The sequence below is a fragment of the Schistocerca nitens genome, chromosome 12 (assembly GCF_023898315.1).
Source record: "Schistocerca nitens isolate TAMUIC-IGC-003100 chromosome 12, iqSchNite1.1, whole genome shotgun sequence".
Lineage (NCBI taxonomy): Eukaryota > Metazoa > Arthropoda > Insecta > Orthoptera > Acrididae > Schistocerca > Schistocerca nitens.
This window is the reverse complement of record NC_064625.1, coordinates 29,199,773-29,271,861: the sequence shown is the minus strand read 5'-3', so window position 1 is coordinate 29,271,861 and position 72,089 is coordinate 29,199,773. Positions and strand designations below refer to the sequence as shown.

The window sequence follows — 72,089 nt, the reverse complement described above, 5'->3', positions numbered from 1 at the left end:
GGGGATCTCTGTAGATTGTGTCTTTGATATAACCCCGGAAGTAGTAGTCCCATGGATTGAAGTCTGGACTGTATGGGGGCCACAGTATCCCGTGCCCCGTGAGTTTCTGTGCATCCAGTGCAATCAAACGCTCACCAAATGTAGTGCCTAGCCACGTGGAGACGTCAGCAGCTCTGTGGGGACGAGTCCATTCTGCATGAACAAGTACCGGCGAGTCATTTGGCACGGGCCGCTTCTGGGCCAAAGTGCCGCTCCAGCAACTCTCGATACTTTACTGTGGCGGACAGTGGTTGATTATCGAACCAATGATCCGCTTCGACGACACACCACAGCACACAGTGACCCTCTACGGATGCAGTTGCGAAACGACACCGTGCTGCGGATTTTTTGTGCTTTCGTCTGTTCACGTAACGACTGAATCGAAAATGGGCCTCGTCACTGATCCAGATCTTGAGTTCAGCAATGGCACAATTTTAGAGTTCCTCGACTGTGCTGTTTGGGGAATCTCGCCGTCGCACAGTGTTCACCACCTTGAGTCGCTGGCAACTGTGGTTGTTGCAGGAACGCAACCCCACCGCTTTCGTGGGACTTTGTAATGATGTTTTGGACATGGTTAATTGCTGGGACGTCCGTCTAGTAGATGTGGGTGGCTCATTCTCAAAGAATGCCCAGACACGCTCCCCGTTGCCATCGGTAACGACTGTGGATTTTCGTCCCGGCGCCTCGCTTCTTGCATTCCACTAATTGCCGGTAGATTCGAATGTGGCCAACGCCCCGTAAACAATGAAAATCGGTGTGAGATGAGGACCAGAACATCGACCACCTGATGGCTTCAAAATCGGTGCGACATTCTAGTGCTGTAACTTACCGCGCGATAACCACATCACTAGACGTCCTTTTCTTTCGTAACTCTGATATACCCGTCGAACGGTAACATTACCGAGATTATTTTCTCGAAGTTTTCTTGCGATAAACAATTTTTCCAAGGGCAGTGATTCCATATTGCTTCATTTCCGTTAATGAAGCATTCACCTCAAATGTCAATATATGCGATATTACAATATGGGCGAATTATACAGGGTGTTACAAAAAGGTACGGCCAAACTTTCAGGAAACCTTCCTCACACACAAAGAAAGAAAATGTTATGTGTGCATGTGTCCGGAAAAGCTTACTTTCCATGTTAGAGCTCACTTTATTACTTCTCTTAAAATCACAATAATCATGGAATGGAAACACACAGCAACAGAACGTACCAGCGTGACTTCAAACACTTTGTTACAGGAAATGTTCAAAATGTCCTCCGTTAGCGAGGATACATGCATCCACCCTCCATCGCATGGAATCCCTGATGCGCTGATGCAGCCCTGGAGAATGGCCTATTGTATCACAGCCGTCCACAATACGAGTACGAAGAGTCTCTACAGGACATTTGGTACCGGGGTTGCGTAGACAAGAGCTTTCAAATGCCCCCATAAATGAGAGTCAAGAGGGTTGGGGTCAGGAGAGCGTGGAGGCCACGGAATTGGTCCGCCTCTACCAATCCATCAGTCACCGAATCTGTTGTTGAGAAGCGTACGAACACTTCGACTGAAATGTGCAGGAGCTCCATCGTGCATGAACCACATGTTGTGTCGTACTTGTAAAGGCACATGTTCTAGTAGCACAGGTAGAGTATCCCGTATGAAATCATGATAACGTGCTCCATTGAGCGTAGGTGGAATAACATGGGGCCCAATCAAGACATCACCTACAATGACTGCCCAAACGTTCACAAAAAATCAGTGTTGATGACGTGACTGCACAATTGCGTGCGGATTCTCGTCAGCCTACACATGTTGATTGTGAAAATTTACAATTTGATCACGTTGGAATGAAGCCTCATCCGTAAAGAGAACATTTGCACTGAAATGAGGATTGACACATTGTTGGATGAACTATTCGCAGAAGTGTACCCGTGGAGACCAATCAGCTGCTGATAGTGCCTACACACGCTGTACATGGTACGGAAACAACTGGTTCTCCCGTAGCGCTCTCCATACAATGAGGTGGTCAACGTTACCTAGTACAGCAGCAACTTCTCTGACGCTGACATTAGGGTTATCGTCAACTGCACGAAGAATTGCCTCGTCCATTGCAGGTGTCCTCGTCGTTCTAGGTCTTCCCCAGTCGCGAGTCATAGGCTGGAATGTTCCGTGCTCCCTAAGACGCCGATCAATCGCTTCGAACGTCTTCCTGTCGGGACACCTTCGTTCTGGAAATCTGTCTCGATACAAACGTACCGCGCCACGGCTATTGCCCCGTGCTAATCCACACATTAATGGGCATCTGCCAACTCCGCATTTGTAGACGTTGCACTGACTGCAAAAACACGTTCGTGATGAACACTAACCTGTTGATGCTACGTACTGATGTGCTTGATGCTAGTACTGTAGAGCAATGAGTCGCATGTCAACACAAGAACCGAAGTCAACATTACCTTCCTTCAGTTGGGCCAACTGGCGGTGAATCGAGGGAGTACAGTACATACTGACGAAACTAAAATGAGCTCTAACATGAAAATGAATCGTTTCCGGACACATGTCCACATAACATCTTTTCTTTATTTGTGTGTGAGGAATGTTTCCTGAAAGTTTGGCCGTACCTTTAACACCCTGTACATGTGAAATCAGGAACTAATATACTGCAAAGTTTTTAGGACGACCCTCTAAATGGATGGTATATAAAGGGAATAGGGGTACATCTGGACGTGAGACTGTCTCGCGCTGTTACAGGTTCTTGCGAGGCTCACGAGAAAGACAGTCCTTACCGCCGTCTGTGCCACAGCACGAGACACTCCATGTCTTAGTGGTGCCAGCAACCTTTTCCGACGTGAAGCGAGTAACTTGCGGCGTTCGCTGTGTTATTCAGTGGTTTGGTATTTAACTAATTTGTAAATGAAAATCTTATTTTATTACAGTGAGTAATTACTAAATTTTTCTCCCGGCTAAAGATTTGGTCAAGTTGCTAAAGAACTAAGTTAACGTTGTCAGTAAATCACAGTTCATACCACAGATTCCATACAACAATTAATTATGATGGAAGCAGTTATCTTCAGCAAAATGATCATTAACACTACCGAATATCAGCCGCGCATGACACTGACGTATGTTATCTGAAACAATATTCTTCGCAACTCGTGCGTAATTAATTTCGGCTCCATACATCAGCAAGAAAAGTTTATCTGGATCGTGCTATGAGCACTGTTTTTTAAATAACCGATCTGATTCGAATTATTTTCATTAAAATGAGTTCGGGACAACCGGTGCACATTTATTTTTACACATTTTTATTACCTTCGGCATTTATGTCTGCAGAGTTGCGTAATTTGAATATGCCGCTGAGATAATTGTTAAGATAGTGGCAGACAATTGATAGGGACTTTCTATTATTAGAGCAAATTTCCTTTTAACAGGATAAGTATTTGAAAAGCTTATTAAACTTAGCTTTCATATTGTGCACTATTTAGACTTTCGTAAGAAACACAGATAAAAACGCGATACAAATGGCTATCATCAGTGGCTCCACTCCTTGCAGCGGAAAGAAATAACTGACAGATAATGCTTATTGAGAGAGGAATTAAAGTTACAAATAATTATTCACTCATATTTATTATAATAATGAACGCTATTCTCAAGAAATAAGTAACAAATAATTAAAATTTCTTAACCGACCTCAGTTTGACAAGTCTTGCGTCCACAACCTACAAAAGCCAACCAACAACAGGTAAAAACAAAGGAAGACAAATTCAGATCGTAAAAGGAATTTAAAATTATCATTGTTTTTGTATGAGAGACATCGATATGTCCAATTACACCATAAAATATTACAAATTAATATTTATCATCGTTTTCACTGTTTTTTCGTATGTCGTATAGATAATATTTATAAAGAGGCATAATTTCCTCTCGTCGCAGTGCAGCTAAAATTTATCTCGTAGATGTTACAAACTATTTCAAAACAAGAGTTTAAAAATTCTTGACTGCACGGTTAAATGCACGTAGTCTCTCGATAGTACACGACAATGTTAAGATCTTCAGTGGGTACCTTTCCAATTGCACACTGATGTCACGTGGGCTCCGCATGGAGCCGAGCGTTCGCGAAGTGTGGCGCACAAACCGATTCGGGGCCAACGAGAAATACGGGCACTGCAACGAACTTACGACGTCACGCTGCTTGCCTGTCTGCCACACTTAGCGAACGCTCGATTGCATGCGGGGCCCATGGGATTAAATACCTATAGTTGAAAGAGTCTTAATTTTGTCGTGTGCTGTCGAGAACATACGTGCATTTAAAAACGCGGTCAACAGTTAGTAAACTCGTCTAAAACAGTTACGAGCGCCAGCAGTCATGTGCGGTGGGAAACGAGTAAGACCTGCGGTGTCAATTGCTGTGACGTACGCGCTACCGCCTATCGTTACGAAGCTGGTATCTGTAACAGGTATCATTGGTGATCTTGCAGATCTCGAAGAATGAAGTTATAATGAAATCTAGACCTTTCGCTGCTTACAGGCGTTCATAAATATCAACGGGAATTTCGTTATATTTTCAGTTCTCAGAGAGCTGCAAGATCACCAGTGATACATGTACAGATACTATCTTCATATAGGTAAGGCTTACTGGCCAATGATCTTTAGTGCAGATGCACGCACATTGCTCGAACTCTTACAGGAATCGGTAGATTGACTGCCGCGAGTAATGAGTGTAATGGGCAGGGGCACTACAAATGTAGGGCGTGGACAGAAAGTTGAACAGCGTGGGTCCCACGGGGAGCACGCCAGAGATAAGTCCCTGCAGTCGCACTAACGTCTGTGTCCTCGGTGGCTCACAAGGAGACGGCACGACCGTGGGGTCTAGCATTTTTCCGAAATTTTTCGTGGTGGAGGAGGACCCCTAACACCTCACGTGGTTAAAATATTAGGACGCACTACCCGGAAAATCCCGGGAAAAGTCGATCGGAAGTTTCTTAGGCGCCTTATGAGTGTAAAATGTTAGTCCATCGCCGAGCCGCCGTGTGGCCTAGATGTTTAGGGCTCGGACTCTTATGCCAGAGGTCTCGGGTTCGATTCCTCCTCGCACACTTTTTCCTTCTGTTTCATTTTCTTTTGTTATTCCACCAATTATTCAGAACGTTTCCGAAACCTACATTTAGTTAGTTAGTTAGTTATGGTCTTCAGTCCTGAGACTGGTTTGATGCAGCTCTCCATGCTACTCTATCCTGTGCAAGCTTCATCATCTCCCAGTACCTACTGCAACCTACATCCTTCTGAATCTGCTTAGTGTATTCATCTCTTGGTCTCCCTCTACGATTTTTAACCTACACGCTGCCCTCCAATGCTAAATTTGTGATCCGTTGATGCCTCAGAACATGTCCTACCAACCGATCCCTTCTTCTGGTCAAGTTGTGCCACAAACTCCTCTTCTCCCCAATCCTATTCAGTACCTCCTCATTAGTTATGTGATCTACCCATCTAATCTTCAGCATTCTTCTGTAGCACCACATTTCGAAAGCTTCTATTGTCTTCTTGTCCAAACTATTTACCGTCCATGTTTCACTTCCATACATGGATACACTCCATACAAATACTTTCAGAAATGGCTTCCTGACACTTAAATCTATATTCGATGTTAACAAATTTCTCTTCTTCACAAGCGCTTTCCTTGCCATTGCCAGTCTACATTTTATATCCTCTCTACTTCGACCATCATCGGTTATTTTGCTCCCCAAATAGCAAAACTCCTTTACTACGTCAAGTGTGTCATTTCCTAATCTAATACCCTCAACATCACCCTACTTAATTCGACTACATTCAATTATCCTCGTTTTGCTTTTGTTGATGTTCATCTTATATCCTCCCTTCAAGACACATCCATTCCGTTCAACTGCTCTTCCAAGTCCTTTGCTGTCTGACAGAATTACAATGTCATCGGCGAACCTCAAAGTTTTTATTTCTTCTCCATGGATTTTAATACCTACTCCGAATTTTTCTTTTGTTTCCTTTACTGCTTGCTCAATATACAGATTGAATAACATCGGGGAGAGGCTACAACCCTGTCTCACTCCCTTCCCAACCACTGCTTCCCTTTCATGTCCATCGACTCTTATAACTGCCATCTGGTTTCTGTACAAATTGTAAATAGCCTTTCGCTCCCTGTATTTTACCCCTGCCACCTTTAAAATTTCAAAGAGAATATTCCAGTCAACATTGCCAAAAGCTTTATCTATGTCCACAAATGCTAGAAACGTAGGTTTGCCTTTCCTTAATCTTCCTTGTAAGGTAAGTCGTAAGGTTAGTATTGCCTCACGTGTTCCAGTATTTCTACGGAATCCAAACTGATCTTCCCAGAGGCCTGCTTCTACCAGTTTTTCCATTCGTCTATAAAGAATTCGTGTTAGTATTTTGCAGCTGTGGCTTATTAAAGTGATAGTTCGGTAATTTTCACATCTGTGAACACCTGCTTTCTTTGGGATTGGAATTATTATATTATTCTTGAAGTCTGTGGGTATTTCGTCTGTCTCATACATCTTGCTCACCAGATGGTAGAGTTTTGTCAGGACTGGTTCTCCCAAGGCCGTCAGTACTTCTAATGAAATGTTGTCTACTCCCGGCGCCTTGTTTCTACTCAGGTCTTTCAGTGCTCTATCAAACTCTTCACGCAGTATCGTATCTCCCATTTCGTCTTCGTCTACATCCTCTTCCATTTCCATAATATTGTCCTCAAGTACATCGCCCTTGTATAGACCCTCTATATACTCCTTCCACCTTTCTGCTTTCCCTTCTTTGCTTAGAACTGGGTTGCCATCTGAGCTCTTGATGTTCATACAAGTGATTCTCTTATTTCCAAAAGTCTCGTTAATTTTCCTGTAGGCAGTATCTATCTTACCCCTAGTGAGAAAAGCCTCTACATCCTTACATTTGTCCTCTAGCCATCCCTGCTTAGCCATTTTGCACTTCCTGTCGATCTCATTTTTGAGAGGTTTGTATTCCTTTTTGCCTGCTTCATTTACTGCATTTTATATTTTCTCCTTTCATCAATTAAATTCAATATTTCTTCTGTTACCCAAGGATTTCTACTAGCCCTCGTCTTTTTACCTATTTGATCCACTGCTGCCTTCACTACTTCATCCCTCAAAGCTACCCATTCCTCTTCTACTGTATTTCTTTCCCCCATTCCTGTCAATTGTTACCTTATGCTCTCCCTGAAACTCTGTATAACCTCTGGTTCTTTCAGTTTATCCAGGTCCCATCTCCTTAAATTCCCACCTTTTTGCAGTTTTTTCAGTTTTAATCTACAGGTCATAACCAATAGATTGTGGTCAGAGTCCACATCTGCCCCTGGAAATGTCTTACAATTTAAAATCTGGTTCCTAAATCTGTCTTACCATTATATAATCTGATACCTTTTAGTATCTCCAGGGTTCTGCCATGTATACAACCTTCTATCATGATTCTTAAACCAAGTGTTAGCTATGATTAAGTTGTGCTCTGTGCAAAATTCTACCAGATGGCTTCCTCTTTCATTTCTTAGCCCCAATCCATATTCACCTACTACGTTTCCTTCTCTCCCTTTTCCTACACTCGAATTCCAGTCACCCATGACTGTTAAATTTTCGTCTCCCTTCACTATCTGAATAATTTCTTTTATTTCATCATACATTTCTTCAATTTCTTCATCTGCAGAGCTAGTTGGCATATAAACTTGTACTACTGTAGTAGGTGTGGGCTTCGTATCTATCTTGGCCACAATAATGCGTTCACTATGCTGTTTGTAGTAGCTTACCCGCATTCCTATTTTCCTATTCATTATTAAACCTACTCCTGCATTACCCCTATTTGATTTTGTATTTATAACCCTGTAACCACCTGACCAAAAGTCTTGTTCCTCCTGCCACCGAACTTCACTAATTCCCACTATATCTAACTTTAACCTATCCATTTCCCTTTTTAAATTTTCTAACCTACCTGCCCGATTAAGGGATCTGACATTCCACGCTCCGATCCGTAGAACGCCAGTTTTCTTTCTCCTGATAACGACATCCTCTTGAGTAGTCCCCGCCCGGAGATCCGAATGGGGGACTATTTTACCTCCGGAATATTTTACCCAAGAGGACGCCATCATCATTTAATCATACAGTAAAGCTGCATCCCCTCGGGAAAAATTACGGCCGTAGTTTCCCCTTGCTTTCAGCCGTTCGCAGTACCAGCACAGCAAGGCCGTTTTGGTTATTGTTGCAAGGCCAGATCAGTCAATAATCCAGACTGTTGCCCTTGCAACTACTGAAAAGGCTGCTGCCCCTCTTCAGGAACCACATGTTTGTCTGGCCTCTCAACAGATACCCCTATGTTGTGGTTGCACCTACGGTACGGCTATCTGTATCGCAGAGGCACGCAAGCCTCCCCACCAACGGCAAGGTCCATGGTTCATGGGGGGAAAAGTCATTATCTTCAACAAATTAGTTACATTATTGAATAAAAATTTTCTTTTTTTCCAACAATTCATGGCAGTGGGTTTTTCATTGTAAAGTATATGAGGAGAAACATGAAGTTTTTAATCAGAATAAGAAAGTCGATTGGGAAACAATTTTTATACATATAATAATTATAAACAAGAACGGCAGTGGTAATTACCGTTAAAACAAAGCAATAGTTTTTGCGACAACTTGCGCAAATATGAAAGCGCATTTTTTACAATCACAGGGCGTTTGCAATAAATCTGTACAAAAACATGCCTCATTAACATTTACGAAAATGTTTTGAGTTTCTGATAATTTTGAGGCAAACCAGGAATGTCGAATAATGTCTCTGAATATTAATGACTATAATTGTATAAAAATTCATTCTGTAATTCACTATCAATCTTCCCGGGAATTAATTTCACGATTCTCCTGTAACAATGCGCTGCAATTTTGCAAGCAACAGAGGAAAAAAATGTGCTGGAGGAGGAATCGAACCCGAGACCTCTGGCATAAGGGTCCGAACGCTAACCACGTAGGCCAAACGGCGGCTGGGCAATGGACTAACAATTACTCATATGGCACCTAAGAACCTTTGGATCGATTTTTCTAGAGATTTTCAGAGTAGTGCGTCCTAATATTTTAACCACGTGAGGTGTTAGGGGTCCTCTTTCACCACACAAGATAGCGAACAAATCCCCGTCCCCACGGTCGTGCCGTCTCCTTGTCAGTCGGATAGAGCGTCTGCCATGTAAGCAGCAGGTCCCAGGTTAGAGTCCTGGCCAGGGCACACATTTTTCAACTGTCTCTGTTGACATTTACCAACGCCTGTAAGCAGCAAAAGGTCGAGATTTCATTATAACTTCATCCCTCTTTCCCGTGGGCCTCGAGCCGAGTAGTATGACGTCAGAAGCCCGTTGCGGGGCCCGTATTTCTCGCGAGCTCCAGGCAGTAGTCTGATGACGTCACGCGGAGACTTCCTATAGCTGCTTAGTGCACTGGCCCTGCCTTGTTAGTCAGCCTGGTGACTCTGGAGGTGACGCTCTCTGTGTGTGCCGGCAGGTGTCCGACGTGGACAACGGGTCGGACATCGTGCAGCGCATCACCGCCATGCTGGACACGGCGTCGGCCGAGCAGCCGTCGCCGTCGCCGCCGCCGGCGCTCGCGGGTTCGACGCCCGGCGGCTCGTCGGGCTCGGCGTCGCCCACGCCGCCCCCGGCGCTGGCTGGCGCGTCGCTGCACCACGCCCACCCGCAGCACCAGGCGCTGCACCACCACCATCACCACCACCCGCTGTCGCCGCTGCGGTCGCTCTCCGTCGCTCCGCCGGGCGTGCTGCCGCCGCAGGCGCACCGCTCCCTGTCAGAAGGTCAGTCGCTGCACACCCTCTGTACATATCCTGCCTAGTCCGCAGTTCCTTGAATTGATCGGTGATGAACGAATTGTAATGCAGAGGAAACTAGACACCAGTATTAATTTAGTAGTACATACTTACGCGTTTCCAAGTTGCCTATCATCAGGTGTTGCCTTTCACCAGCCTTACCTGGCGCGATCAGAACGTTGACGAGATCATAGTGCTTTTCTGAGGTGATTCACCTTTCACAACCTTCATAACGGAGATCAAAGGGAGAATGAATCTCCTCGGTTGAGTGGGCGTTTGCTACCGCAAACATTGTCGCTTATAAACGAGTAGTGTTGAAGATTCTGCCGAAGTTGTAAATTATTACTTCGACGTAACACTTCCATTAAACTGTTTGATACAAGCGAGATCAGAGAGAATTAAAGTAGGTGAGGTGTGACATACACCAACCTCAACAGCCAAAATGAATCGGCGACGAGTGCTCTTATACTGAAACCTTCAGATGTCAGACACTGACCGGTACCAAACGTTGCATATCGGCAGGGTATCAACCAAAACACAGGAATAGTGCTATGTGCTGACGTCTCGGAGAGAGTGCGTAAAAGATAACTACCACATGACCTACGGCGCATAGGTAAAGTAAAATTCTGAACTACTGTTGTGTCGAGTTCATTTCGGGAGGTCGGTAGACAGTTGAACGAAGGGTCATGTATTCGATCCCAGGTACTATTTTTGTGCTCTACTACGTGTGACACTACTACATGGCAGAACATGTTCCTGAAATGTAAAAGGACTGCTCGGAGTTCATAGCAATGTGCTGTTGGCAGTCCGCTTTAGCTTAGTTTATTTGAAAGCAACAAACTTACGTTGCACGTTTTTAGTTTCACAGAATAAACACAAAAATCAGAACAGAAGAATAACACACAGTTGGATCACACGTGCGGAAGTATTATTATTAATAATAAAAAAAATACTTATGTTTTTTGATAGGGTCCGCCTTCAGCAAAGTACAATTTTGTTTTTAACCCGAATATGTTTCACTGCCGTTGCAGCATCTTCAGTGGGCTTCTATTTTACGGCTGTTAAATATAATGTTCTTTGTGTTTGTATGCATGGAACTATTACTTTTTAAATCGTAATTACAGATATTTGAAAAACACACAATTATGAATTCATACCTTCTTACCACAGGGTGTGGTTTTTCTGGTGTCTTGTGTTTCTATAGAGTCTGTTTTGTTCCACAGTTTGTCATCTGCAACCACTTACATCTTAAAGTAGATAAATTTTTTAAGCCAAAATTACGATTTGAAAATTATTTCTATGCCTGACGCACGCACGCACGGTCTGTCGTAAGACACTCGAAATTTGCATAGGAATAACACAAAACAAGTAAAAATTACTTATGGCGCTGTCCATTACCACATTTAATAGTAAACATAGAAAATTTAAAAACCCGGATTCACTCCACGTGAGTCAGTTGTTTTTAATCATCGTGACGGGTGTGCGGTTCCTCGTATTTACTGAATAGTGCATACGTGGCGCCAAATGTGAGCAAGGTGGTGTATTAATCGCCACAGAACTCGAATTGTCGTTTGGCGTGTTGTAACTGCAAGTGGTGTGCTTACTCTTATTGTTATCAAAATTTTATATGAACTGATTGGGCATGGAACTCCCAATAGCAATATAGGAATACAGTCACTGCAAAGTACATTCAGTCCCTTACATACTGAGTCATCTGCCCCTGTTCAAAACTGATAACTTCGGTCCCTGTGCACATAACAAATTAAATTGTCTTACGGCGGAACGCGATATATTCTAGTCTCTCATAAAAAATATAAATACGCTAACTACAGGCTCAGCGGTGTGCAATGCTGCCCATAATGCTTCAAAATGCACGTGAAATTCTTTTGATGATGATGATGATGATGATGATGATGATGATGATGATTGGTTTGTGGGGGCGCTCAACTGCGCGATTACAAGCACCCGTACAAATTCCGAACATTTGCTCAGCCCAGTCTCGCCACTTTCATGATGAGGAAATGATGACAACACAAACACCCAGTCATCTCGAGGCAAGTGAAAAATCCCTGATGCCGCCGGGAATCGAACCCGGGACCCCGTGCTCGGGAAGCGAGAACGCGCCCGCGAGACCAGAAATTCTTTTGGCTGATCAACGAGAACATTTAACAAAATCCAATTTCTTTAAAAAACATGACCTGGACATGGAGGCGCTACTGATTATGATGAATTACTAACACTGTTTTTTAAGCAGAATTATATTGCAAGTTTGTCTCTCTAAAAACATGTGACAATTGAAGTTACGTTACCCACAATTGATTAACAAAGAATGACATTTATACATTATCTAACTTCATTAATGAAACATGAATGCAAATTACCAGGCGAGCGGTCTACCCGACGGGCGACCCTCGTCACACGACATTTCATTTCATCAAATTAAATATAGCTCTGTTAACAAATCTTAGAAACACTACAAAATGAAATTTCTAACTAGCCTTTTATTATTATGGGGTTGCCCAACAATTACAAACTACCAGCCAACTTGTCTATACCACCGCGCTGGCAAAAACAGAAATCATAATTATTTAACCTCTCTACCTTGGTTGCATAAAGACTTTTGCTTCCATGTTCATCAATATTGACATACCTACATCAGTGTAACACTTGGTAGCTTCACACAGCACACCACAAAAACAGCCTACTCCATAGTCTTTCCCTCAGACAGCTACCTAAAACTGTGCGCCCATCGCTCTCTTACTCAAAGACGGTAATAATCTCAGATCAGAGATCTTTGAGTCTGCGGTCCCGCGCGTCAATCCGCGTTATCGAGCCTATCAGAAACTTTCATCGTTTACTAGTTTCATTTTAATTGATTAAAAATACCTTTTCAGGTGCCACATAAAAGCGCGCCCCAGTATACTCCTTTCAGACTTACTAGTTTCCGACAGGCCATATCTCGTGTGTGAGAACGTAGGCCGATTTAACCGAAGAAAAACTGTTTTGAATTTCACTGTTTGTCGTCCGAAGTCTATTCGTTCGGACGATTTCAGAGTGGTGTAGTGGCTGGAAAATATCGCCCGTCTTCGACCGAAGTCGATCGTCGGCGGAATCCACCGATATACACAGACCTGGGATACACAGACTTAGCAAGTGACATATCAAGTGACACACGTCGGCGAACGAGAAGGGGAATCCCGGAGCGGCTGTGGTCAGCGCCACAGGTGGCAGGCGTTTGTCGACTCCAGGCAGCTGCCGGGAAGTAACGCGTCCAGCTACAAGGCTGAGGTTCGATGCACACAAGTGATTTATTACCGCGAGGTCGCAGCTTCATTTTCACGCGTCTTCCAGTAACTTTGAGCTACGCACGCTACGGCTGTGACGCTGGGAACACGACGCGAGAACGCGACGGGTGAATTGTGATGACCGGCCACTGGCCACTGCCAAGTGAATGGGACAGTGCCCCTGTGTTCGCAAAACTCGGAACAGCTGCCACCACCCACCGTGGAATTTCTTCCCCAAAGAGGTGAAGAAATTCCCGTGAATGTGGGATACATGAAGCAAGGCGTATCGTGAAAGCATTAGAACAAAGGCACACGGTTTAAAGTATGTGAGAGAAAAGTTTTGTGGGGGCTTTGCCTAGCGGATCAGCAGAAAAAAATGATATAGGTACCACTGTTAAATTTCATCGCTGTTAAACCATTTTGCGTTAAACTGGTGGCGTGTTTGGTCAAATGTGACCACAGCGGTAAATCTTCAGTAAATATATACAATTAAAAATAAATAATTTTCGAAAGTTAAATGTAATCGCTGCTTCATTGCTCTTCTTCAGTAGCTCTACAGCCCTTGGTGAGCCTTGGCTTCTTCAACAATCTTCCTGCACACTTCTCGGTTATTTGCTGCTCTTTTCCACCCCCGGACTCCCATATTGGTGATATCCATTATTACCTCATCAATCCATCTTCTAGGTCTCCCTTTTCGCCTAACTGAATGGATCATACCTTTCATCATTTTCTTTGGAATTCAGCTTCATTGCTCTGTATCCACAAAATACACAAACCTCAATATTGACGTGAATTAGTCTTCTGCGTTCGGCAATAGGAAGATGCAGTGGTTGTTGACGACCGGGTTCACATACGTTCGCCAGCATTGTCTAAAAAGCTGTCGTTGAGAGTATTCAGGCTTTTCGGCGATCTGTTCACTTTTTAAACAAACGGACCGCGTAGGGAGCACCCGATGCGGCGCGGACCGACTAGGGGGCACCCATCACCTTACGGGCATAAATACTAGACTCGATCCGCCCTAAAACCATTCTCGGGTAACACCTGAAGAAGACAGCGAGTTACGTCGTCGAAATATCGTTTGAGAACGACGCGAACATCCGGCAGCAGTCCCGTGTGTTCAAAATGTCAATGAGAATATTGGTAAGTCTACTTGGTCCTAGCGTTGCTGGGATTTTACAGTCCAGGTTACACAGCCTCTGTATACGTAAAAGTTGAAAACCATCCCCGGAACGGCAGTAGTCGTGAGAGATACAGCAACATTTGACAGCGCTGGCACCAAAGTCCAGCACAGCGTTGGCAGGTTTGTGAAACACGCTCCATTTATTAGTTAAAATTCCAAATGCGCGCTCGACGTCTTCGGTGACGAGTTAAACGGTAGTTCAAATACCCGTATCTTGTAGGAGAGGAAAGATCCAGTGCAAGGTCTCATAACAGAATTCGACAAATTTGCTCAGGCGGTATTGAAAACATCGTCGGATGTCTTAATTTTTGCTAGATCGTTGCAGATTTACTGTTAGCGCATCAATTTACAGCATACTCATTCCAAAATAATTTACTTAAACATTTTTTTAAACACACATTAACATTTTGTGGATCACCTCGGTTCCGAGGGTTCTAGAACCTGTACAGAAAATTGCAATAGACATGATTTCCGCCCTTTTTATTGTTCGTGAAAACAACACATGGCATGTTGAACCACTGTACAGCGAGAACTTCAGAGGTGGTGGTCCAGATTGCTGTACACACCGGTACCTTTAATACCCAGTAGCACGTCCTCTTGCACTGATGCATGCCTGTGTTCGTCGTGGCACACAATCCACAAGTTCATCTAGGCACTGTTGGTCCAGATTGTCCCACTCCTCAACGGCGATTCGGCATAGTTCCCTCAGAGTGGTTGGTGGGTCACGTCGTCCTTAAACAGCCATTTTCAATCTATCCCAGGCATATTGGATAGGGTTCATGTCTGAAATGTCTGAAGAACCTGCTAGCCATTCTAGTCGAGCGAAGGAAGTCATTCACAAGATGAGCGCGATGGGGGGCGGGGGGGCGATTTGTCGTCCACGAAGACGAATGCCTCGCCAATATGCTGCCGATATGGTTGCACTATCGGTCGGAGGATGGCATTCACGTATAGTACAGCCGTTATGGCGCCTTCCATGACCACCAGCGGCGTACGGCACCCCCCCCCCCCCACATAATGCCACCCTAAAACAGAAGGGAACCTCCACCTTGCTGCACTCGCTGGTAGTGTGTCTCATGCGTTCAGCTTGACTGGATTGCCGCCAAATACGTCTCCTTAGATTGTCCATTTGAAGGCATATGCGACACTCATCGGTGAAGAGAACGTGATGCCAATCCTGAGAGGTCCATTCGGCATGTTGTTGGGCCCGTCTGTACCGCGCTGCAAAGATTGATTTGGCCGTGGACGTCGGGAGTGAAGTTCATGCAGCCTATTGCGCACAGTTTGAGTCGTAACACGACGACCTGTGGCTGCACCAAAAGCTTTATTCAACATTATGGAGTTGCTATCAGGGTTCGCCACCGACCTCCTATCGATATAAACCCGTATCTACGAGGGTCATTCAATACACACGCAAATTGGTATGTAGAGAAAAAGTTTATTTTAAAAAAACAATACTTTTACTTTTCAGCGTAATCCCCTTGAACATTTACGCACTAGTTCCAACGAGCTACAAGCTTTTTATTCCGGTTGCGAAGAACTCCGTCTTGAACCAATTTCCCACAAACTTTTTCACGTCCTCGTTATCCTGGAACATCTTCCCACGTAATTCCTCCTTCAGTGCACCAAACAAATGGAAATAACTAGATGCTAAATCAGGATTATAAGGGGGATGAGGCAGTACTTCCCAGCTCATACTGTTGATGGTTTCATATGAGTAATATGGGGACATGCGTTGTCTTGCTGGAGAATCAGATCTCTGCTCTGAGACCCACGACGTCTCTCACGGCCGACTTCACCCTGCTTAAAATCAAATGCGAGTAGTACTGGCTGTTCATTGAACGCTGCTCTTAGACATAATCACAAAAAACTGGACCTTCAGCATCCCAAAACACCGTCAACATGACTTTTCCTGCTGATGCTTGCGTTTTGAATTTTTTCTTGACAGGCGAGTTGGTGTGCTTCCACTACGTGCTTTGTCTTTCTGATTCTGGCTCAAAATCCTGAACGCAAGATCCATCACAAGTTAAAATTTTGTTGAAGTGCTCACCTTCTCTTTCGTTACATCCCTTTAGCTCTCTGCACACTCAATCTTGTTTCCCGGTGTAGCTGCGTCAGCTCCTTTGCTACCCATCTTGCACATGTTTAGCGGTATTTCAGCTTGTTACAGATAACGTTGTGAATTGTACCAGTACTAACTTGAACCTTATCACCTATCAATTCCAGTCACACAACAGTCGGCACGAATAACGCAATCAATTCGACTTTCAAGTGAGGGAGTTGAAACTGCAAATGGTCGGCCAGAACGGTATTCGTCAGTCGCGACTACTTTTTTGGAACTGCTCTACCTACTTGCAAAAATTTGCACGATTCATACCTTCACCATAAATTTGACACGATGCAATATATATTCACTAGTTTCTCGCCTTCAAGTAAAAACGAATAGCAGAACTTCGTTCAACTAATGCGGATGTTTAAAGTGGACTCGCCATCTTGAAATGTAGTTTTGTGGTTATAAACAAAACGTTACATCAGCTGATCAGGGTTCATCCCAGTGATGCCAGACTTGCCCCCCACTAACAGTTTCTTTCCCCAGACCTACTTGTGCTTCTAATTATTGAATGAGGAAGATCGGCAGGAGCGTTCCGGAAACAGTAAGGACTGTCTGGTGTCAGAAGAGTGATGTGGTGTCTGAAACTCCTGGCGAAACAAAGGTGACACAACCTCCAGACGTTAGGTTGGGCGCCAACCCCTCATTACAAATGTCGAACATCGTAGTCTGGAGAGACTGGTAAAACAGGACGGGCGGCGAACTATGGCGGAACTAACATTAGACTTCAACGTTGAGTGGAGTACAAGTGTATCTGAACACACAGTGGACCGAACGCTCCTAATGATGAAAGTAGTTTGCGAGAGGTTGGCCATGCATTGAAGGCAGGGCACCGGGTCTCGCGATTTACTCCTCTGCACGGCCCTCTGTTCTTCGGCGTCTAGATTGTGTCCACCACCGTGGATTGCGTTTAGTATCTGGGGCTTTATACACCAGTCCCGTGGAGAGCCTTTACGCTCAGCCTGCTGAACCTCCGCTGTCCAATAGGCGAGCTGTTATACTGAGTCGTTATGCTAACCATCTTTCTTCCAAACCTGCCCATCCGACCCATACCAATTATTGACGCCTCCTTGCATTTAGGGTATGCAGGCGGACCTTCCTCTCTACTACCGCCAGGAGTACGCTTCTGTCAGCTGCTACATTCCCTTCCTATTTCCAAAAACTTTCTTGACAAATGGCGGTACAGAACCATCTTGGTTTCGACCCCGGACCTGCCTTTTCCGTGACCATTGTCGGCTTCCCAAGGATAGTACCCCACTCTCAACAGTTGTCAGGCATTTGCTGCTCTATGTGCACAAATTGAGGATGCCACATTTATTTACACTGGCGGCTCGAAGTCCACCTTTGGTGTCTGGGGAGCCTATATTATTGACGACACCCCAATTGGATTTCGCCTTCCCGACCAGTGTTCGGTTTATACCGCGGAGCTTTACGCTGTTATCCAGGTGGTCCAATACATCCGTCGCCATCAGCGGATACAGTATACTATACGAGCGTTTGCTCGGATTCGCTCAGCTCTTCTCAACCTCCAAGCTCTTTATCCCGGCCATCCTCTGGTCCAACCGATTAAAGACTGCTACCATATGCTCCACTTGCGGGGTATTTCTGTGGCGTTCCTCTGGATGCCAGGTCACGTTGGCATATGCGGAAACGAGCAGCCGATATAGCGGCCAAGGCTGCTGTCTCTGTTCATCGGCCTGCTGTTATCATGGCTCCCTTTGCCGATCTACAGATAGTTTTATGTCGTCGTGTTGCGCTTTTATGGAACACACATGAGTCTGCACTTCAGGATAACAAATTACGGGACATAAAATCTGTTCCCTGTGCTTGGACCTCTTCTTCTCGGCCTCGTTTTCGGGAGGAGTTAATTTTAACTAGACTCCGCATTGGGCACCGTCTTTTTAGCTTTCGATGTCATCCCCCGCTTTGTCCCCACTTCTCTCAACTGTGGACGGTGAGATACCTTTTACTTCAGTGCCCCTATTTCAATCGCCTACGCGCCCGTTTATACCTGTCGCCTGATATACCTACCGTTCTAGCAGATGACGCGCGCTCAGCCGATCGCGTCCTTAGGTTTATAAGTGTTAGTGAGAGGACATCGGTCATTTGAAGCTCTTTTTCGGGGAAAACAACCCCCCTTCAATAGCACTTTTATGTTTTCCTTCCATTTTTTAGTTTCCCTCCTCCTTGAGTTTCCCCCCCTCCTCCTTGAGTTTCCCCCCCTCCTCCTTGAGTTTCCCCCCCTCCTCCTTGAGTTTCCCCCCCTCCTCCTTGAGTTTCCCCCCCTCCTCCTTGAGTTTCCCCCCCTCCTCCTTGAGTTTCCCCCCCTCCTCCTTGAGTTTCCCCCCCTCCTCCTTGAGTTTCCCCCCCTCCTCCTTGAGTTTCCCCCCCTCCTCCTTGAGTTTCCCCCCCTCCTCCTTGAGTTTCCCCCCCTCCTCCTTGAGTTTCCCCCCCTCCTCCTTGAGTTTCCCCCCCTCCTCCTTGAGTTTCCCCCCCTCCTCCTTGAGTTTCCCCCCCTCCTCCTTGAGTTTCCCCCCCTCCTCCTTGAGTTTCCCCCCCTCCTCCTTGAGTTTCCCCCCCTCCTCCTTGAGTTTCCCCCCTCCTCCTTGAGTTTCCCCCCCTCCTCCTTGAGTTTCCCCCCCTCCTCCTTGAGTTTCCCCCCCCTCCTCCTTGAGTTTCCCCCCCCTCCTCCTTGAGTTTCCCCCCCTCCTCCTTGAGTTTCCCCCCCTCCTCCTTGAGTTTCCCCCCCTCCTCCTTGAGTTTCCCCCCCTCCTCCTTGAGTTTCCCCCCCTCCTCCTTGAGTTTCCCCCCCTCCTCCTTGAGTTTCCCCCCCTCCTCCTTGAGTTTCCCCCCCTCCTCCTTGAGTTTCCCCCCCTCCTCCTTGAGTTTCCCCCCCTCCTCCTTGAGTTTCCCCCCCTCCTCCTTGAGTTTCCCCCCCTCCTCCTTGAGTTTCCCCCCCTCCTCCTTGAGTTTCCCCCCCTCCTCCTTGAGTTTCCCCCCCTCCTCCTTGAGTTTCCCCCCCTCCTCCTTGAGTTTCCCCCCCTCCTCCTTGAGTTTCCCCCCCTCCTCCTTGAGTTTCCCCCCCTCCTCCTTGAGTTTCCCCCCCTCCTCCTTGAGTTTCCCCCCCTCCTCCTTGAGTTTCCCCCCCTCCTCCTTGAGTTTCCCCCCCTCCTCCTTGAGTTTCCCCCCCTCCTCCTTGAGTTTCCCCCCCCTCCTCCTTGAGTTTCCCCCCCCTCCTCCTTGAGTTTCCCCCCCTCCTCCTTGAGTTTCCCCCCCCTCCTCCTTGAGTTTCCCCCCCTCCTCCTTGAGTTTCCCCCCCTCCTCCTTGAGTTTCCCCCCCTCCTCCTTGAGTTTCCCCCCCTCCTCCTTGAGTTTCCCCCCCTCCTCCTTGAATTTCCCCCCCCCCTCCTCCTTGAATTTCCCCCCCCTCCTCGAGTTTCCCTCCTCCTCCTCCTCCTCCTCCTCCTCCTCCTCCTCCTCCTTGAGTTTCCCCCCCTTCTCCTTGAGTTTCCCCCCCCCTCCTCCTCCTCCTCCTCGAGTTTCCCCCCCTCTTCCTCCTCCTCCTCCTCGAGTTTCCCCCCCCCTCGTCCTCGAGTTTTCCCCCCTCGAGATTCCCCCCCCTCCTCCTCCCCCTCCTCCTCCTCCTCCTCCTCCTCCTCCTCCTCCTCCTCCTCCTCCTCCTCCCCCTCCTCCTCCTCCCCCTCCTCCTCCCCCTCCTCCTCCCCCTCCTCCTCCTTGAGTTTACCCCCCATTGCTGCTGATTCAAATTCCTGTTTTTACACTACACTAAGCCACAGGAGCCGGCCAGAGAGGCCGTGCGGTTCTAGGCGCTACAGTCTGGAGCCGAGCGATCGCTACGGTCTCAGGTTCGAGTCCTGCCTCGGGCATGGACGTGTGATATCTTTAGTTAGGTTTAATTAGTTCTAAGTTCTAGGCGACTGATGACCTCAGAAGTTAAGTGGCATAGTGCTTAGAGCCATTTGAACCATTTTTGAACTAAGCCACAGGTTGGGCGCTTATGACCATAGCTGTTTTCCGTCCTAAAACCATAACAAACTAACGATGGGCCCCCGCAGCCAACGACCCGTGCGTGTGCCAATGTTAACAAGAAGACATCGGCAACTACGACTGAAAAGAGCACGTCACCATCGGCAGTGGGGTTGGCGGAGTGGTAGAGCGTTGCACGGTCTGATGGATCCCGATACCTTCATCATTCCGATGGCAGGACGTAAATCGGTCGTCTTTAAAGGGAAACAGCTTCTTGACACCTATACTGCGGGACAGAAACAAGCTGGCTGCGACTCTAATATGGTCTGGGGAACATTCACGTGGGCATCCATCAGTCCAGTGGAGGTCGTTCAAGACACCGTGACGGCCAAGGAGTATCGCACACTGGTTGCAGACCACGTACACCCCTTCATGACGATCATGAGAGCTGAAGCAGCAGCACTTATCAGCACGATAATGCGCCGTGGCACAAGGCCAGGAGTCTGTTGAAGTGTTTCGAGGAACAGTGGCGAGTTCCAGTTACGTGCTGCCCGCCAACTCGCCAGATCTGAACCCGACCGAACACATCTGAGGTGTGATCGAACATGGCGTTAGAGCTCATCGCCCTCCGTCCTCCCCGCGGCCACTACGCGGAATGGGAGACTTCTTTCGTGTGCAGATGTTTAGCCAACTTCCACCAGCGACCTACCAACGCCTCATTGCTTCCATACCACGACGCGTCGCCCCTGTTTTCCGTGCCTAAGGTGCACATACAGACTATTAGGTGGGTGGTCATAATATTGTGGCTGACGAGTGTAGATACTACTAGACTTCCATAGTAATAGTGCTGCGCAGTGATCGCTGCGATGCCATCGTGTGTGCACTAAAACGATTACTGACGCCGTGATATGGCTGCGCCCGTGTGCATAGAGCCTAAAGCGTGGCGAGCAGCGTGCGTTGTGTAACTACTGTGCTGAGTAACCGGACACGTTACGTCACCACTCTTGCACGCTCTGTCAGGCTGGCCCAACCAGCTTGTCCGTGTATCAAATACAGACAATTGTTAAAAAAATCAATGTGTTTTCTATCCAGTATACCGCATTGTGGCGGTGATCTTACAACGTTATGTCGACGAAAATAATTGTTTCCAATACATCTACTATTTATTAAAAATTGTAATGGGTGTGGTTTATATACGGTATACCTGAAAAGGGAAGAAAGTTTCATATGTAAAACCTGCTATTAAAATTTTTAAATTCGAATTTCTTTCATTTGTGCATAAAAATGTAACTTAATATTTTTGCGCTTTCAAATGATTGCTTTTTATAGAGAATTTGCACTGGCTGCCAAACCGCTTCCTCAGATAGAACAGATATGCCGACCATTCTCATATTTATAAGCGATTTTATAGCGTTATGAAAATTGTATTTTAGAATATTTCCAGCGGATGTATGTCCACTTTTTCTACAGGAGTTCTCAAGCACATTCATCTTAAGATTGATTGCCGGTACAGTTTCGATGTACCTGTACTACTTCCTGTCTCCACTTGGAAAAAGTCTCTTACAGCACTTGTCAGTCGGATTCAAATAACTTCGTTTTGACGCAAATCAGTTTTTGTACCTTTAACCCAGGAATGCTACTCGGAGTACAGTGTCTGCCCCATTGGGGGAACTGGATGCAACCATTTCCCACTAGTGCCACAGGTTTGCGCATCACCGGTAACCAACCTTGATACTGCCTTGGCTACTTGGACTTTTGTGCTTATATTTGTCGTGCAGACTGTCTGGGGTACATCTGTACTCAAACGCAGCTATTTTGTATAACGTTGTAATCATGTTCTAAATGAAAATCCAGGCTTAAGTGAACCTATGTAATAAGTACATATTTGGAAGCATCAAAAGAAAACATGCCCTACCACTGGATGAATCATTTTCCTTTTTTATCGACTGTCTTCCCTTATCTATATAAACGGCAATGTGGTTTAAGTTATGCGTTAACTTAAAATATACACTTACTAAAACAAAAATTTCTTTTGGGGTACATATGTACCCCAGAGTAGTTGTTTTAGTATAAAATGTGTAGCATTCCATGGTTAAAATATTATCAGAGAACTGCTACAAGTAATACTGTTGGGTGTAATACCACTTTTCCACGGTCTTTCATTAATAAATTTACGCACGCACACCCACCCCTCTCAGATACGAATTACAATGTTGCTAACATACTTCGGTCTGTGTTCTCCCACTGCTTTTGCCTGGCTGTGCTGGAAACGCACTAGAGGTATTCCATCGTGCACCACATCCCTTTCATAAATTATACTGTAACGTGTTGGCAGGCTTATTTGTATTCCGTGTATTTTTGCCAGTTAACACAAATACGTCGAATGGTATTTATGTTTACGACAACTGCTCACAACTGAACACGATAAGGGCGTTCTTTTTTAAACCACGGGCATGCACGAAAAATTGGATCCCGTCATCTAAATGGTAATGCAGTAAAGTAGAAGACTTAATGTTTACATCAACGCAAAGCTCAGGATGAACGGTGTCTCCTGATCAACCTCACAACTCGAATTATTTAAAACTAAACAACAAACAGTGCTAACTCGGCTAGTGTTGCGTCGCTTTTTCCCCTGCTTGATACATGTGGCTTTGGCCATTAGTTTGGTATCGCTCAAGTCATGATTACGTTCCGATGCACGAAGCGAATATCTCTGCTGCGATTCGCGTCCTCCAACGTAAGAAAAATGATTTTACTTCAGCTAAACTTAAGAAATACGGAAACACCAAAAGCCCAACATACACACACAAAAAAATATTGCATCACCTCGATTCCGAAAGTTCGGGAACCTGTACAGAAAAATGGAATAGAGATTAACATAAACATCATTTCCGCCCTTTTTATTGCTCATGAAAACCACGCATTGCATGTTGTACCACCATACTGCGAGACCGTCACAGGTAGGGGGTTCAGATTGCTGTACACACCGGTACCTCTAATACCCAGTAGCACGTCCTCTTGCACTGATGCCTGTGTTCGTCGTGGCATGATATGCACAAGTTCATCAAGGCACTGTTGGTCCAGATTGTTCCACTCCTCAACGGCGATTCGACGTGGATCCCAAAGTGGTTTGTGGGTCACGTCGTCCATAAACAGCCCTTTTTAATCTATCCCAGGCATGTTCGATAGGGTTCATGTCTGGAGAACAGAGTGGCCACTCTATTTCGAGCCACGTCGTTATCCTAAAGGAAGTCATTCAAAAGATGTGCACGATGGGCGAGCGAATGCCTCGCCAGTATGCTGACGATATGGTTGCACTATCTGTCGGAGAATGTCATTCACGTATCGTACAGCCGTTACGGCGCCTTCCGTGACGATCAGCGGCGTACGTCGGCCCCACATAATGCCACCCAAAAACTGCAGGGAATCTCCACCTTGCTGCACTCACTGGACAGTGTGTCTAAGGCGTTCAGCCTCACCAGGCTGCCTCCAAACACGGTTGAAGGCATATGCGACACTTACCGGTGAAGAGAACGTCATGCCAGTCCTGAGCGGTCAGTTCGGCATGTTGTTGGGCCCATCTGTACCGCGCACACGGTATCGTGGTTGTAAAGATGGACGTCGGGAGTGAAGTTGCACATCATGCAGAATATTGCGCACGGTTTGAGTCGTAACACGAAGTCCTGTGGCTGCACGAAAAGCATAATTCAACATGGTGGCGTTGCTGTCTGGGCTCCTCAGAGCCATAATCCATAGGTAGCAGCTATCCACTGCCATAGTAGTGGTATAGTAGTGGTTGGGCGGCCTGAGCGAGGCATGTCATAGACAGTTCGTGTCTCTCTCTGTATCTCCTCTACGTCCGATCATCATCACTTTGGCTCACCCTGAGACTCCTGGACACTTCCCTTCTTGAGCGCCCTTCCTGGCACAAAGTAACGATGCGGACGCGATCGAACCGCCGTATCGACCATATAGGCATGGCTGAACTACAGACAAGAGCCGTGTACCTCCTGCCTGGTGGAATGACTGCTACTGATCGGCTGTAGGACCCCCTCCGTCTAATAGGCGCTGCTCACGCATGGTGGTTTACAGGTTTGAGCGGGTTTAGTGACATGTGTGAACAATCACAGGGACTGGGACTGTGTCTGCGATAAAATATCCACAGGCAACGTCTATCTTCAGGAGTTCTGGGGACCGGGATGACGCAGTACTTCTTTTGATGTATTACCGTGGGGCGGGTGCCCGGTCTGCTTGGACAGGAACCTATTGCTGTAATAAATATGAAGAAAATATTTTCTATGTAATACTGCTCCGACGCAAGAGACGATCGACAGGAAACGTTAGGCGAATGAAAAAACTACAATCAAGAGATGACGGAACGGTGCTAGGCACTTAATCTATGCAACAGCACACAGTAAGGGCATCTTAGTTAAGTCAGGAGAGGAGACTAAGTTGATAAGTCCTCTCTGAAGTATACCACGTGCGTAAATGTCGCTCCAGGACAATTTGCATGTAATTCCGTGGAGAAACAGAGCAAAGGGGACCTACTTTATACTTCGTGCAATGTGAAATTCGTCTTCAATTGGCTTCGTACATTTGCATATTTCTAATCGGTATTAGTATGGAGATTGCATTTTGAACGCTGCAGGTGTCCTAGGAGAAAGTTAACATTTCGTCACCACTTTGTCCCGAATCATATTAAAGTTCCGTAGGACCAAATTGTGAAGCAAGTCTCAAAGATCAAGGAACATGTCAGTACATGAAATTAGAACATAAAAGTAATAACAGATAAAAATAAACTGTTTAAGAACCCTAAAAGTCAAGACATCAGTTTAAGTAAACGCAATCAACAATACAACAAACTGCTTATGCTCGGGAATAAGGTAATATTGTTAACAAGAAATGACAGATGACAGTAAGGAAAACATATATATATTGAGAGGCCAGTATCAAATACCCATACTCGTGAAAAGGGGTCAAGAGGCTACTGAACTTACACCACTTACTGCCCCGAAACGCCCGTTTCTATGCCAAAAATTGTCCTTTACAGTGGGAAGAGTTGCCCCAAAATACAATACAATACCATACGACATAAGCGAATGAAAATAAGCAAAGTAAACCAATTTTCGTGTCTAACTTCAGACACCGTTCGAATAGTGAAAACGGTAGCAGTAAGTCCTTGAACAAGATCCTGAACGTGGGCTTCCCACGACAGTTGACAATCTATCTGAACGCCTAGAAATTTGAACTGTTCAGTTTCACTAATCATATGCCCATCCTATGAAATTAAAACGTCAGGTTTTGTTGTATTGTGTGTTAGAAACTGCAAAAACTGAGTCTTGCTGTGAATTAGCATTAGTTCATTTTCTACAAGCCATGAACTTAGGTTATGAACTGCATTTGAAACAGAGCCAATGTTGCGCACAACACCCTTTACTATCAAGCTAGTGTCATCATCAAACAGAAATATTTTAGTTACTCGTAATGCTAGAGGGTACATCATTTATATAAATGAGGAGCAGGAGTGGCCCCCAACATAACGTTTCTCAAAAAAGACGAACTTTAGGAAGAGATTCCTTACATCAGAGAATTTTTTTACCAGGGATTTTGTTTGAAGTGCCTATCTCAAAAGCTATCAGCACTTGTTAATGAGAAAAGATTTCACAATAGCGAAGATGAAAAAGTGGTCATTGCTCTTAAGGTTTGCATCTTAGGGCCCATGTTTACCAGATATTATTCACTTATTTCTTTATAAGGAACTTGTCCCTAAAGTTTGTCATTTTTCTGGGACACCCCTTGTAATCTCCATAGGAGTAACGGCATTGCGGATAGCTGAAATTGAACACCATGATGCTGAAAAAATTAACTAGACTCAGTTCCTTTACATAACGTGCTAGTATAAAGCAGACTCAATACACAGTGCACAACAGAAGTACAGCATCGAGAAGACAATAACGGGGGCAACGTAACGATCGGTGGGAACGTGAATTATTATAGCCGCACTTGTCTATTAACACTTTGCCGTCCGCACGTCTCGCACAGATTTATTCGCTTGGCGCCGGCAGCGCTAATTCGGATTACTTGGCTTGTCGCCGGCCGCTTGTCATCTTTCCGTCGATAAGCTTCAAACACATTAACTTTTGCGCGCTTTAATTTTCCGGAAATACTCTATTTCGCTCTATCGTTCCACAAACTCGAATTTTCTTTTCAGGTAACTTCTCTGCAAGTTGTACACTGTTAAAATAATTATCCATGCAGAGGTGATACTTTTCATCAAAAGGTGTCAATAGTTCCGTCACTGTTTTCGCTAAAGGCTGTCCAGCGCCGGAATATATCTTGAATGAGGAAATGTATCCGTACTCTATAATCACACAGCATCCGAATGAGTATGCCGTATTTCGTAATTTTCGGCGGATTATAAACTTTAAACTTTAACGAAATAAAATATGGCGTTTCAGTCTTCGATCGCTAAACTTTATTTTCAATTACCGGTTTCGGGCTAGCTGCCCATCTTCAGATCATATATTGTACTTACAGAGTAACTTGTCCGTACAGAACACTCGGTTCGCTGACAGCGAACAGTGTGTTCTGTGCGGACAAGTTACTCTGTAACTACAATATATGATCTGAAGATGGGCAGCTAGCCCGAAACCGGTAATTGAAAATAAAGTATAGCGATCGAAGACTGAAACGCCATATTTTATTAATGAACGAGCGCAGAATTCCCAATCAGACAATTATGTCTAGTTTTGATAAACTTCAACGGTCCGCACCACGCTATCATTCCTTCATCGAGATATTTTGACTTAGCTTAAACGTTTCTTTAAACTTTTTGGAAAATATTTCAGTCACGAATTGCACTTTGACAAGCCGGTCGGCATTATGCGGTTAATAGTTACTGTCGGAAAAATGTAAAAACGATAATATTTGTGTTAATCGGTTGCGGGACATCGTTTTGCGAAATATCGGTGTCTATCAACGGATTCGTTGACCAATAACCATTGATCCTTGCTTTTCTTAAAATTCCCATAAGGATAGCCAGCCCAAACTATTTTCTAAGTTCGGGTCCCGTAACGTAGACAAATTTGGCATTTTTTAAATCCATTTTCCTTCTATTGCGATTTTGACTGTAGTACTTGTTTGTTTCGTTGCTAATATATTCAAATAGATGGTTCCCAATATATAATTGTACGCTCTGTGTATCTTTGGGAAATATATTTGGGCCCGGGATCCTTCAAAACTTTTTATTGGTCCTCGGTAAATCAGTCTGACCACTGTGCACTATCTTCTTCGTCTGACTCAGCCGAATCAGTTGGCAACCGTAGCGTTCGCCGAATTCTTCTTAGACGTATTTCACTATCTTCCTACGATTCCGCTTCACTTTAATTTTTTTTTTCCATTGTCTTCTTCCCAATCGGCAACGTCATCCGGAAAGTCAGGCAAGACGTCCGCGCATTCATCGTAAATAATCCTATTCTCTCTTTCGTGCGCCATGACGAAAGGGCACAAGTACTTCCAAAAACAAAACACTTGTTGACGTGTGTGACTTGTTACCTAAACAGAACACCAACAGAATGCAAAAGATACTAAAGTGCTGTCGCCGGCCACTACGCTCACGACACCACTGTGGTGTCGCCGGACGGCAATGTGTTAAAAGTAGAACTTAATACATTAGCGTTCTTCGTGTTTGGTGGTGGTAGCAAGCCCGGTAGGGTACGTAATAGGAGTAAAGTGTTTAGTGTTCAGTGACAGCTGTGAAGGACAGGGAGATGCCTCGTACTAGTGTGAGACAGCGTTATCAGTACCTGCCAGAACTTGATAGGGCCTCATTGTGAGAATCCGTTTGGCCAGCTGGTCCAGTCGTATGAAATCCACGCTTGTGGGGCATTCAGATCTGACAGTGGCCCCATGATGGACTGCATGGCAACGTTAAGGCAGACTAACTCGGGAAGGTTCAGGCAGACCACGTCCGACCACCATAAGGGCCAATGGCGGTACTGCGCACCGAGGACATGATAAACCCTTCACATCTCTGGCTACCATCTGAGACTGAGTATTGGACCCTGCGACAGTGTGTGTCGTCCCGCAACATTGGTCGCAGACAAGCAGGATCCAGACTAGGCAACTGACAGGCCCGTGCGTAGGCAGACAATAACAAAACGCACAAGAAATGACTGCGTTTAAAGTGGTGCCATGAGCGGGAAGCGTGGACCACTGATGAATACCTGGACATTATATTCAGCGATTAAGCGTGGTTCTGCACTAACCCAGGTAACCATCATCGGTGAGAAGGGCTGCGACCGTAGCAGGGGTCCCATTCTTGATCTGTCTTGCATAGACACACTTGTTACCCAAGCGCCATGCTTGGGAGAGCCATCGGGTATCATTTGAGATTACGGCTGGTACTGACTCGAACTCCGGTGGCACAATGGTAACTCTACACCTACACCGGTACTCCCCAAGCCACTGTACGATGCGTGCCGGAGGTAGCAGTTTCAATTGCCAGTTCTCCGAATTTTGTCAAATGTTCATCGAAAAGAAAGTCGCCTCCCCTCCAGGGATTCTCATTTGAGTTCCCGAACCATCTCCGAGGCACTTACGGGTTGTTCGAACCTACCAGTAACAAATCTAGCAGCCCGCCTCTGAACTGCTTCGATGTCTTCCTTCAGTCCGCCCTGGTACGGACCCCAAACACTCGAGCAGTTCTCAAGAATAGGTCGCACCAGCGTCCGATATGCGGTCTCCTTTACTGGTGAACCACTCTTTCCTAAAATTCTCCAAATAAACCGAAGTCAACCTTTCGTTTCCCTACCAGAGTTACCGGATGGTCGTTCCAGTTCATATCGCATTGCAACGTTACGCCCAGATATTCAAACGACTTGACGGTGTCAAGCAGGAGACTAGTATATCTGTCTGAACTACAGATTTGATCATTCTACTCATCCGCATTAACTTAAATTTTTCCACTTTCAGATCTGGAAATTTTGCCGAGAGCGTATTTTATCTCCCTACAGTCACTCAACTTAGACACCTTACCGTACACCGCAGCAAACAACTGCAGATTGCTGCCCACTCTGTCCACCAAATCTTTCGTGTGTATACAGAGCACCAGCGATCCTATCACACTTCCTTGGGGCACTCCTGACGATGAGCCCCATGTCTCTGTTGAACACTCGCCGTCGAGGACAACATACTGGGTTATGTTACTTAAGAAGTCTTCGAGCCACTCACATACCTGTGACCTTATTTCATGTGGTCGTCCCTTCGTTTACATCGTGCAATGGGGCACCGTGTAAAGTTCAAATGGTTCAAACGGTTCTAAGCACTATGGGACTTAACAAAAATGGTTCAAATGGCTCTGAGCACTATGGGATTCAAAATCTGAGGTCATCAGTATCCTAGACTTAAAACTACCTGACTAACCTAAGGACATCACACACATCCATGCCCGAGGCAGGATTCGAACCTGCGACCGTAGCAGCAGCGCGGTTCCAGGCTGATAGGCCTAGAACGGCTCGGCAACATTGGTCGGCACCGTGTCAAGTGCTTTCAGGGAATCTACATCTTTGGAATCTGGCTGTTGCCCTCGTAACCGCCCTATTAAACTATTAGAAACGTAATCAGCCGGTGTCGTAGTTTTTAATTGCGAGTTAGTATGTATGTCGCGTAATAAATATTGCACGTGAAGCGCCGTTACGACACACAAAGGTCAACTGCGGAAACTAAGCCAGTGAATGTTAAAACTAACGTTATTAAGGAATACGTCAGTCACTACACAAAATAAGAGGGCACGTAGATTCGCGAGAGAGTGGTTCAAAGTAAGAATTAATATTGTTGGAGAAATGGGTCATTAGTTACGTCGCTACACACTTAATTGTACGCCAACTTACGATCGGGATAGAGGAACGTACGTTCTAACAGGGGAACCTCCCAATCGCACCCCCCTCAGATTTAGTTATAAGTTGGCACAGTGGATAGGCCTTGAAAAACTGAACACAGATCAATCGAGAAAACAGGAAGAAGTTGTGCGGAACTACGAAAAAATAAGCAAAATATACAAACTGAGTAGTCCATGCGCAACATAGGCATCAACAAGGAAAGAGCAGGCTCATGGGTGCCGTGGTCCCGTGGTTAGCGTGAGCATCTGCGGAACGAGAGGTCATTGGTTCAAGCCTTCCCTCGGGTGAAAAGTTTAACTTTTTAATTTTCAGTTTGTGACAAACGCTTATGTTTTCATCACTTTTTTGGGAGTGATTATCACATCCACAAGAAAACCTAAATCGGGCAAGGTAGAAGAATCTTTTTACCCATTCGCCAAGTGTAAAAGTTAGGTGGGTCGACAACATATTCCTGTCTTATGACGCACATGCCGTCGCCAATGTCGTATAGAATATATCAGACGTGTTTTCCTGTGGAGGAATCGATTGACCTATGACCTTGCGATCAAATGTTTTAGGTTCCCATTGGAGAGGCACGTCCTTTCGTCTACTAATCGCACGGTTTTGCGGTGCAGTCGCAAAACGCACACTAAACTTATTACAGTGAACAGAGACGTCAATGAACGAACGGACAGATCATAACTTTGCGAAAATAAAGAAAATAAAAATTTTCACCGGACGGAAGACTTGAACCAAGGACCTCTCATTCCGCAGCTACTCACGCTAACCACGAGACCATGGCACTCCTGAGCTCGTGCTAGCAATGATGTTGCTTATCTTTCACATGGACTACTCAGTTTGTATATTTTGCTTATTTTTTCATAGTTCCACACAACTTCTTCCTGTTTTCTCGATTGATCTGTGTTTAGTTTTTCAAGGCCTATCGAATGTGCCAACCTATAACTAAATCTGAGGGGGGTGTGATGAGGAGGTTCCCTTGTAAGTACTTTCATTCCCCGTAGCCTGGGTAAAAAAGTTGTGGTTAAAATGCGTTCTTAATCTGAGAAAAAAATCAGATTTCGTAATTAAATGAAAAGAAAGATAGCGGTTTCTGAATGTCGCGGCAAATAAGATCTAGATATTTAAATTGACATTGGCGGCCACGAAGGGAAAGTGATGAACACATTCACATACCTCTGTTATTGAGCAGCGCCGTCGGGAAGATGGGCGCGTCCATCAAATTCCCCATACAAAATTAAAATAATAGTAATCTTCCAGAGTCACTGGAGCTGGGATCCATGATATCGTAACTGAGAAAGTCGTATTGTTTCAGAAGTTGCTTCCATTATTTAGCACAGTTTCACTTAAAATTACGGAGCACTTGGTTTATGCATGAGAACGACGACAGGTAACTACTACTAAAAGTAAAAAACGAAGGGCGTAACTAGTTTGTCCGTCAGTGTTACATACTCTTCAAACGAATCTTTGCTATGAGAGTCCAATAATTTTCTATACATTTTATCAATAAGAAAAGTTTGCTTTTCCCCCTTATATCGTGTGAGAGGAGGGCAAGCTAAGTCTCGCACGAGTGATGCTTTCTAAGACCATGCTGATTCGTGGACATCAGCTTCAGTCTCAAAAAAGTTTAATATATTCGAACTGAGAATATGTTAAACGATTCTGCAGCAAAGCGAAGTTAAGGGAATTGGTCTGTAATTTTGTGGGTACATTATTTTACCCCTCTTATACATTGGCGTCACCTACGCTGTTTTTCATTCCCTTGGGAATTTGTGCTGAGCGAGAGATTCACGATAAATGCCGGCAGCTAGGTAAAGGGCCATTGCCGTAGAGTACTCAAACATGTTGCGTCGTTGTGTGTTACCTCTCCGGTGACAGTATCGTGGTGCGACTTTCCCACACGACAATCTTGGTTGGTGCATTGCGCATGACCCGATCAACCTCCTTCGTGGTGCTGATGCACTCCTGTCGCGAGCAAGACCTGTGCATGATAGCACATGTGTGGGAGCGTGTCGGTTGACAACTTTCTTCCTATGGCAGTATGGATGTTATAAAGGACCAGTTAAGATTTGTGGGCCTGCTCCGCCGAGGACGGGATGCACCTGCTTAGACACAGTTCCCGATCAAATCAGTGCGTGAGTTCAGGCCAGAGAAGGGCTGACATCGTACTGATACGTGAGCGCATACTGGCGAATCCTTTCTGTGACTCGACGTTGTAATCACTGAAATAACATCACAGATCTGTCGACCCGCGAAGTTTCATGTAAACAAGTCGTGCACTTCTGGTTACTTAGCTGTTGTTAGGCTGTGTAGTTACATAAACATTGAAGCAGTAAGTGTGAGTAGCACGAACAGAAAGACGTTATCATGTGTAGTAAACTATTAAATTATTATTTATTGGCTTACTTGTTCTGACATGATATTGATAAAGTAATTCTTTAAGCAAGTAAACTGAGTTCTCAGGAACCTGCTACTTATTCTTTTAAGTTATCAGCACAAGTACATTCTGCGTTTGCCAACGAAGCCTTTAGGCCCTTAACAATCAATTTAGGGACGATGTTTACTGACGTTTCTGTACACAGGACTTTAACCTCTTTCGCCATCTCTCTGCCTGTTGCCTACTTTCAAAATTCTGGGTGTAGAGTAGGCCTACTGCTCTCTATTTGAGGAAAGTAACTTGCTTAGTTTTACTGGTCATTGTCAGATCGACTACAATTGGTAAGACGCCATCAATCTATTTATCTACGAGGTTTGGAACACTTAAATAGTGGCAACTATTTATTCACGACCGATGTTTGCACCTCTTACTGTCCTTGAAAGTAGTCACCAGCGTTCTGTAGAACCCGTTGCCGACGATGTGGGAGGCGTAGTATACCGCTAGCAGAGCCTGTTCTGTTTATGGTGCGAATGGAGCGCTCTACTGCCTCTCGAATCTCTGGAACAGTTCTGAAGCGAATGCCACGAAGTGGTTCCCTCATCTTCGGATTCAAATCAGTCACAAGGACTTAAGTCCGGGGAGTATGGTGGATGGTACAGTACTTTCCAGTCCCATCGACCGAACAGAGCAGCCACAGCTTGCGCTGTATGCGCCCGCGCATTGTCGTTTAAAATGATGGGTAGGTTGCGCAGAAAGTGTTGCCGCTTCTTTTGCAAAGCTAGTCGTAGGTGATGCTTCAAAAACGAAAAGTAGTACTGTGCACTGACGGCGGCATTCGCTTCAGAACTGTCCCATAGATTCGACGGGCAGTAGAGCGCTCCACTCGCACCATCAACAGAACAGGCTCTGACAACGGTATACTCGGCCTTCCACAGCGCTGCCAACGGGTTCTACACATCACTGGTGACTACTTTGAAGGACAGTAACAGGTGCAAACATGTAACTCTTTTGTATCGGTTGTGAGTAAATAGTTGCCACTACTTAAGTTCCAGCATTCCTATATATTGTCGTCGTTGTTGCTGCTACGTCGTCTCAATATTGCAAGAGGATCCCTTATAATCTAACATATGTTTGCACTTTTGTTTTTAAATGGTGTTCGCAACATTTCGTATCATTCTATATGGATGTGGTTTTATATCACATTGAGCTTCTTGTGGATACAAAATAGGACAATACTAAGCTGTTTCGCAAAAATTTTCTCTCTCTACAGCTATACTATGCAAACCAGTATAAAGTGCATAGCAAAGCGTACATTTCACATCTTCTTTACTGCCTTTAAAGTGTGGAACGTGCGAACAAAGATTGCCTAAATCTGTATATGCGCTGTAGTTAGTCGTATTTAAGTTCGCGGTCTCTACTGGAATAATACGTAGAGGGCTGCCGGGCATTTTACATTCCTCGCTAAATAACGGTCTTCGGAAGCTTCGGAAGTATTATTTCGCGGAGCAGTTGACTTCATTACCTAAGCACCTGCCACGTCAGATTTTCGGCGGCTCCGTCGCGCTCTCACGTTGAGTCAAACAAAATACACTACTGGCCATTAAAATTGCTACACCAAGAAGAAATGCAGATGATAAACGGGTATTCATTGGACAAATATATTACACTAGAACTGACATGTGATTAAATTTTCACGCAATTTGGGTGCACAGATCCTGAGAAATCATTACCCAGAACAACCACCTCTGGCCGTAATAAGGGCGTGTACAGGCACAGCTGCCCATGCAGCTTCAACACGATACCACAGTTCATCAAGAGTAGTGACTGGCGTATTAAGAGGAGCCAATTGCTCGACACAATTGACCAGAAGTTTTCAATTGGTGAGAGATCTGGAGAATGTGCTGTCCGCGGCAGCAGTAAAATATCCACAAAGGCCCGTACAGGACCTGCAACATGCGGTCGTGCATTATCCTACTGGAATGAAGGGTAGAGCCACGGGTTGTAACACATCTGAAATGTAACGTCCACTGTTCAAAGTGCCGTCAATGCGAACAAGATGTGACAGACGTGCAACCCATTGCACCCCATACCATCACGCCGGGTGATACGCCAGTATGGCGATGACGAATACACGCTTCCAATGTGCATTCACCGCGATGTCGCCAAACACGGATGTGACCATCATGATGTTTAAACAGAACCTGGATTCATCCGAAACAATGACGTTTTGCCATTCGTGCACCCAGGTTCGTCGCGGAGTACACCTTCGCAGGCGTTCCTGACTGTGATGCAGCGTCAAGGGTAACCGCAGCAACAGGCTCCGAGCTGATAGTCCGTGCTGCTGCAAACGTCGTCGAACTGTTCGTGCAGATGGTTGTTGTCTTGCAAACGTCCCCATCTGTTGACTCAGGGATCGAGACGTGGCTGCACGATCCGTTACAGCCATGCGGATAAGATGCCTGTCATCTCGACTGCTAGTGTATACGAGGCCGTTCGATCCAGCACGGCGTTCCGTATTACCCTCCTGAACCCACCGATTCCACATTCTGCTAACAGTCATTGGGTCTCGACCAACGCGAGCAGTAATGTCGCGATACGATAAATCGCAATCGCGATAGGCTACAATCCGACCTTTATCAAAGTCGGAAACTTGATGGTACGCATTTCTCCTCCTTACACGAGGCATCACAACAAAGTTTCTCCAGGCAACGCCGTCAACTGCTGTTTGTGTATGACAAATCAGTTGGAAACTGTCCTCGTTTCAGCACGTTTTAGGTGTCGCCACTGGCGCCAACCTTGTGTGAATGCTCTGAAAAGCTAATAATTTGCATATCACAGCATGTTCTTCCTGTCGGTTAAATTTCGCGTCTGTAGCACGTCAACTTCGTGGTGTAGCAATTTTAATGGCCAGTAGTGTATGTGACCGTTCGCGCTGCCCGTGTTTTGTTTGGTTGACTGTTTGCGCAACATTTTATCGCCAGGAATGTCGTGAGAAAGCAGCCACATTTTAGAACGGCATACCTACTGTCTACGTGTCGACACAAAGGTAGACAGGTACGGTGTGGGCGGATCAAAGTTTCTCTAACGGTGTCGGTTTTTACGCCGCCCAAGATTTCGATGTGTTGCTTTACTGCGTCTAATTTCTAAAACTGAGTTGGGCTTGCCTTTGCGGGGACGTCAGAAGTTTTGATTAGCCTACCTGTTTGATGGTAATTAGCGTGGGATTTAATTATTAATGAGTTAGTCAAAGTTGGAGGGGAAAGTGGCGCCCCACGCACAATGCCTAGAGGAGATGAACTTGGCGCCTAGTCGCTATTAACGACGCAGCCGTCGACGTCACGTTAACTCCTGACGAAAAGGACAACCAGGAGGAAAATTCTCTAGGCTTTCTCCAGCGAACGGGCCTTTGACTATAAGCAGCCAAATACAGGCGTGGAGTTGTGTTTACGCGATGAATCAGAGTTGCACCGACAAAATTTCGGCAGCAGTACAGAGGTATTTCGTAAGGACTTTGCTGTAAAGTTCCGTTGTTTCATGTGCTTCATTGCGTAATTACTAGGGCCCGGATTTTAATGACAAGTCATTTTTTTCTGAGCTATAGGGTGAATTTTAGAACAATTTATACACAAATCTAGGCATTTTAGTGTCGAAAAAAGTATTTTAATTGTGCATAGTCATATTTCAACATATTTTAGTAATGGGTCATATTGGGGCTAACTTTTAATGTAATAGGTCATATTTCGGTCAACTTTTGCCAAACATGCATATACCGTTTTTCTCGTATCTTAAGACACACGAATAAGAAAATGAATATGTTGCTCACGAGACAATATGTAATGTGCTATTATGAAAGAATGACAGATCAGTACACAGCTTTTTCACAGGACTGTAGCAGAAAATTGGTGTACAACAATGGTTTCGCGAACATAAGACATTGTTTCGCATAGTCGACAATATGCTCTCAAATCCAACAAAGGCGGCTTCTGCCGTAATAATCATCACAGTCGCACAGGTGTTCACAGTAACCAGTTTGAATACAGCCTTTGCCTTGTCAATTACCCTGACGTGGACAAATTAATTTCCTGTGGCAAGAAAATCTATCTGAAGGCTCCGCTACGGGTGCAGAAAGTCAAGGAACGAGCACCTTCAACGCTCCCCCTGCGGGTCCGGGGTACGAATAGGCCCGAGGTATTCCTGCCTGTCGTAAGAGGCGACTAAAAGGAGTCCCTCCCCCTCAAGGGGGTAGTTAGCGCCTGCGTCCGGAGACGGACGGTTCCACGACCTCTATTTGCGGTCATTTTGCTTTTTCACTTCTCGTTTCTTCCTTTCTTTTGTTGGTTCCTTTCTTTGCTCTTCTCCACCTCACTGTCTTCCTTACTCTTTCCCCTGCATAATCTCCTTGCCTTCTCCTTGCCTTCTTCTCCTTGCCTTCTTCTCCTTGCCTTCTTCTCCTTGCCTTCTTCTCCTTGCCTTCTTCTCCTTGCCTTCTGCCTTCTTCTCCTTGCCTTCTTCTCCTTGCCTTCTTCTCCTTGCCTTCTTCTCCTTGCCTTCTTCTCCTTGCCTTCTTCTCCTTGCCTTCTTCTCCTTGCCTTCTTCTCCTTGCCTTCTTCTCCTTGCCTTCTTCTCCTTGCCTTCTTCTCCTTGCCTTCTTCTCCTTGCCTTCTTCTCCTTGCCTTCTTCTCCTTGCCTTCTTCTCCTTGCCTTCTTCTCCTTGCCTTCTTCTCCTTGCCTTCTTCTCCTTGCCTTCTTCTCCTTGCCTTCTTCTCCTTGCCTTCTTCTCCTTGCCTTCTTCTCCTTGCCTTCTTCTCCTTGCCTTCTTCTCCTTGCCTTCTTCTCCTTGCCTTCTTCTCCTTGCCTTCTTCTCCTTGCCTTCTTCTCCTTGCCTTCTTCTCCTTGCCTTCTTCTCCTTGCCTTCTTCTCCTTGCCTTCTTCTCCTTGCCTTCTTCTCCTTGCCTTCTTCTCCTTGCCTTCTTCTCCTTGCCTTCTTCTCCTTGCCTTCTTCTCCTTGCCTTCTTCTCCTTGCCTTCTTCTCCTTGCCTTCTTCTCCTTGCCTTCTTCTCCTTGCCTTCTTCTCCTTGCCTTCTTCTCCTTGCCTTCTTCTCCTTGCCTTCTTCTCCTTGCCTTCTTCTCCTTGCCTTCTTCTCCTTGCCTTCTTCTCCTTGCCTTCTTCTCCTTGCCTTCTTCTCCTTGCCTTCTTCTCCTTGCCTTCTTCTCCTTGCCTTCTTCTCCTTGCCTTCTTCTCCTTGCCTTCTTCTCCTTGCCTTCTTCTCCTTGCCTTCTTCTCATTGCCTTCTTCTCATTGCCTTCTTCTCATTGCCTTCTTCTCATTGCCTTCTTCTCATTGCCTTCTTCTCATTGCCTTCTCTGGTCTCCGCCTCGGCGTTTGAGACACTGTCCTCTCTCTCTCTCTCTCTCTCTCTCTCTCTCTCTCTCTCTCTTTTTTCCTCTTCTTCCTTCCTCCCTGTGCGCGCCTGAAGGCCGACCCACGCGTTCGCACGCGTAGCCGGTGACGGGGTAACGCGTAATTCCCCGCCCTGGGTAGACATGTAAGGCACGCGCGTACCCCCTGGTAAAGGCCAGGCCCGGGGAGGGGTGATTGCCTGAGCTGATACCTTCTGACCATGCCGATTGGTCCCTCCGTCTGTTTCTCGGGAGGTGTGACCTGAGGTGTAAACATTCACCTAAGGCGGGAGTGCCCTCTGAGAGGGTCCCCACAAGGAAGGAGCGCGCCATCGGAGACGCTGGCAATCATGGGGGATTTCTCCGCAATGGATTTCACTCCATCTCTCTCTACTTCTGCCCAAAAACGGAAACGTGACCAGCTACCAGTGACAAAAGTACTACCGCCTGCCCCACAGTTCCTCGTCGTTTCTCGATCTGAGGACGGAAAGGATTTTTCCTCTGTCAACCCTTTCGTTATCCAGAAGGGCGTCGATGCCATAGCCGGATCTGTCAAATCCTGTACCGGGTTGCGTAACGGTACCTTATTACTCGAAACTGAGAGCGCCTTTCAGGCACAAAAACTGCTTCGGGCCACACTCCTGTACACGTTCCCTGTCCGGGTGGAGGCTCACCGAACTTTGAATTCGTCTCGTGGTGTGGTCTACACTAGATCCCTCGACGGTTTGACTGACGAGGAGATTCAATCTTTCCTCGCTGAGCAGGGCGTGACGGCTGTCCATAGGGTCATGAAAAAGGTCAACAATGACCTTGTACCGACCCGGACACTTTTTTTGACCTTCGATAGTGTTCAGCTGCCATCGCGCATCAAAGCGGGCTACGAGGTTATTTCTGTTCGCCCCTATGTCCCGACACCTACGCGCTGCTGCCAGTGTCAGCGTTTCAATCACACTCGCCAATCTTGTTCCAATGCGGCTAAATGTGTCACTTGTGGCAGGGATGCCCATGAGGGTGACTGTCCACCTCCGTCTCCTCGTTGTGTGAACTGTCAGGGTGACCATGCTGCATCCTCCCGCGACTGTCCTGTCTATAAGGAAGAACGCTGTATCCAGGAAATTCGGGTCAAAGAGAGAGTGTCCACCTCGGCTGCTCGCAAGCTATTGGCTAGTAGGAAGCCCACGCTGCTCCCAGCGGGGAAATACAGTACTGTCCTCGCCTCTCCTCGGACTACCAGGGAGGTGGCAACCCAGACCTGCGATCTGACCTTCAGCACCACGGTCGTCCGTTCGGCCAGTGCTAAGATCGCGCGGTCGACGTCTCCTCTTCGTCCCATCACCCCACAGACACCAGCCCCTTCATCAGCTTCTGCTAAGACGAAGACCCAGAAGTCAGATGCACGGGCCTTCAAGAAGGAACCGTCCCGTGCAGACTTCCTACGTACCTCGACCTCCCAGCCTTCGTCCGCTACTTCCACCAAACGACCATCCAAGAAGGCTAATAGGAAGCACAGTTCTCCTTCTCCGCCACGGCGCATTTCTTCTCCTGCGCCACCCAGCGGTTGCCGCCCCAGGCCGTCATCCCTTTCGCCTGGCCGCACCGCTGGTAGCCGAACAACTGGCCGTTCACCGGCGGAGGAAGCTCCCCCTCCCGGCCATCTTCCCAAGATGGCCGATGAACCTATAGACCCAATGGACGATGACTGTCCGCCTACTGATAGCGGCGGCAGTGCTCGCTCGAAGCCAGGCCCTCAGCGGCCTTCGAGGTGACCCCTTCTTTCATCTTCCTTTTTTTCTTACGATGGCACTTATTCACTGGAATATTCGCAGCATTCGCTCCAACCGAGAGGACTTGAAGTTGCTGCTTTGCTTGCACCGTCCGCTCGTCGTAGCCCTCCAGGAAACGAAGCTACGCCCATGCGATCAAATTGCCTTGGCACACTACACCTCTGTGCGTTTTGACCTACCCCCTGTGGTAGGTATCCCAGCTCATGGAGGGGTTATGTTGCTGGTCCGGGATGATATTTACTACGATCCCATCACGTTGCACACCGGCCTGCAGGCAGTTGCCATCCGCATTACTCTCCCCACTTTTACGTTTTCCATTTGTACCGTTTACACTCCATCGTCGTCTGCCGTTACCAGGGCAGACATGATGCAACTTATTGCTCAGCTACCTGCACCATTTTTGTTAACTGGAGACTTCAATGCCCACCATCCCCTTTGGGGCTCTCCAGCATCCTGCCCGAGGGGCTCCCTGTTAGCAGACCTTTTCAACCAGCTCAATCTCGTCTGCCTCAATACTGGCGCCCCTACTTTTCTTTCGGATACATCTCACACCTATTCCCATTTAAATCTCTCTCTATGTACTCCCCAACTTGCACGCCGGTTCGAGTGGTATGCTCTTTCTGATACATATTCGAGCGACCACTTCCCGTGTGTTATCCATCTCCTGCAGCATACCCCCTCTCCGTGCTCATCTAGTTGGAACATCTCCAAAGCAGACTGGGGGCTCTTCTCTTCAAGGGCGACCTTTCAGGATCAAACATTCCCAAGCTGCGATAGTCAGGTCGCACACCTCACGGAAGTCATTCTCACTGCTGCTGAATATTCCATCCCTCACCCTACTTCTTCTCCACGTCGCGTACCGGTCCCCTGGTGGACCGCAGCATGTAGAGACGCTCTACGTGCTCGTCGACGTGCTTTACGCGCCTTTAACCGCCACCCTACAGTGGCGAATTGTGTCAATTATAAACGATTACGTGCACAGTGTCGTCGTATTATTAAAGAAAGCAAGAAAGCCAGCTGGGCTGCTTTCACAAGCACCTTCAACAGTTTTACTCCTTCTTCTGTTGTCTGGGGTAGCCTGCGCCGGCTATCTGGCACTAAGGTCCACTCACCAGTTTCTGGCTTGACGGTCGCGAATGACGTCCTTGTGGCCCCTGAGGCTGTCTCCAATGCCTTCGGCCGCTTTTTCGCAGAGGTTTCGAGCTCCGCTCATTACCACCCTGCCTTCCTCCCCCGCAAACAGGCAGAGGAGGCTAGGCCACCTAACTTCCGCTCCTCGAATCGTGAAAGTTATAATGCCCCATTCACCATGCGGGAACTCGAAACCGCACTTGGCCGATCACGGTCCTCCGCTCCAGGGCCTGATTCTATTCATATTCAGATGCTGAAGAACCTTTCTCCTGCGGGTAAAGGTTTTCTTCTTCGTACTTACAATCGCATCTGGATTGAGGGACATGTTCCCGCATGCTGGCGCGAGTCTATTGTTGTCCAGATTCCTAAGCCGGGGAAGGACAAGCACTTGCCCTCCAGTTATCGACCCATCTCGCTTACCAGCTGTGTCTGTAAAGTGATGGAGCGAATGGTTAACTCTCGATTGGTTTGGCTGCTCGAGTCTCGACGCCTACTTACCAATGTACAATGTGGATTTCGTAGGCGCCGGTCTGCTGTTGACCATCTGGTTACCTTGTCGACCTTCATTATGAATAACTTCTTGCGGAAGCGCCCGACCGCGGCTGTGTTCTTTGATTTGGAGAAGGCTTACGACACCTGTTGGAGGGCGGGCAGTCTCCGCACCATGCATACATGGGGTCTTCGCGGTCGCCTCCCTCTTTTTATTCGTTCCTTTTTAATGGATCGACAGTTCAGGGTACGTGTGGGTTCTGTCCTGTCAGACACCTTTCGCCAGGAGAATGGGGTACCACAGGGCTCAGTTTTGAGCGTCGCTCTCTTCGCCATAGCGATCAATCCAATAATGGATTGCCTCCCAGCTGATGTATCAGGCTCCCTTTTCGTGGACGATTTTACCATCTATTGCAGCGCGCAGCGTACGTGTTTCCTGGAGCGCTGTCTTCAGCGTTCTCTTGACCGTCTTTACTCGTGGAGTGTCGCCAATGGCTTCCGTTTTTCTGCCGAGAAGACGGTGTGTATTAACTTCTGGCGCTACAAAGAATTTCTCCCACCGTCTTTACGACTTGGTCCCGTTGCTCTCCCATTCGTGGACACAACAAAATTTTTAGGTCTTACATTTGACAGGAAACTTAGTTGGTCTCCACATGTGTCTTATTTGGCTGCCCGTTGTACCCGTTCTCTCAATGTCCTCCGTGTTCTCAGTGGTATGTCGTGGGGAGCGGATCGAACCGTCCTCCTTCGCCTATATCGGTCGATCGTCCGCTCCAAGCTGGATTATGGGAGCTTCGTATACTCCTCTGCACGGCCATCCATCTTACGCCGCCTCAACTCCATACAACATCGGGGTTTACGACTTGCGATCGGAGCGTTTTATACTAGTCCCGTCGAGAGTCTTCATGCTGACGCTGGTGAGTTGCCACTCACCTACCGGCGCGATATACTGCTTTGTCGGTATGCCTGTCGGCTACTGTCAATGCCCGACCATCCTTCTTATCGTTCCTTTTTTGACGACTCTCTTGACCTTCAATACGGGTTGTATGTCTCTGCCTTGCTACCCCCTGGAGTTCGCTTTCGTCGCCTCCTTCAACACCTTCATTTTTCACTCCCTGCAACCTTTCGAGTGGGCGAGAGCCGCACGCCACCTTGGCTCCAGGCTCAGGTCCGCGTTCACCTCGACCTCAGCTCGCTCCCAAAAGAGGTCACCCCCGGTTCGGTCTACCACTCCCGTTTTTTGGAACTTCGTTCGAAGTTCAACAACATGACTTTCATTTATACAGATGGCTCTAAGACCAATGACGGGGTCGGGTGTTCCTTTATTGTCGGGGCACAAAGTTTCCAATACCGGCTCCATGGCCATTGTTCGGTCTTCACAGCTGAGCTCTTTGCCCTCTACCAGGCTGTTCTGTACATCTGCCGCCACCGACATTCTGCTTATGTCATCTGCTCAGATTCCCTGAGCGCCATCCAGAGCCTCAGTGATCCGTACCCGGTTCACCCTTTCGTGCACCGGATCCAACGCTCTCTTCAGCAGCTGGTGGACGTCGGTTCTCCGGTTAGCTTTGTGTGGATTCCTGGCCATGTCGGTATCCCTGGGAACGAAGCTGCAGATGCCGCGGCCAAGGCTGCGGTCCTCCAGCCTCGGACAGCTTCTTGTGGTGTCCCTTCGTCAGATTGTAGCAGGGTAATTTGTCGGCGCATTGTCTCGCTGTGGCATGCCGATTGGGCTGCACTTTCCGACAACAAGCTTCGGGCCTTGAAAGCTCTACCCGTGGCTTGGACGTCCTCCTCACGCCCTTCTCGGCGGGAGGAGGTAGTTTTGGCCCGGTTGCGAATTGGCCACTGCCGGTTCAGCCATCGCCATCTGCTGACGGCTGCGCCGGCGCCGTTCTGCCCATGTGGGCAATTGCTGACGGTCCGCCACATTTTAACGTCGTGTCCGAATTTTAACACCCTACGTCTCGATATTGGCCTGCCATGTACTGTAGAAGCCATTTTAGCGGATGACCCACGAGCAGCTGCTCGCGTTCTTCATTTTATCAATTTGACAACCCTCTCAAAGGACATTTGATTATGCTGTTTTCTTTTTTAATCCTATGCCTGTCAGTATGTCTTTCATCGTGTTCTCCGTTTTGTTGCTGTTTTAAACTTGTGACTCGCGGTGCATTCCTAAAGTAGTCTGGGCGCTAATGACCGTTGACGTTGTGCGCCCTAAAACCACAAAAAAAAAAACCTTCAACGCCCTCTCCCACCTGCTCTTACACGATGGGGTTCTTGGCTTAATGCTGCTGAGTATTACTGCACCAACTGCACCCAAATAAAGACAATCTCGTGTGAGCTTGATAGCGATGAATCAAGTGCTATCAAAATTGTGAAAAAGTTTCTACAGACACATTGTCTCGAAACTTGCCATACATGAACGCCAATTTTTCATTGATATCAAAAGTCATAAAACGACTGTAAGCTGTTGGCACTCAGCTATGTGAGGCCCTGAGTATTGTGCAACATGTGCAGAGTGAGTTGGGTCGAGCTCGTGGTCATGTGGCTGACAAAGTGAAAACCAAATTGTAAAGTGTTCTCCAACGGAATCCTGGCTATTCTACACAGTGCAAAATTAGTCTTTCAGGGAATGCCGCAACATCCGAAGATACTGAAACAAAGCTAAACTCCAGTGACCTAGCTGCCTTCAAATACGCTCCAGTGACGCCTTGTGGAGAGGAGCTTTTCCAGGTACAAAACTATCCTCAGCGACAACAGTACATCTTTGACAATGGAAAACCTGAAAATGCACCTTGTCATAAAGTGCAACTTTGCAGATACTGAAGGTAGACATATGGTATTAAATAATGTGAAAAGCTTTAAATACTATGTAGAAATAAAAACATTCTATTACTGTTTCGATACATGATCTTTTCACTGTACCTTGTGTTTAGAAAATAAAACTAGGAGAAAGGATGATCTTCACTACTCAAGGTTAAATCTAACTTTGGCTCAGAAGGGGGTAAATTATGCTGCCAAAAGTTTTTGGTCACTTACCTAATAGCATCAGAAGTCTGATAGCCATATAGCATTTAAAAGGAAATTAAAAGAATTTCTTAATGGCAACTCCTTCTACTCATTAGATGAATTTTTGGATATATTAAGTGGGTAATTTCCCAACCCCACAAAAATTTAAAAAATTTAAAAAAAAGAAATTAAAAATAGTGTCATGTAATATTTTGTGTAATGTAATATCTTGTATAGACACCTTTTATTAACCGGACACATTCCGTATCATTACGAAGTGTCGTATTCATGATCTATGGAACAAGTACTAATCTAATCCAACATTCAGACATTCAAAAAATAGGTGCAACTTAGCCACAAACCCTACAGAAAGAAAGAACTATACTTAGAATATTTTGAGAAGTGAATTTTGTATTACTTTAGAGTGAATAAAAAATTAAACAAGAATGCTTTAAATAAACTTCCGTTAAGTCATATTTTATTTTTTAAGGTCATATTTAAGTTAGTTTTAGGTAATAAATGCTCGCATATTTCACTGTTTTTTAGGTAATTAAAATCTGGGCACTAGTAATTATTGCATTGTTCGTTAGACCCATTTATGTATTACGCTGAAAATATGCGCTCAACGATGCATATGTCGACTGTCTTATTAACTCGGGATACCTGCTGTTCAGAACAGTGATGCCGACTTCACTCTTCACTCTTCTCCCTGAAGCGTGCTTTCAGTACTGTTCCGGTCTGTCGCAGGTTCGTTCATCCCGGCGGTCTTAGCTGTACGTAAACAGTGATACACAGCAGTACTACGGCTAAGTCTAATGATGATGTGCCAGATAGGCACCTCTTGTACGGTTTCACCCAATGAAGCTGGAGACCAGCACATCGGCGCTATGCTGACAAGGAAACCGTACCAACTTCCTCTCACCGGTTTGATTCATATTGAGTGAATGTGTACGGCATGACTAAGACTTAAGCATACACTGGTGTCCAAAATTAAAGTAATAAACGATTTCCTCATCCTGTGTCAAAATCGCGATATAAACATACAATCACAATAGTCACAATACAGTCTCAATAAAAGGTTATTTATTTGTCACACGACGGGTTTCGGGCTTGCGCTCATCCTCAGGTGTTTATACATTCATGTACATGTCTATACTGTTGGAGATCGCTGTATAAATACAAAAAAATTATTTGCTGGTGATTACACAAATAGAAGTGGGACAATTGTAAGTGGTAAGGGATTGTACTTACATAAAGATGAAGCACCATTATTACAGTTAGGCTGTGGTGATAGTTTTGCCACTTAGTTACACACTTGACGGTTTCACGTACATATTTGTTTTACCAAGTATAGCTTCATATTTCACTATTGTGGCATAGTGTATTTCACGAGTTCACATCATAATAGTGAAATATGAAGCTATACTTGGTAAAACTGAAATATGGACGTGAAACTGACAATAAGTGTGTAACTAAGTGGCAAAACTGTCACCACAGCCTAACTGTAATAATGGTGCTTCATCTTTATGTAAGTACAGATATATTTTCGTCAAATGCTGCCTTACCACTTACAATTGCCTCACCTGTATCTGTCTAGTCACCATCAAATAATTTTTTTGTATTTATACAGCGATCTGCAACAGTATAAACATGTACATGAATGTATAAATACCTGAGGATGGGCGCAAGCCCGAAACCGGTCGTGTGACAAATAAATAACCTTTATTGTGACTGGTAGCGGATATTTTTCTACACTCTATAAAGGAACAGTCACGGAGTTTGACAGCATCCACTATGGATAAAATTCATCATACAAACTGCCAACAGATGTCGTTAAGATAGTGTTCTACACGGAAGGAGGCATTCCGTTCAACGGACAACCACGCCAGTAACGTCGTCAGGGCACCAATCAAACGGGGCGATGGTTGCTAGGTAGTAGAAATCCACAATTCCTTTGTACATAGTTAGACGGTGCACATGGCACAGTGAAGAGGCCTACAGACTCTCTGCTACAGAAGGAATGGCAGCAGGACATTCGCATACTGATGTGGCCCGATTGCTCAGTGTGAATAGTTCTGTTATCTAGGATGTGGTAAGTCTATGTAGAGAACGAAACTGTATCCCGAAGACCAGGGCAGGGCCGTCCACGTGTGACATGAGAGAGGACCGTTATTTGGCTGTACCGCCTTAGTTCTGCACTGCAACTAGCATCTGACCTCTCAGCATTCCCCTGGACATGTTGCATGGAGACCAACGTTGTCCCGAAGGCTTCAGTTGAGGATTCTTTATTGCTGGAGACCTGCGGTCTGTTTACCCCTGGCGTGTCTTCACAGAAGGCAACGTCTAGAGTGGAGCCGTCAACATGCCAATGGTCTTTCCACAGACTGAGTCCCCATTTGGTCTGGATACTGATTCTCGGCGGATTCGCATCTGGAGGGCACGTGGAACACCATTTCGGGACCCAAGTATTGCGGAAAGAGACCGATATCGAGGAGGATCACTAATGGTGTGGACAGGGATTATGTTGACCAGTCGAACCTATCTTCATGAAATTGTACGGGTCAATCGGTAAGATTTAATTGCTGTCTGGTACCGTCAGGAGATCTTGGGATCTCATGTGCGGTTGTTGCGAGGTCCTGTGTGCCCAGGGTTCGTACTGATGGACGATAATGCTCGACCTCATAGAGCACAGGTGGTTCAGTTTCTTTGGGAACTGAAGATATTACACGAATGGCGTGGCCTGCTCCCTTTCCCGATATGAAACACATACATCGTGTCTTGGATACCCTAGAGAGACGGGATGCATCACGTCAACATCCACCAACCACTCTGATTTGTTAGCAGGTCTGCAGGAAGAGTGGGCGTTATTGCTGAACACAGGACTGATAGGGTCTGTCATTCACAGCATGTCCTGTCGTTGTCAAGCCTGTATTGGTGCCAGAGATGGTCACACCCGATACTGAGCAGATTAACCAGTTGTCAAAATGTGTGTGCAAATCTGTTAAGCTGAAAAAACGAAGATTTTTGTCTCCCCTTATGCTTGTTAAATTTGATTACGTTCTGTAATATTTACGTTCTTTCTACTTTACTATCACCTGATTGTACTGTTTCGTGGCAAAATAAACGCAACCTTGCAAAATTTCAGTTTGTTACTTTACCAGGTGTACCGGTATGAAATGAGCGTTTTTCTTGTGAAAATGAAACACTAATCTTGAATTGAAAAGCAAAACCATTTCATTCAAAGACTGACCATTGCTTTCTGTACATTTTGACCACCTTTCTGGCAATTTGTGGACGCGACGCCAATAGAATGTTGGTCTTTTGAAGCAAACCAATCAGACACCCAATTTTCGACTTCTTTCCTCAGCCAATGCGTGTCCCATTGATAAAAACAAATGGTATTCGGAAGGGGCCAAGTCTAGTGAATACGGCAGGTGGGGTAGCAGCTCCCAGGCAAGTGTTTTGATTGTATCCTGAACCAGTTTCGCTTCGTGTGCAGGTGAATTGTCGTGTAAAAATAAATAAATAAATAAATAAATTGCTTTGCCATGTCTTCTGGCCCATTCTGGTCTTTTTTCGATCAGCGCATATTTAAATTGATCATTTGTTGTCTGTAGCGATTAGTAATCAGTTTTACCGGGTTTTAGAAGCTCATGATACACCACACCTTTCTGATCCCATCAAACACAGAGCATTGTCTTCCTGTCGAATCGATCTGGTTTTGCAGTCGATGTTGATGATTGTACTGGATTAACCCATGATTTTTTCCCGTTTAGGATTCTTAAAATAAATCCATTTTTCATTGACAGTAAGAATTCGATGCAAAATTGATTTTCTTTCATGTCTTTGAAGCAAAACTTGACATGGTTTTTCGGTTTTCCATCTGTCTTTCTTTCAATTCATGTGGTACCCATTTTTCACACTTCTGGATCTTTCCCATAGCTTTCAAACGGTCAGAAATTGTTTGCTGAGCAACAGTTAGCATTGCTACCATTTGCTTCTGACTCAAAATATCTTCATCCAATATTACTTGCAATTCGGCGTCTTCGAACTTTTTGGTGGTCTTCCACGTTCTTCATTTCTTACATCAAAATCATTATTTCTGAACCGTTGAAACCATCTTTTGCACGTTGCTTCTGATAGAGCATGATCACCATATGCCTCGACAAGCATTCGATGCGTCTCTGCAGCACGTTTTTTCAAATGAAAACAAAAAATTAATGCTTTCCGCAAATCATCATTTTCTGGTACAAAATTCGACATTGTTAACACGATGAAAACATATGATGATCTTTGTTCCGAGACTTGATGTATACTAAATATCTTTGACATATGTCACACCAACCAAAAAAAAATTAAGGCTCGTTAACAACAAATGTTCCCTATCGACAAATTTGTATCTTAACGCTCATTTCATACTGGTACACCTAGTACTTTTGGACACCAATGTGTATAAACAGAAAGGCGCAACTCTCAACCGTTTTCGAAAATATAAAGTTTGAAAATTTTACGCGTGTTTATATATTTTGTAGAGTCGTTATTATCAAAAAGTCCGCAGCCGAGCGTGTTAAGCGGGTGGTTCAGAAATGCTAAGACCGTGGGTATTTTCCTGTTAACATATAATTATTGTGGCTATGCAAACTGTCATTATTGAATGATTAATTTATTATTTTCATAATCGTCGTCCTGAAAAAGGGGAATTTTTGTAGGGAGATCAGAAATGAAAACAGATACACAATTTTCAGTCAAATCAGTATAATCATTTTATTTGTACAGGATCATACAAACTTCTCGGACTTGAAGAAGGGAGTGAGCGCATATTATTTTGAATGGGAACCAAAGGTACCGTTTCCGTGCTGCAGCTGTTAGGAAATATGTTCGCCTGGTAGGTATGCAATACGGTAGTCACCGTAGGGGGTGGATACCTCACATCGGCTGATATCATTTGACGTTTGTCGTACCTCTCTGACCTGGTTAGAGCCTCACTCGCGTGTCAGTGTGCGTTTGACCAACGTGATTGAGTACACGTTTGCAGAATACACAGACATGATCCATCTATATAGCGAAGCTCACGGTAGTGGAAGAGCCGATCGTAGTCTTTTTGCCTCTATCGAGATCGTTCTCCACAGCGTCCAACTGCATCGCATACCCTTTTCGCCACCGTTACGCAACGAGTTCGAGACAGGGTGCCTTTAGTCAGCAGGCGAGACCGTGGTGCTCAGAGGAGCCGTCTCACACCCCAACTGCAGGAGGCCGTACTGCATCACACTGAAGAGAACCCGTCAACGAGTACACGAGCGATTTCTCTGGCTATTAACGAGTCGAACTGTAAAAGAAGTGATGCACTGCGTCACGCCTAATCAATTACTTGTAAAAGTGGTCGCGTTACCAACATGTTTCGAAATGATCGTAGCACGTTCCCGGACATGGACTCAAATTCAAAACATTGCTTACTCATTCCCCTGTAAAAGTCCTAGAACTTTAACTGGAATTTCAAAGCACCATGTATTGTTGTATCTACGTTTGTCACAAGTATAACGTGTAAGCTATGGGACACTGCACGAATTACGATGATACTGATCGTAGAAATATGTGAAAGAATCTTGCCACGGCAGTTTGTGTGAAAATTATGGGTGTTGCGTCGATCTATGACTGTGACGAAGGTGACTTGCTCAGTCCTTGCAACCGTCTGATCGGCAACCTGCAACTGAAATCGGGTGATTGTTTCAGTCGTTCAGTAATTGAGATAATTCCGAAGGCAGCGTTCCGATACGTATTTTCTCATTTGGAGCTTCGCTTTGCAGACATCAAAGGGTAGAGAGCCTTTTGGAGACACTGATCCCCAATCTCAAATCAAACACCTTTAAGCCGTCTAAATTTCCAAATTGTTATTTAATTGGCCTACCAGTCACGCCGATATATTACGCCATCTTCAGGCCCCGTGACCGACGTGTGACAAAATGTTAACCTGCTTTCCGGTCGGCAAATGATGGTTGAAGTGATCCCTGTATCAAGCGATCTGCAGATACCACTCTCTGAATGCTGTCCCGCTATTTTGACCTGAACAGGTGTTGTCTTTCTACACGTCGGTCAGGGGGTGTGAAGGTGTCGTAATATATCTCCGAAACTGGTAGCCCACTAGAATACCATTGGGAAATTTAGACAGCTTAAAGATGTTTCATTTGGCATGAACACACTACCATCATCCATCTGGAAGCTGCCCAACTGCCTGTGCTTGACTTCCAGGAACAGTTGGCATAGAAGGCCACCTCACAATAGTTATTCGCATGTGCAGCTTTCCAATAGTAACCACCTGATGATGTCTAACAGTTGCTTCAAAGACATATTGTGAGATCTGATTTATGTGATTGAGCAGCAGATGTACGAGCCCTATATTCAACATTAAGTCAAGTTTATACCATGTTGCAGAAGTCTCTTCGCAGACCTTAGTTCTGATACACTTATATGCCAACATATAGACTACCTAATAGTACTTGTGGTTAGTAGCAAGAGCAAATTCAGGACGAACTGTGCAATTAAAGACCATAATACTAGAAATGAAACTAATTTCTGTATAGGTTATGGGAGCTGGCTAAGGATTCAGAGTAGTTTTGTATTTAGGTGCAAAAGCCATTAATCCCAAAATAATTTTTTCTCCTTCTGCAAGGAATTTGGGGATAATTCTGGACCATCATTTACACTGGCCTGAACATCCAACTACAATCTACAACGAGGAGTCAGTGTTGCTTTACTTGCTAAAGAAATATAAAAAATTCTTTAAAGCTTAAAAAGAAGCTCATAGAGACACTAATACTTCCCATACTTGACTATGGTGATGCCATTCTCAAAGTACTTTTATATGAAAGCTCATGCAAGCCAGAACTCTTGATGATGCCTGTGTATGATACATACGTGACATATATTTCTCTGACCATATCACACCAGTCTACGAGCTGTTATCATAGCTACATGCCAGCAGAGGTCCTGCAATCATCCATGAAAAGGACGTACATAGCTCCGATAACGGGCGTATTTAGTCATACATGTTGACCGGAATGTAGCGGTGTGCCGACCACATGTCACTCCATATCCACATGCAGTAACGCCTGTGGTCTGTGGATGATACGGCGGCCAGTCGGTACCGTTGGGCCTTCATGGCCTGTTCGGGAGTAGTTGTTTCGTTGACGGGTATTTGAACCTCCGGTAAGGGCAGTAGAAGTAAAATACAAACTGTGTGTGTGGTTGCTGTATACCTGTAGCGTCTATTGGTATTCCCGACTGCCAGGGTAGAGCTACACCTAAAGCGTCGGCATTCAAAGGCAGAAGGCGGTCAGCAGGCAGAGCCCGGAGCCCTTATCCCGGGCCCACGCCGCGCTGCACCACGCCCCCTCTGGCCGCAGATTAGATAGGAACCGCGGGCGACGCCCACGCATTCCGCACTCGCGATAGCCCCGGCGGCGGCAGCTGCTGCTATGCGCGAGCGTGTACGTGCGTGGGAATGTGGGCGTGTGGGTGGGCTACCATAGTGCGGGCGCTATCTGCCCCACTAGGGCGCTCCATTCACCGCAGCCTGGCCACCGGGTTGCGGTACGCGGTTCCCGACAATGGGGGTACTCCAGCAGTTACCAGTGCAGCGGTTAGGACGTGCTCTGCCTATACCCGTAAAGTGCTCCCCGAACGCAGCTTGTAATTAGACGATGCTGTCCCACCACATATTCGTGAAACCCGCGTTGCTTCGGAGTTAATGGTTCAAATGGCTCTGAGCACTATGGGACTTAACATCTGAGGTCATCGCTCCCCTAGAGTTAGAACTAATTAAACCTAACTAAACTAAGGACATCACACACATCCAGGCCCGAGTTGAGATTCGAATCTGCGACCGTAGCAACAGCGCGGTTCCGGACTGAAGCGCCTAGAACCGCTCGGCCACAGCGGCGGGCCGCTTCGGAGTTGCAGCCTGTTATTCCAGAATGACAACAGTGGTCTCTCTCAACTCATCTCCCCACGTTCCCCCTCGAGCTTTCATTTAGCGTTTAATCAGCTGTCGGCCCGAGCATCCACATAACTACTCCGCAAGGTACCTTACGGTGTGTGGCGGAGGGCACTTCTGGTACCGGTGTCGGATTCCACTCCCCTCACTCACCCTGTTCAATGGCGGTAGGAAGGATGACTGTCAGCAGTATCGCTCTGATTTTTCAAATCACTTTGTAATCATTTCTCGAGACGTATGTGGGAGGAAAAACGAAGGCATAGTGAAAAGTAATGGCTGAGAATATTTTCCGTGAAAACTCTTAAAGCTTATCATAACATGTAAGCTTTCACATTATTATACCCGCATGTATAGAGAAGCTATAGAGATCTACAAGCACGAAAATAATTTTAATAAAAACGGATTAAAGCTAGAAAAGATACGGCGGTCAACTCTACCAACGAAGTGACTACTGATTACCTACAATCGAGGGAGATGGCACTAGCCAGAGAGAGTTTTAAAGTCTAAAGCACGTGATGAGTGGTGGCGCCATCTAAGCGCTCTATATAAGCGGGACCTCCAGCGCCTAGTAGACAGTCGCCGACTCACCTCAGAAGCTGTTGCCCGCAGTAGGCAACGAAACGTCAGGAAGAAGCAGTTTTATACATGGACCACGGCAATTCAGCCCGGAAGTTTTAATTAATGACTCTTAAAGCTTTTTATGTAAAACAAAGATGTTAAAATTCTAAATCTTTATTCTACATGCCTACGTATTTATTTCTCTAAATAGTCACTCTGGCGACGAAAACTTCTCCCAATGAGACACTATTTTGTTGAAACCATCACTGTAAAATGTGTGACTTCATTGACGGAGCCACATCCTCACCTCTGCTTGCACTGCTCGTTCACTATCAAAGTGAAGTCGTCGAAGGTATTATTTATGTTTTGGAGACCTGTGGAAATCGGATGGGGCCAAGTCGGTGTTGTATGAGGGATGAAGCATGATGGCTGGCAGCGAACCCCAGGCGTTGCATTGTTGCAGACGTCGCAGCGCTCGTCTGTGGTCTATCATTGTTATGCTGAAGGAAGAGGTGCTCCATGTGTGAACGAATTCTAAGCTCGATTATAGTACGCCGTTCCTCATACGTCACGTAGATATGTTACAGACCGCCACGCTACGCCCAACAATTAGGAGTCCTCTAGCGGCATACGGTTCCACCTTGCGTCAGCGCAGCGGGGAAGCCCAACGAGTAAAGTGCATCACATGTAATAAAAGTGGCTGAACCAGTACTGAGAACAGAAAATTCGGAGGCATTGCTTTTGACCGCGCCGTCATAATGTGTCCCCTGATTCTTCTTGGAACGTAATCTCTGACAATTCAAGTAGTAAACCTCCGTGATGTGCAATACCTCTCTTGTAGTGTCTCCCGCCGCAGTGTGTTGAGGATCTGCGTAACGCTCTAGCACCAGCTAAACGATCCCGTCACGAAACGTGTCGCTGTTCGTTGGATCTTACACATCTCTTCTATTAATCTAACCTGGTGTGGGTCCCAGATTGTTGAGCAATCCTCAAGCATGAATCAAATGTTTGTATGCAACTTCTTTCGTATATGAATTGGTTTTTCTCCCAGTGAATTTCAGCCTGGCATCTGATTTCCTACAGTTTTATGTGATCATGCAATTTGTCGCCTGCAGATGGTGACTCCTAGTTGTTTCACAGTAGTAAATGTCACCAAAACTTCCTCAACAATAGGATAATTGTGCAGTAGATGATTTATTCTCCTAGTCGATTGCAGTCTGTTACACTGATTTACAATCAGGGTCAACTGCCACTTCATGCATCATTCATCGGTCCTCAGCAGGTCTTCTTGCAGATAGTCTTCTGGCCTTGCTATCTTCATCTGGAAAACCCCATCACCTGCCAGCAGCGTTACAGACATTCAGCCATTTTCTACTAGATAATTTCCACGTCTAGAAATATGAAACTGGAATTTGATTGCACTAATCACGTGTCTGTTGTTTGAAACTAGTGAACAGTATTTTATTCAAAATAATGTCCATTGCTATTTATACATCTCTCCCACCTCTCTGGAAGGCTATGAATACCATGCAAAAAAGTTCTTCTTTAGAAGCGTACCAGTCAGAACGCGTTTTCGTTCGTAACGCGTTTTCGTTCGTAACGCGTTTTCGTTCGTAACGCGTTTTCGTTCGTAACGCGTTTTCGTTCGTAACGCGTTTTCGTTCGTAACGCGTTTTCGTTCGTAACGCGTTTTCGTTCGTAACGCGTTTTCGTTCGTAACGCGTTTTCGTTCGTAACGCGTTTTCGTTCGTAACGCGTTTTCGTTCGTAACGCGTTTTCGTTCGTAACGCGTTTTCGTTCGTAACGCGTTTTCGTTCGTAACGCGTTTTCGTTCGTAACGCGTTTTCGTTCGTAACGCGTTTTCGTTCGTAACGCGTTTTCGTTCGTAACGCGTTTTCGTTCGTAACGCGTTTTCGTTCGTAACGCGTTTTCGTTCGTAACGCGTTTTCGTTCGTAACGCGTTTTCGTTCGTAACGCGTTTTCGTTCGTAACGCGTTTTCGTTCGTAACGCGTTTTCGTTCGTAACGCGTTTTCGTTCGTAACGCGTTTTCGTTCGTAACGCGTTTTCGTTCGTAACGCGTTTTCGTTCGTAACGCGTTTTCGTTCGTAACGCGTTTTCGTTCGTAACGCGTTTTCGTTCGTAGTCTCCCAGTGTCAAAACTACATGATAATGATACAGAGCCAAGTCTGGAGAATACAACTAAATGCCTCGATCGTTTCCCCTGACCCGTTTTGCTGTATATGATGGGATGTTACCATGTAACAAGATGACTTTGTGCTGCCCTTTTTCCATATTCCGGTCGTGTCTCGCGTAATGCTAGATTTAAATCGATCGTTTGCTGTTGGTAGCGATCAGTGTTAACGGTTTCACCAGCCCATAATAGACGACACAGTTCTGATCCCACCAAACAGAGCATTGTCTTCTTTCCAAAGCGATTTGGTCTTGCAGTTGTCGATCGTTTGCCTGGATTCACCCATGATTTACGAAGCTTAAAATTCACAAAATGTCAATTCTTAATCACCTGTCACTATTCTATGGGGAAACAACTTTCTTTTCTATCTGGTGAGCAGCATTTCACAAGCGGTCTTTAGATTTGCTTGCTATCTTTCATTCAGTTCATGTGGAACCCATTCTCCCACTTCTTGCACCTTTCCTATAGCTTTCAATCGAAGAGAAAAAAACTTTCTACGTCACATGTGTATAGTATTATGCATAAATAGGTGGAAAGGCCCTTAACTGTCTTATCACAAATGAGTCAGTTGCACGCAAATTAAACTGGCATGCTGGGGAGATTGTGGTTACTTTTGGACTTGCGATGCTATTACATAACAAAGTAAAATAACTCTCCAGCAATATCTTCACACGGAAGAAATCCGTTGCGAAATTTGCTCCCAGTGCTATCTTCAGTGATCGATCTTGACCTGAAAAATTATACAAGTTTGAGTTAGCACAACAGTTCTTTTACGTGGTTCCCGAGATGGGACTAGTCTTTCACATCCGGCTCCGAATTCTGTTTCTCCTAAACAGATCTTCAAATAGCGCTTCTAGTTGCTCGTGTACTCACACATTTATCATATAAACGCGGTTCTAGCTGTTCAATTGTTAGTGAACAATCGATGTTCCCTCCCATTTAAAGGCTAGACCTATTTTTTTCTAACGTACTGGGACGGGTTGTTGGCTTCTTGCTTGCTATTACAAATTTTGTTATATATATATATATATATATATATATAGAGAGAGAGAGAGAGAGAGAGAGAGAGAGAGAGAGAGAGAGAGAGAGAGAGAGAGAGAGAGAAAAGCAGGAGGAGTATTGGATTGAGCAGGAAGTAATTCATTACGTGTAAATGAGGAGAAACATATTTTATTTCACACTACTTATGCCTCTTGTCAGTGAGCAATCGGGTATGCCCCCAATGCGTGTATCCTGACCTGGGATCTGTCTCTATTTATCCTTTGGATCGAAAGATTTAATTGACCCAATGGTATTTCACCACCTGTTCCTGGCTGTCCTCGATGCACTTCACGTTTCAGAAGTGGTACATACACTGACAGCTCAATGGTCGATTGACGAACCGATCTTGCATACACCGTGCAGTCTGCAATGTACTACGCTCCCTCTGCGAATGGACGCAGTGTCTTCACTTCTGAATTGCTGGCCATCAAACGAACCTCTTAGCCATGCTCGTTACAGAATTGGCAAGATGCTTCTAACATACGACGACTCCCTGAGCAGTCTTCAGGCTATAGACCAGTGCTACCCTCGTCACCCATTAGCCACGACTATCCAGGATCTTCTTTCTGACGTCCATCAAGCTCGACGGCCAGTATTTATTGGACATAGTGGGATCTCGGGGAATGAACATGCTGATCCTTTAGCAAAGTTAGCTGCCAGGATGCCGATTTTGGAACAGGAACTGGAGTTTCGGTCGACTCTACGCCACCAATTGCTGGATGCCTGTAACTTTGAATGGTCCGTCTCATTGTATCTTGCCTGCAGTCGGGCTTCCAATAACGGATCTTTTGTATCCTCCTGCTGGGGGTTATTCGTGGTTCGGTACATGTAGGATGAAGGGACTGATGACCTCACAGTTTGGCCCATTTAACTCCAACAACCACCCACACAACCAAATTCTTTCACAGGGCGCTTTATCCAGTGCTAGATCTGTAAAAAAAGATACCGGTACTGCGACCTTCTGAGGGGTGTTTGTGAAATTTTAACGCTTTTTTTCGTCAGAGGTACCGATATGGCGTACCGGCGCATGCCATCACTGATAGAGCGCAGGCTTTATTCTTAGTAGGGTCGGCAATAGGAGGTCCCTGCCAGTTGGAGTGTGCTTAGCGCCGTTGCTTCGTACGTCACCCTCAGCCAGTCACGCAAGCAACGCGACTGTACCTACCTGCGTGTGTGTGGCAAAGTCTGTGTGGTCGCAGCTCTACAAGCGACGGTTTTCTCCTGCAGCCAGTTTGGAAAGCCTTAATTGCGTTGAACAAAAAGTTCAAATATTTCTTCTTGTACGGTCGTCTCCTACTTCCTACTTCCTTGACATCCACAACGTAATCTCAATAGACTGGATTATATCATTTCATCGTGCACCACGAAATCAGGCAGTTGTTTCACGCACTATTCTTAAACTATCGTTTAACCGATATTTGGCCTATATAGCAACATGTAAACACGGCAGCGGAAATCAGTTGTCGGAATCCGGCTTTCGTCATCAGTCAGTCGTTCCGTGAAGTCTGACAACACAAACCCAACGGAGCAAGAGGCAGGGGCGAGGTATGCTGTCCGCAGCATCAGACGACGTAGCTGGCTGCCTGCTCACATGGCGCTGTTCCCTGTAAGGGCAAAACGGCCACGCCAGTTCCACACCTCAGCAAACACTGTCTCGCAGCTAAGTTACGTACTTTAATCTGACTATGTCTGTTGATAAAATATCGATATATCGACACGTTTACCAGAAACTCGGGATAGATATCGGCGATGCTATTTTGTCTCAAACTGACATGGTGAGACAATTAATGTAGGTTGATCCTCACAAAGAAGACAGCAACGAGCCACTACTAATAATGCTATTTAAGTAAATAGCGCCGTAACCAGTTTCGAACTGACAAGTTCATCATCAGACGGCTGTTCACAAGGTTTAAAAGATGCACTTTACATAATCGTTGGTTTTCGATACTCATTCTTCCGCTGTAGCGAAATATTCTTGGTGTGTTGGTGCCATCGAAAATTCCGCGCAGTTTTGTTGCGAAGTTGCAGGCTTGTATTTTTCAAGCAAGATATATGCAGCACTTACATTATTTGCGCATCACCATATTGTGCAAAAAGTATGTGTCCGCTTTGCAGAATATTGTGATATGCAAATCATTTAAGTGCTGCATATATTTTGCAATATTTGAAAAATACAATCCTGCAACTTCGCAACAAAATTGCGCGGAATTTTCGATGGCACCAACACGGGAAGAATACTTCGCTACAGTGGAAGAATAAAAATGGAAAACTGACGATATGTAAAGTGCATGGTGTAAATCTTGTGAACAGCCGTCTGATGATGAACTTGTCAGTTCGAAACCGGTTACGGCGCTGTTTACTTCAATAAATAGCAGTATTAATAGTGGCTGGTTGCTGTCTTCTTCGTAAGAGTCAACCTACATTATATCGGAGATACTTTTCATCTATATATGAATATCGAATTGGTAATATCGGGTGTCAATATTTTTGGTCTGTTATATTTTTTCACAATTTTCGGTAAATAGTAGCTGTTCTTCTGAAATTGCGGTAGGGTTATAATTTTACTTTCACTGTGTGAAGGAGTCTTACTACTTTCTGAGTTTTCGTCACGTCCACTCTTTGTCTTTGATTGTTTGAAGCAACTATATGTGGCACAAAAGAAACTCCGATTGCACTGGGAGGGAGATGGGGGTGACGGTGTGAATGGAATAACAAGATTTCCGATGTGAATAAACAGCACACCAGTTCCGTTAAAAAAAAAATTAAGGCAACTAGTGCTGTTTCTTCACATCGGCGTTCTTCAAAAACATTTGCTGAAAATAGTGAACAAAAATCTAAATGACAAGGTTGGTGTTTGCAGTGGGCGCAGACTTGTGAGAGGAAAATGCTGACGTAATCGGCGCTCGGCGATGCCAACATAAACTACAACATTTAACTCCGCCAAGCAATTTTGAGTATTGCTAGGTCGCTGGCGTTTGCAGAAATGAAAGAACAAGCAGAGCGACATAAAGTGTTTGGACACAAGCGATATGTGACGAAACAGAACGACCGACCCAATGGACACGTTTTATTGTGCTACTTAAATACGTTTACTATTGTCAGTCAAGTAATCACCAAGCGTGAACGTGCATCGTTTTCCTTTCAATTTTTGCTCTAGGGGAATAAGTAGGCTGATAATTTGATGTATAGAATATCCAATAACAAATCTACATATAAATATACAGATATAAAACCGACGGTACTTTCCCGATGTACAACAGATACTTTTATAGGCTGGTACGTAGATATTCCTTCCGTTGATATGTCGACACTTTTTCTCGGTAAATCGACGACCGATAATGACATCTTTCTAAATATCGATGTATAAGAGTGCCGAAATTTTTAAAAATATGTCCAGTCTGTACGCAGAAAACCACTATGGAATGTGGTATTTCGGTGTCTTTACTATTCCGTTTAACTCTTACAGTTATAATATACTCAAGTAGGTTCAGACATACCATACGAGGTGTGTGAAAAAATAAATGGCAGATAAAAAAATCAATCCCTACATTTTCTCAAACAATAGTTTTGTCCCCTTCAAAGCAATTCCCTTCAGCAGCTATATACTGGTGGTACCGTTGCTACCTGCGCTGGTACCAACGCTGAAAGGCTTCAGCTGGTAGCACCTTTCAAAACGCAAGTCATATTCTTTTGAATCTCCTCCAGAGTCCCAAAATGACGTCCTTGCAAGACGTTCTCCAGTTTCGGGAATTGTCACAAGGACTCCGATCAGGTGATTAGGGTGCATGTGGGATGTCAGGAATGCCATTTGAGGTGAAAAATACCGTGTGGAAGTCGCCCTGTGTCATGGGGCTTTGTCATGATGCAGAATCCACTGCCTCACTCGATTCACTCTTTCCTTAGCTTTTCAGGGATATCTTTGTAAAACCATTTTTTGACATTGTTCTGGACGAACAATTTCTTTGTGCAGCACAATACCTCTACTGTCGAAAACGCAAATCTGCATTGCTTTGGTCTCAGATTTGCTCATTTGAGCTTTTTTTATCGAGGAGCTGGCTGAGTGTACCACTCTTCACTTTGTCACTTTCTCAGAATCGTACTCAAAAGTCTAGGAATCATCGGTGATCAGACGACTAAACCATTCTCAGTCATTGGCAGACCTCTCAACGAGATCAACGCACATGTTTGTTCCATTGTTCTTCTGCTCAGTTGTTAGGTTTTTCGCCACCATTTTGGCACAATTCTTTCGCATGTGCAAAACTCCAGTCAAAAATTGGTGTACGGTGAAAGTGTGTGACAGTCCACCCATCGTCATTATTGTTAAAAGTCGGTCCAATCTCCCAAGAGCTCGCATCCGTTCGTCGTTTTGTGTCGGTTTTTGGATCGAAAGCCTCCCTGAGCAAGATTCACCTTCAGCGGGTTCTCGGCATTCCAGAAATGATTTGTGCCGACAAAAGATTTGTGCTCTTGATGAGGAATGTCGCCTATAGGCCTGTTTCAACTTTTCAAAGGTCACACTCGCGGATTTAACATAGAACTTGATGGTATAACGTTGCTCTAAATTTCTCTGTTCCATTTTCGTAACACACAACTCCACTGATGGCACTCTCAAAAATAACTTGGTGGCTGTACGGAGCTGACACTCGGACTGAGCATCTGGAAGGGATGAAACCGCCGATCTACACTATTAGAACAAGACAGCATTGCCAGATACCTCAGAGTTCTGCCTGTCTCATTACTTCCCTCACAAACGTAGTATGAATGTTACCTTAAATACTGCCTTCCTATTTCCTAATTCAACACTTGGCGTAAATTGCGTGCGCTAGTCTCAGTGTCGGTCGACAAGAACACAAGAACATCACATACAGGGTGTTTCCGTAAGAACGTGCAAAAATGTAAGAGAACGTAGGGAATGCTCCACTGAAGAACTTGAGATAGGGAACCTGGGGTCGGAGAAGCCAGCTTACTGTACTTGTCCATAGCATTTGTAGACATAGAGAAAGCTTTCGACAATGTCGACTGTAATACTCCTTCAAATTCTGAAGGTGGCAGGGGTAAAAGACAAGGAGCGAAAGGCTAGTTAAAATTGTTACTGAAATTAGATGGCAGTCATAAAAGTCCAGGGGCACGAAAGGGAAGGAGAGGTTGAGTAGGGAGTGACACGGGGTTCTAGCCTTTCCCTGTTGTTGTGCTATCTGTATATTGAGCTAGCAGTAAATGAAACAAAAGAAAAATTTGTAATTGGGATTAAAATATAAACGTTGAAGTTTGCCGATGACATTGTAGTTCCGTCAGACACGAAACATTTCGGAAGAGCAGGTGAACGGAAATAAGAGTCTGAATAGGAGGATGTAAGATGAACATCAACAAAAACAAAACGAGGATAATGGAATGTAGTCGAATTAAATCAGGTGATACTGTGGGAATTTGATTAGGAAATGAGATTTAAAGTAGTAGATGAGTTTCGCTGTTTGGACAGCAAAATAATTGATGGTCGAAGTAGGGAGGATACAAAATGTCGACTGGCAATTACAAGGAAATCGTTTCTGAAGAAGAGAAATTTGTTAACATAGAGTACAGATTTGTCAGAAAGTCTCTTTCAGAAAATGTGTGTGCAGTGCTGCAGAAGAAAGCTTAAGATTGGATGGGTAGATCACGCAAATAATCGAGAGGTACTGAATAGAATTTGGGAGAAGAGGGATTTGTGGCAGAACTTCCCTAGAAGAAGGGATCGTTTGGTAGGACTCGATGTGAGGCACCAAGGATCACCAATTTAGTATTGGAGGAAAGCGTGGGGGGGTAAAAATCGTATAGGGAGACCAAGAGACGAATACACTCAGCAGATTTAGGAGGATGTAGGTTGGAGTAGGTACTGGGAGATGAAGCAGCTTGCACAGGATAGGGTAGCATGGAGAGCTGCATCAAACCAGTCTCAGGACTGAAGACGATAACAACACAACATAATTTCCATAATAAATAATGTATGTAGTGCCATAACAATCGACAATAACTAAAAAATGACACATTTGTCATTATTTAGTGTCCAAATGATCCTAAGAGCTACAAAACGGTACATGACAAAACAGTTTATTTACGTCTGTGTTGTAACGTACAGCCATTGACTGATTAATGTTTTCCGTTAATACAAAAATTTCTAGTAAAGACCAGAAGACCTGACCTCCAGAAAGACGACTTACATTTACCGAACAAAGCAGAGTTACGCTCGCTATTCTTTCAGTCAAAGCAGTGAATGTGGAACGTAGGAAACCTATACGGAATGTATACATTATTTAACGTAACAAATAAGCCACCACAACTGTAGCTTAAACAAAGACCACGCATACCTGCTACTCAATCCACAAAAACAATAGAACTGTTTCTTAACACAGGAGAAATAAAGTTAGCCATTGTACATCTGTCACAAAGGAAAAAATCTTCAACACATACCCGTCTGAAGCAAAAGCATTTAGTTTGCAAAAATATGCGTATATTAGGAAGTCGAATGAAGTGTAAGAATGGAAGAATCATTTGACTCCATAAATTTTAAGTGTCAAGGAAAGTGCCTATGATCACAAGACAACAGATATTTTCGTGTGTGTGTGTGTGTGTGTGTGTGTGTGTGTGTGTGTGTGTGTGTGTGTGTGTGTGTGTGTGTGTGTGTTGCTTTAAGCGGAATAAGCTGCAAATATACACACATTGGAAAGTATTTCTTCATGAGTAAGTTGTTTGCCAATGAATCAGTATGATTCGGCTCGTGGATGATGAGCATCGTTCTGGCATTGCTCGTGGATGATGAGCACCGTTCTGGCATTGCTCGTGGATGATGAGCACCGTTCGGGCATTGCTCGTGGATGATGAGCACCGTTCGGGCATTGCTCGTGGATGATGAGCACCGTTCGGGCATTGCTCGTGGATGATGAGCACCGTTCGGGCATTGCTCGTGGATGATGAGCACCGTTCGGGCATTGCTCGTGGATGATGAGCACCGTTCGGGCATTGCTCGTGGATGATGAGCACCGTTCGGGCATTGCTCGTGGATGATGAGCACCGTTCGGGCATTGCTCGTGGGTGATGAGCACCGTGCTCGTGGGTGATGAGCACCGTTCGGGCATTGCCCGTGGGTGATGAGCACCGTTCGGGCATTGCCCGTGGGTGATGAGCACCGTTCGGGCATTGCCCGTGGGTGATGAGCACCGTTCGGGCATTGCCCGTGGGTGATGAGCACCGTTCGGGCATTGCCCGTGGGTGATGAGCACCGTTCGGGCATTGCCCGTGGGTGATGAGCACCGTTCGGGCATTGCCCGTGGGTGATGAGCACCGTTCGGGCATTGCCCGTGGGTGATGAGCACCGTTCGGGCATTGCCCGTGGGTGATGAGCACCGTTCGGGCATTGCCCGTGGGTGATGAGCACCACTCTGTGACCACCATAAATCAGCATATGTGTGGTGTGCTTCTTTCTCATTTTGTGGGGACAGTAAGGAGCAAAGTATCGAAAAGGATTGAAATTTTATGTGAAGTTCGTTGGAAGCGTCGTCCTCAAATTATGGATGAATATTTGGAATTTCAGAATCGATGGTCAATAGTTCACACGTGGAAAGTACGGGTCAAAAGTAGCTAAAAAGCTCCAATAAACATGGATCAACAAGTTTACCGTTGTCGAGATAAAACACTTTCTCTCTCACAGTTCATCAGTATCTAGAAACACGTGGCATCTCTAAACATTAAAGTAGGTGTTAGAAATGTTGTCCCAGCGTCAGAGTGAAACACTGAACTCTTCTCTGAAATGAATAGCGAATCCTCTCAGGCAGTCCTGGGAATTCTGTAAATAATATAAGGCTGCTTCAACCCACAAGCGTAATTTCTCAAGATTGTTGATCTCGGTAGCGTAGATCAGGCCTTAGATATGACACCACACACAGAAATCCATGGCATTTAAATCCGCAGACCTTGGAGGCCATGACACAGGTCCTCCTGTTAACCATACGTTAGAGTTAGAAGCCGGCGCACTCTTAAATGAAAATGTGCCGGCGCGCCATCATGCATGAATCACATGTTGGTTGGTTGGTTCAAAATGGCTCTGAGTACTATGGGACTTAACATATGAGGTCATCAGTCCCCTAGAACTTAAAACTACTTAAACCTAACTAACCTAAGGACATGACACGCATCCATGCCCGAGGCAGGATTCGAACCTGCGACCGTAGCGGTCGTGCGGTTCCAGACTGAAGCGCCTAGAACCGCTCGGCCACATCGGCCGGCACATGTTGGTTCACTGGAACACCATGACGTACATCTGTACCGGCCGAAGAAACCGCATGTACTGCTGTCCGGCTAGTCTTTGTGGTAGGAAGTCCATTATGCGGTCTCCGAGCAGTCCTGCCCAGACGTTCAACGAATAACGGTGCTGATGTGATACGTTGTATTAGGATTAACATAGGTTCAAATGTTCCAGTCATGGTAGTTAAAAATATCGTTACAGGTAAATCCAGCCTCATCCGTGAACAGAATGCTACTAACGAACATAGGATTCAGAACACACTGTTGTTGCACCCATTGGCAGAACTTCTCTAGAAGGGAATGCTGCATTGTTGAGGGCTTGCGCTTGCTATAATTATGGATAGAGTACTTGCCGATGTAAAATGCGCCACACCCTGCTATGACATAGGACGCGCTCTTCGGTAGCAATTCTCCTCGTTGAAGTACTCGGACGCTCGTGTACAGTGCCTAACACCCTTTCGTTTTCGTCAATATCGAGTGTTACGGATCTGGGTCGACCTTCTCGTACATGGTTCGAAACTCCGGGCGCTGATGTAACCGGCTAAATGTACGCTTGCCTGGCTGCCTGCGGAGAGGAAAAGCTTCTTCGTACAATCGTGCAGCCTCAATGTCGCTGCCGTACATGAAAAGCATATCAGCGTACTCTCCATTGGCGCAACCTCTGTCCATGGTGCTTTCACGTTCGTAACTGATTGTGAGGTCTGTACGACACAGTGCACAGAGTGGGAAAGGGAAGTAGCTGCGCATGCGTAAACAGATAGTCGATCCCAAACCTTGAGATACCATCGGTAAATACCGCAGTATCCAAGAGAGTTTACTGTTGGTTCCCCATACGAATTAATGCGATACCTCGACAACAGTTGATTTGTCGACACGTGTTCATTGGAGCTTTTTGCTAATTTGGGCTGTGAATTATTGACCATCAGTTTTGAAGGACCCTGTATAGTTCGCGTAATTTGCGTGTTGAGCTATGCTGTCTTATTACACAGCCACAGTTAGTAACTGTAATACGTCTTCACTCTTGAACCTGTAACGTAAGGTTATACCTCTCACTTAGTAGATGGAAATGCCGTGTGGCTGGAGCCTCCTGTCGGGTAGACCGTTGGCCTGTTGCAAGTCTTTAGAGTTGACACCAATTCGGCGACTTGTGTGTCGATGGGGATGAAATGATAAGGCAAACACGACACCCAGTCCCTGAGCGGGGAAAATCTCCGACCCAGCCTGGAATCGAACCCGGGTCGTTAGGTATGACATTGCGTCGCGCTGACCACTCAGCTACCAGGGGCAGATACTTAGTAGATTGTGACTGCATGTTATTCAGTGAATAATTATATATGACATTGAAAATCAAATTTTCCTTGCCCCTGGAAGCTGAGAGATAGAAAACCTACAATTACAGGGGTTGACGTTTCTGGGTTTTAGTAATACGTTGCATAGACTTTTTTTTCACTATCCTAAATTGTACATTTATCTCCAGGGTCACATTTGACAATTTTCGTGTCATTATTCACCCCCATCTGCCATCAGTTTTCCAGTACTTTCTCGTCCTTTGCTTTACTCCTTTCCTTCGTCTATCATCGGCTCTTTCTCGATCTCCCGGAAACGACCGAACTGGCACACCAATAGCCTAAATTCTTCGCGGCACGTGCACTTCAGTTCTCGGCTGGCTCAGTTGTCTCTTAGCAAATCAACTGTGGCAAACTTTTCCATAAGCGAAAGAAGCTGAAAGGTCTTGCCGTTTTACGTATATAATAAATACCCGTAAAACTGTAGCCCGTCCTTAAATCAGTGCTGCATCTTTCACCTTCTCCAGGTGGAAGTCGCTTTTCCCAATTCTTTTTTGTGTTGTTAAACTATTTATTCAGCTTGTTGATATTGTAGCGAAATAAATATAAAAAAATTAAATTTATTGATTTTTGAGAAGAGAAAAAAATTATAGATATGGAATTATAACTTTAGAACTTTTGAAAGGCTTTCTTACGGACTGTCTTGGCCGGTTTGAATGCGGACATATTCAGTGTTGCGTGAAATTTGCCTGTAATATAATGTACATTTCCGATTAATAACATTTTTAATTCTACGTCATTGTTGATTTAATAAGAGTTCTCACCTTAAACGTAGAATTAGTCCTTCTGCCACAATATTAGTTCATTAGTCGCCATCGATGTTCTTCTCTTTGTTGACTGTGTGTATCTTCCTCCCCTACAAGGTAACAATAGTGTATCTTAACTCCTCCTCGGAGCATGAAACAAAAGGGAATCCAATATGAACATTACAGAGACTATATTCTACATTCAATTTAATCTTTGGCGCAGACTTTAAAGTATTGTATCTCTCTGCGTCGGAATGTGTCATCACACTTCCAAAATTGTTCATCTGCTGTGACAAACGTGCAAATTATTGCTCGAATCGTGCGACGCCTGTATGTTAGTAGTTTCGAGCGAGACGGATACTTGTTACGAAGTATGGCTGGCTTACGAAAACAAAAGCACCACTCCGCGTCTGAGTGTGTTTCAAAGCAGGCCGTTCGTAGCCCCTGGAAAATGACGGATTCTGCACACCAGTTACCTCAATATATTTCGCTTTAACACAAACTGCGGCCATTACTCAGAGTACGCTGAAACTCGCCACACGGGAGCAAACATAGAGACACGAAACTTCGAGACGACTCGTAACTGATTAGAATTACAAAACGGAGTTCCAATATGTAAACGAGGTGAGGCGCCGTCATACTAGTCGTGTACGTGTTCTGTAGCGGGGCACTCGTAATTCGTGTATCGCCGAACTTCGCTCGGGATGCCGTCGCAACTCGGACGCCAAAGTACGTGCCGTACTGAATACGAAGGCCGCGTGTTCACCAGTTCCACAAAAACAGAGAAAAAACTTTTTGTGGTACAACTCGTTTTACTATCTTCACTTTCAGGGATTACGCACGGGGCCGATTGCGACTGCGACTTTACTGATAATGGAAGCAGAGCTTTAGGCCCAAAATAGTTATTCCTAAGAGTCTATATCTCGATAGTATTAATACAAGGTCAAATTTATTGATCATCGAATTACACTATAGTGATATAAATTTGTCAGATTTCTTTAAAATATTGTCTGTATAAGAGAAAACGGAATACATTGATTTCGGAAACTTGCTCATACATCATTTACTTTAGATAACGTATTCAATTGTTGAGCAAAACTGTTAGCTGGCCGTGTGGCGCATTTGAACAATGGCGCGAAATAAAAACTTTTAAACTTCATAAAATGCAAAATTTGAAATAAAGAAAATGAATCTAATAAAGTGCCAAAAGAAAAGTGTGCTCAATGAAAACAACGTAACGAAAACTATAGCTCATTATGAATCTTAAGTCATATGAAAGGTAAAGTTTGCCGTCGAATGTCCACAAAAAAAATTGCTGCTCTACTCTAAAGAAAAGAACTGTTCGAAATTACCACTACTGTTCACTGAAAATTAATCTGCTTGCTAGCACGACACAACAATCCCGACTAAGCACTGCAACAATGCAAGGTGAGATCTGCCCTGAACTAAAATTGACTTACCTCTTGCTCATCATGGTGTTTTTGTATCTGGGGTACTGACTTTCTCGGAAACAAATACAAATCAGCAGATGCAGCGGGTAGAAATAATCTACTTCAAATTTGCCAGAACCAAACTGTCGCTTCGTGTAGCGTAAAGTGCACTGCCCACACGCTGAAAAATTCAAAACGAGAAAAATGGATCATTGATGTGGGTTGTACTTTAAAGGATGTCGTTTCCGAGAAATGTAACTCTGATTATTGACAAAAAGACTGCACAACATAGAAGATTATTAGGTTACAAAACTCTCTCATTACAAAGAAACCACAAGTATACCTTCAAAATTCCTCTTCTCTATTAGTAACAGCAACAAGAAAGCGTTATGTCAGGTTTGATCTGCATAATAAAGTATTTTAAATACCTTCTCCCATACTCACAGAAAACATCTTTCTCTGAAAAACTAAGCTGCTCGCTGCTATGGCTGAAACAATAATGCTGCAGCGCTGCACAATTGATTAGGCCGGTATTACACTATCAAATTTCTTTGTCCTATTTCTTTGTCCTATATCTTTGTCCAATATCTTTGTCAAAGATATTTGATAGTGTAATAGGGATCTTTGACAAATGTCGTCCAATATTTGATCAAATCTAGGCCGAGGCCGTATATTTGATCAAAGAAATCGCTTGTCTTCTGTTCACTGCAATGCGATATGTTACCACGCGGAGCGCTAGCATCGCTGCAGCGTTCTGTCGTCTGTAGTGTTTTTATAACCATTGCCGGTAAATACAATTGGTGTGTGCCGACAACTACAGAATTAATAGAGATGTCTGAAGCTTATGAGGCGCTTTACAACGTGAGGCACCCTGAATACAAAAATAGATTAAGAAGATTGGAGACCTGACCTAACATAACATAACCCTCTCCTGTAGCAAGGAATCGGAGTGTTATAGTGAGCCAGTCTTCTGAAGATGTAGCAGTTCTTAAGTGAAAATTGTGCTTTGTGATATGAGGATACACTTCATTGAGCACATATAGAAATGTATGCTCATCCATTCTTAAGTAATTGATGTACGACTTGACGTCTTCCACTGTAAGCTCACGTAACAAGTTTTGTTGAATGCTTTTATCGTGTCGTCGTAAAACCCACGGCTTCACCCAGATTAGATTAGTTTTTCGTTCCATAGATCCGTGCTGAGGAGATCCTCGTGGATGTGGAACATGACGATTTTTTTTAAGCTGAAATAAAAATACTAATAGTATGAAGAAATACAATACATCATTTGTTTCTATTAAAAATTTCGCCAATGGAGTAGAAGGAGCTGGCCAGTAGTAAGTCTTTCAGGCTCCTTTTAAACTGATCTTTATTTCTAACTAAATTTTTTATGTTTCCTGGCAAATTATTGAAGATGAGTGTTCCTGAGTAGTGGACCCCTTTTTGAACTAAAGTAAGTGCTTTTAAGTCCTTGTGCAGATCATTTTTGTTCCTGGTATTGTATGTATGAACTGAGTTGTTTGTTGGAAAAAGAGATATATTATTTACGACAAATTTTATTAAGAAGTAAATATACTGAGAGGCAGTAGTTAACCTGCGAGCCGGAAGTATAGTGAGACTCTGTCATTTGGGCCTACCTGAGTTATATTTTTTTTTGTTTGTTTCTCATGCCTTGATAACTGTTGCATGTATTGTAATAATCATTACATATAATGATCCACATGCAACAATATCTCTACGGAAGTATCTAGGCATGAAATACAAAACAAAAAAAGCTAACCTGCAAATCTCGTACGTCCAAACGACAGTCTCACTGTACTTCTGGCCCGCCAACAGTTTCATTTTCTTTCTTATTTTCCCCCAGTACCAATGCAAGAATCTGAAGTACCCAGTTCTTTGAAGAGGTTTCTGCAGGAGGTCCGTGAATTTACTCCACAAATAATACGTATTACACGCTTTTGGACCTTGAAAACTTTTGTTTGACTTCAAGATTTACCCCAAAATATTATCCCATATGACATTATGGAATGAAAGTATGCAAGCTTTTTCATTTTTATGTTGCCTATGTCTGCTAACACTCGAATTGCAAATACAGATTTGTTAAGGCGTTTCTGCAGTTCTGTGGTGTGCTCCTCCCAACTGAATTTATTATCAAATTGTAATCCCAGGACTTTTAAGACTGTCAACCTCGTATGTATGGTTCAATTTTTCCCCCCAACTCTTTTCCGCATGTGCACACAATGCAATTGGAGTACGTAGAACTGCTGCGGTTAATAATAAGTTGTTGTCAGCCATCTTGAACTTTGACGAAAAATTTGATGACAGTGTAATACCCCTTGTAGCGCTACGTCAAAGATCTTTGTCAAATATATTGGACGGAACATTGGATCACATCTTTGATCAAATCTTTGACAAAGAAATTTGATAGTGTAATACCGGCCTTAGCAAGTCAACCGCAGATAAAACTAAACAGTCAAAGATATTATTTACTACTCATGCAGTGCGCTCATTAATCTTTGTCCCACAGAGTAAAGGTGTATTATTTACAATAGCAGAAAACGTGGCGAAGTACAAATACCCACAAAATATAAATAGCCTAACGAGTACAACGTAACGGCTGCAGATTAATATAAGAATGACTAACAGGATGAAGCTACTAAAATTAGCACCACGGCCATTTACGGACCTAGACTTGTTGCAGTATAATCTGTATAATAAAAAAATCTTCAAAACATTACTTTCAAAACATAACTTTCTAACCCTTAACTTCCATTATATAGTTTCCGATAATCAGATTTATCAGTGTGTTATTAAGACAAGAATCTCTAAATACAGACATAAAATCCAATTTATAACTTTCATAAAACCATAATTTGTATCCCTCTCTACAGAACAGATCTTGATCATGGAACCCACTGGCCTTTCAATGCAGGTTAGAACCCAGTGGATGAACACACATTTACCGCATCAATTACAAAAATACAAAAGTATGTAATGAATACAAAATAATGATTCACTTCGGTTGAAACACGTCTCAACCGCTGACACTAACCTGTCCAGTAATTTAGCAGCATAGAACGTGTAAATTGATGAGCCGAAACTTTATGACCACCTGCTTAATAGCTTGTTTGTCAGTCTTCGGAACGAAATAACTGCTTCTGCGTATCAGAGATCCGACAGTTTGTTGGTAGGTTTGTGGAGGTACGCGGCGTTACATGTCTACGCACAGGTCATGTAATACACGTAAAAAACGGGCTGCCGCCTTGCTACGCAGTGATGGCAGCCGATAGCCATCCCTAAGGTTTCCACGACATTTACACCAGGCTAATTTGGTCTCTCGAGATATCGTCACTTCACTATAATGCTCCTCAAACCACTGTACCATGGTTCTGGCTCCGAAATACGGACAATTATACTGCTGAAAGATGACATTGCCGTCGAGGAAGACTTGAAGCATGAAGGGATGCAGGTGGTTCGCAGCTATCGGCGGATTATTACCACAGGTCCCATGGAAGCGCATGAGAAGTTACCCCTTAACATAATGCTGCAGCCACCAGCCTGCGCCTGTGGCGTGCTGCAGGTTTTGACAGCTGTCCAGATACTCGTCCACACGCTCTCAATAATAATAATAATAATAATAATAATAATAATAATAATAATAATAATCCCCGTGGAGGCCCGGGAAAAGAATAGGCCTCCGGTATGTTCTGCCAGTCGTAAAAGGCGACGAAAAGAACAAACCACTAATAGGGCTAACCCCCCTTTTAGTGTGATTAGTTGGTTCAGGACAGAACTAAAGAAGCCTCGGACAAGCGCCGTCATGGTCGGGGACGACGCTTGAACCCTATGCCCGCCCACAATGGTAACGACACTGCTAGCCAACTGGAAAATGATTTAAATCCAAATAGAGGTGTTTTGCAGGATATGCTTCCTGCAACCACCCTAGAAGGAAAACAAAGACAGAGGATTAGATGGTCAGATGAAGT

The 72,089-nt window shown here is 45.0% G+C and overlaps 1 protein-coding gene across 1 annotated transcript; it reads right to left on the bottom strand.

Moving 5' to 3' along the window:
- Positions 1-13,855: 13,855 nt before the first annotated feature.
- On the bottom strand, positions 13,856-37,993 carry LOC126214879 (uncharacterized). The gene is made up of 2 exons (XM_049941525.1): positions 37,122-37,993; positions 13,856-13,910 (listed from the first exon to the last, which is right to left on the bottom strand). Exons 1-2 carry the CDS (start codon positions 37,991-37,993, stop codon positions 13,856-13,858), a joined length of 927 nt encoding a protein of 308 aa, XP_049797482.1.
- Positions 37,994-72,089: the final 34,096 nt, after the last annotated feature.

What these genes read in the sequence shown, in the direction of transcription:
- LOC126214879 (XM_049941525.1), bottom strand. Translation starts at nt 37,993, where the DNA reads ATGAGAAGAAGGCAAGGAGAAGAAGGCAAGGAGAAGAAGGCAAGGAGA. An exon ending in AAGAAGGCAAGGAGAAGAAG is followed by an intron (nt 13,911 to 37,121) that starts GCAAGGAGAAGG and finishes TTGTGGATACAG; the next exon opens with AGCAATGAAGCTGAATTCCA.